This window comes from Tenrec ecaudatus, chromosome 6, assembly GCF_050624435.1.
Source record: "Tenrec ecaudatus isolate mTenEca1 chromosome 6, mTenEca1.hap1, whole genome shotgun sequence".
Classification (NCBI taxonomy): Eukaryota; Metazoa; Chordata; class Mammalia; order Afrosoricida; family Tenrecidae; genus Tenrec; species Tenrec ecaudatus.
In genome coordinates, this window is record NC_134535.1 from 82,053,601 (window position 1) to 82,105,248 (window position 51,648).

General features: G+C 54.9%; 2 protein-coding genes and 1 long non-coding RNA gene across 4 annotated transcripts; 1 reads left to right on the forward strand and 2 right to left on the reverse strand.

Moving 5' to 3' along the window:
• Positions 1 to 7,222: 7,222 nt before the first annotated feature.
• Positions 7,223 to 26,458, reverse strand: ACVRL1 (activin A receptor like type 1). Of its 2 annotated transcripts, none has more exons than XM_075551661.1 (11): positions 26,282 to 26,458; positions 25,493 to 25,635; positions 18,501 to 18,589; positions 17,801 to 18,049; positions 17,436 to 17,635; positions 17,115 to 17,214; positions 16,666 to 16,812; positions 16,184 to 16,459; positions 15,161 to 15,358; positions 10,366 to 10,496; positions 7,223 to 8,790 (listed from the first exon to the last, which is right to left on the reverse strand). In XM_075551661.1, the coding sequence occupies exons 1-11, from the start codon at positions 26,435 to 26,437 to the stop codon at positions 8,656 to 8,658; spliced, it is 1,824 nt and encodes a 607-aa protein (XP_075407776.1). In that variant the 5' UTR covers positions 26,438 to 26,458; the 3' UTR covers positions 7,223 to 8,655. The 2 variants fall into 2 exon arrangements, with proteins under 2 accessions (XP_075407776.1, XP_075407775.1); XM_075551660.1 differs by lacking the exon at positions 26,282 to 26,458 and adding an exon at positions 26,080 to 26,235.
• A 1,753-nt stretch (positions 26,459 to 28,211) lies between these two features.
• On the forward strand, positions 28,212 to 43,472 carry LOC142451028 (uncharacterized). Its single transcript, XR_012784970.1, has 3 exons — positions 28,212 to 28,736; positions 41,172 to 41,291; positions 41,484 to 43,472. It is a non-coding gene; the product is annotated as an uncharacterized LOC142451028 (long non-coding RNA).
• Positions 30,697 to 37,895, reverse strand: ANKRD33 (ankyrin repeat domain 33). The gene is given in 10 exon segments (XM_075552585.1): positions 30,697 to 30,723; positions 31,322 to 31,378; positions 36,170 to 36,219; positions 36,222 to 36,278; positions 36,281 to 36,328; positions 36,331 to 36,555; positions 36,558 to 36,713; positions 37,472 to 37,579; positions 37,582 to 37,611; positions 37,748 to 37,895. Coding segments are annotated over 10 exon segments (906 nt in total).
• Positions 43,473 to 51,648: the final 8,176 nt, after the last annotated feature.

The window sequence follows — 51,648 nt, forward strand, 5'->3', positions numbered from 1 at the left end:
TACAAACGGTGACCCCATCTTCCCCACACTGCCTAGCCTCGCTCGCTGCGCTGTCATCGTAGCTTTATTGAGATGTAATCCAGACCAGATAAAAAATTAACTCAAAACGGGTCAATGATGTGAATAGAAGAGCTAAAATAAAACCGTAACACTCTTAGAAGAAAACATAGGGGTAAATCGTCAGGGGCCTGTAAGCATGTGTATTTTTATTTATCCTTGTACTGAGCAATGGATTCTTAGATACGGCACTACACAATCAACAACAACAACAAACTGTCCACACAGAGAGATCATTCACATACCAAACAGGCCCCCATTGAATGTGTTGTAAAAACCACTATCAAGGCTCTTGATGTACCGGAATGGAAGGAGCTCCAAGATATGTTATGAAGTGAGAACAAGGAAGTACAGAATGGTGCATATAACCGGCTACTTTTTGGGTGGAGGGAGATGTTGGGCAGTGTAAGGCGTGACAAAAGAATAATAATTTATAAATTATCAAGGGTTTGTGAGGGAGGGGTGGCAAGGAGGGGGAAAATGAGGAGCTGATTCCATGGGCTCAAGTAGAAAGCAAGTGTCTTGAGAATGATGATGGCAACAAATGTACAAATGTGCTTGACACAATGGATGGATGATGAATTGTGATAAGAGCTGTACAAGCCCCCAATAAAATGATTTTAAAAGGGGAGAAAACGGAGATGAATTGATAGATAAATAAATAATAATAATCTGCTGCTTTCGTACAGCAGGGGGACAAGGCTCCACGTTCAAATTCACTTCCATAGATCTAAAGAAACTCTGAAGGGACAGAGGCATAAGAATCTAAGACCAGGGGCTTGAGGGGCAAGGGGCTCAGTAGATAGGAGAAAAAGTTGATGGGAGACTGTAAAAGTGGCATGGGAGCAGCACCTGACCGCCTCTAACGTCAGGGGAAGGAGAGGGAGTCCAACTCATTAGCACCAACCATCACGAGGGCTGATTCCAACTTCCTTACCAGTTTTGCCACCAACCTTCCCTCCCAGGGCTCTCTGCTTCTCTGCTGGGCTCGATAAGCCTGAGATGACTATACAGAGCCACAGACAATTCTCACTGCTGTGGGGCTTATTAGGGGAGTAGCAGGTCACAGCTCAGGATCAGAAATGCTCAGGACACAGTTCTTCAACCAGGACAACCTCCTCTCAGCTATCCTTACTAGTCTCTAGCCCTTGGCCCTTTGGTCTGGCACTGCTTGAGCAAGGCTTTTAGTTCTGCTGGTTAAGAGGTCCTGCGCTCCACCACCTGTCTGTAGTCACTCAGCTCTCTCGCTCCATGGACCAGAAGCCCGTGGCTCTGACGCCTGCCAGTTCTGCTCTTGGCTGCTTCTCTGCTGTTGTTGCTTCTTATCATCTTGCCATACCTGTAGTTTTAGTTCTCTGTCTCCTGGTTAGGGAGGGAACCACACAGGGATCTCATGTCCAAAGGACACACTCTACTCGCTCTTATTTCTTGATGGTTGTGAGATTCCCTTTTGCCTTTGGGATGGTTCATTTAAGCCTAGAAGGATGGAAAAGCGGACACAGCCCTAGGCAGGAGTTCTCTATACCTTATTTGCATGGTCCCATCCTGCAAGAGTGTCATGGACATTATTTACTTTATTAGTGAGCTATCTAGTCCCCTCGGTGGGTCACAAACCCCTTACACTCCCATATGCTCAGTCTTGTCCAGTCATTTGGTGAGCAGTTACAAAGACTTAACCTAGAAGAGTCATATCTAACCATTCCTTGCGTCACAGAGACATTCCACTGTCTACCTATTTGACACTCGGTTTCTGAGCCCCGTCAATGTAGAACCCATTCTAAAGTAGCATAGGAAAATTCGCTTTGATGCTCATGAGTTTGCATTCTTCCATATACAATTTAGGATACATCTGTTGAATTACACGAAGGAGGAGGAGGCAGAAGAAGAGAGGAAGGAGAAATAATTGTGTCAGAATGGGACATCAGGAATCGAGGGCCTCATTTTGCAGAAGGCTGTTGACCACGGTGAAAGCCCCATATCCACTTGCAGGGCGGGCCTCCGCACGGATGAGCCTCCGTGAACTCCTTAGGTCGCGAGCGGAGCTGTGAGGAGCCTGGCTGTCGGGCAGAGTCCCTGGGGAAGAAGACTGCTGTAGGCAGAGCTAAGGCAACACATTACATCTTGTCCTTTTTTCCCCTTTTGACCCATTTCTAATTTGTTCTAGTTTTTATAATTTTCTGCTTTCCTCAAGATAAAGGTTTTTCTGCATTTTGCTGTGTTGTTGGTGGTGGTGTTTTATTTGTTTTTTGGCATGATTCTGTTTACATGAAACCCAGGATAGGCACATCTGTCGAGAGAAGAACTAGACGTGTAGTTGCGGGTTGTGGCGGGGCGCTTGGGGGAAAGGAGAGCGATTGAGCACGAGAAAATGCTTGCGTGTGGACGGCACGACTCTTTAACATGCTCGTTTAAACTGCTAAATTGTACGGTGAGTGAATCATGGATTAATAAAACTGTCAAAGCAATCATAAAACGCGGAAAAAAGCGAGTGCTCGAAGCAGGGACAGGCCTTGGTGACGCGGTAACGCAGACCGGAAGTGGTTGCGCATTCCAGAACATCCCTGAGTTGTTGGTTGGTTTTCTGCAAGATGCTGGTCAAGTCGACCCATCTGTTTCATTCCTTTCTGTTTGCCTGACCTTTTTTTTTTTCCTTTTTTAGGAAAGTACATCTTTCAGGGAGAGGAAAAGAAACTGATTGACGATCGCTTCTCCCAACAATCCTCTCTTCGCGGGCCAGGTCTACTCGCTGCAACGTGCAGGGAAACGGCTCATCGCCCCACCTGGCGGCAGGTTACCTTACCTGGGTTTGCAGCCCACACCCAGGAAGGGCCATACTTGTTTTCTTTCATTCTTTCTTTTCCTAAACACCAGTCCAGCGACTTGTCCTGAAGGGTCGTAGATCCCAAATTAGTGGAGCCAACACTAATGAGGATTTTCGGGAATGAGTCTGAGAGACCAAACATGATGGAAAATCCACTAATTAACTACAGAGGACCAAATCACCTAATCATGGCTTGGGCGCAGGGCTTCTGGGTAGAGACAGGTGCAAACCTGTGGGGCCCACTGCCCTTCCTGCTGCCTCTGCCCTGTTCCCTGGGCTCGGGGGGGGGGGGGGGGGGGCTCTTATCACCCAGTGCCTCCTGCCTCTCAGCCTCTTCCCCAACCAGGGCTGAGCTGGGTTTCCCTTCAGAAGACCCAGTACGTCTTAAGGCGAAATTTCCTGGAAATTACAGCACAGGACCCACAGTAGCGATGTTTTCTCCCCAGTTCTGGGAGGTGGTGAGGGGGCGGGTGCTGGGGGAAGGAAGAGAGGTAGAAGAGGCAGACAAAATGCCCATTATACCCAGCCCTGTCAATTTCCTTTCTCATCTCCTTATCAGTGTTTATGACTGAGCTTCTTATCAACAGGAAACGCCTGCTTGGGGGGGCAAGGGGGGGAGGCAGGTCCAGGGGGACCTAGCGCCAAGCATTGGGAATTGTGGGTAAAGCACTGCTGCTGACCAGCCTGACCAATCTCCAGAAGTCAGTAAGTCTCCCAGACTCTGCCTTGGCATCTGGTTGGCTTCTTGGATCTGCATGGACAGCACCCCAGGTGAACCCTGGGGCGGAGGGCCTGTTGGAGGGAGCCCTGGGTGACTCAGTGAAATGAGAATTGTCCTTTGCCCGCCAGGCCTCCAAGTCGTTCTCTCTAGATGGGGGGATTTAGACAGAGTGAGGCAAATACAGGGTCAGGGTCACAGAGTATCCCACCTGGCCCTGCTTTGCCTCTGAGCCCTCCGAGGATGGCGCCTGTGCTGGGTGTCCAGGCCCCTGGGAACAATTAGATGCATGGCGCAGGATCCCAGATAAAGCAGAAGAGCCGGACTCTGGCTTTGATCAGCCTCTACGATGAGCCTGAGCCTGATCCCCCGACCAGGGCCCTGCTCTTCCGAATGGGCTCCAGGAGAGAGGAGAGGGATCGGCGGACAGAGAGCTACATATCCCTGGAAGCGCACAGTGAGTCTTCGAGTTGGAAAGAAATGCCCACAAGGGGTCCCCTAGGGCAAGCAGGGCTGCATGAGCGACTGGGAGGAACAGGTTTCTCAGACATCTTTCTTCAAACTTGCAGAAGACTGAGCAGAGAGAACGGGAACTGGCTGTTCTCCGGGTACATCAAGTGGGAAATGTTTGCGGAGAACAGAAGATGGGCTACCTGGCATGCCATCCCTCATCCTCTGCCCGCCCGTCCCCTACCCTTGAGCAGCCACCCTCTGCTTTGAGAGGCGGCGGTGGTGAAAGTGGCAACAGGAAATTCCCGTGTGCCTCTTGCTCTGGCCCAGTATCTTCCCATCTCCCTGGACAACCCCAGTCCCCCCCTCACCATTTGCTTCTGCAGCCGGGGATCTAGGTCACTAAGAGTGGGTGGGTGAGAAGACAGAAGAGACTCATCCAGACATGACACCCCGTAGGGCAGCAGTGACAACACTTTAACCTGAAAACTGCCTGAAAATAGACTGTGTGTCTATGCCATTATGCAAATCATATGCAAAGTCAAGAAGCCCTCTGTCTCTATTTCTAGCAAACTGTATGTGGCCCTGGTAGAAGCAGCTAGTTCCAAGAGTCGCCCACCCGGAGTGACTGACAGGGCTGACTTAGCCTCAGTCTCAGCACTGGAGACTAAACTCAGCAGGAGGACCCCCCCACCCCCTCCCCAGGGCCAGCTCTCCCAGAATGAGGACTTCGCTACCTCTTAGGCTGTACATCTTGACGTTCCTGAAGATATGGAGGTGGTAGAACGGTCTCCTTGAAGGATGATTGGGGTGGGACTGAGAGTGAATGGTGCTGGGAGGGGAGAGAAAACTGACCTGGGTAGCACGCAGACTTGGTGGGAGGAGTGGTCCCAGGTCCAGGGCCCTTGCTCCACACCGTTTTAGCATGTTAAGGAGACCCACCACCCCTCGAATCCTGCCCGTACCACCCAGCAAATCCTCTCCTATATTGATGTGGGGACACTGAAGCCCAGCATCCCCCAGGGAATCAGGGTAAGGAAGCAAAGTGGGCAGTGAGTTTTCTCCTTTCAAAAGGTCCAGTGAGGCACTACATGGAGGTAAGGGGCTGGATAGGATGGATCCACGGGACGCTTCAAGCCTTGGATGACATGGAGCCAAGTCTCCTTCCCCAGGCCCCTAGGATCCATGTAGCTCCTTTACCTGCAAATTTTCTACTGTTCTTCTCTCTACTCCCCAACCACAGGGAGACATGAGGGTGGGGAGGGAAGGACCAGGTCTGTCAGCTGCAAGGGGAGGGGAAGGCTGCCTTGGAGGACTGTGGGAACCATCTCATTTCCGCAAAGCTGGGGCTCCCTGGAAGGCATTGTCTGTGACGCCCCCCCCCCCCCAGGAAGCCAGGTACTGGAAGACTCCAGGGGAATAGGTAAGGTCTTCCTCAGTAAAATGCATTGAGGGGTTCGCTCCTTGGGCCTCCTGAAAACCAAAACTGTCGCCATGGAGTGCAGGTCCTGGTGAGCTCATGTGTTACAGGGGGACCTGGCCCCCAGGCTCCTCTTGGCTGTAATCTTTAGGGAAGCAGGTCCCAAGTCTGTCTCCTATGGCACCAGTAGTGGTGGGTTCAAACCACTAACCTAGAGATCAGTAGCCCAGAATGAATCAGCTGCATTACTCAGGGAGGACTTTCAGGTCGCCTGAAGAGCCATGGAGTCCAACTCATGGCGACCCCATAGGGCGGGGCAGAACTGCCCCTGTGGGTTTCCAAGACTGTAATTCTGTTTTTTGGGGTTTTTTGACTGTAACTCTTTACTGGAGTAAAAAGCCCCCTCTTCCTCCCATGAAGAGGCGATGAACAGCCCAATGCGCCCAACCCTCTGTATCACCAAGGCCCATCCAGGTCTCCGTAAGAAGGCCTCTAGTACAAAAGCATGACTTTTCTAGGCCCAGGGAGTCCTTATTTCCTGGAGCCCTGGTGGCAGAGTGGGGTACACATTGGGCTGCTAACTGAGAGGTTAGCAGTTTGAAACCGCCAGGCGCCCTGGGAAGAAGATGAGGCTCTCCCTTTGACGGATATTAAAGTTGTTTACATTTACTTAACCTGAAAGAGAGACCCACGTGGAGTAAGTCCCTGGTAAGCCCCTTCTGACCATGGAGCAGGGTGTGAACAGCCTTGCGAACGTGCAGAAAGCACTGGAAAGTGGACTGGAAACGAAGTTAAGAAAGATGAGTATAAGAATGAAGGAAATGTTCTGAACACTGACTGTCCTGATGATGGGGCAACTCTTCTCCATGTGACTATTGAATTGTATGATATGTGAATTACATGCCAAGAAAACATTCCTTTTTTTTTTTTTTAAGAGTTGCAGTCGGAAACCCACAGGGGGCATTTCTAGCCTGCCCTATAGGGTCACATGCATGAGTCAGAATTGTCTAGCCTGCGGTTTTGACTTCTTTTAGCATCTGCCTCCTCTCCTGCAAGTCCTGCCTTTGTCCCCACCCACCAGCACCCCCGTCTTCTGGGTGAGAGGTGGAAGACGAGGGCGGGGTGTAAGCCCAGGAGATGGTTCCTGGGTTAGAGAACTCTTTCCCATAGGGAACACGCCTGGCTTCTGGCAAAGGATTTCTTGAGGAGAGAATTGAGGTCGGGGAATTGAGGTAGGCGGATCCGAGCTGCCTCTGCGTAAGGATACAGGTACTGTTGCCAGCGGACAGTCCCCACTGCAAACTGAAGCTCGCTCCGCTGCGGGCGCGGGGCGGAGATCCCCAGCCTGCTGCGAAGGCCCGCGGGGCCCCACACGTGGGAGCGAGGCTGCTGCCGGACAGCCTGTCGGCCAGCAGAGGGCGGTGTGGCGGGCGCTGCCATCAGGCAGCTTCCCACCCACGGTCGGAACGGAGGTGGGCCCGGGTGGGGCGGGGCCCTGGCGGGGCGGGGCCCTGGCGGGGCGGGGCCCTGGCGGGGCGGGGCCCTGGCGGGGCGGGGCCCGGCCCTGACGGGGCGGGGCCCTGACGGGGCGGGGCCCTGACGGGGCGGGGCCCTGACGGGGCGGGGCCCTGACGGGGCGGGGCCCTGACGGGGCGGGGCCCGGAGGGATGCGGAACAGGACATACCCCGGAGCCTTAGCCTTCCCCATCCCATCAGAGCCCCTCTGGACCGCGGCAGAGACGCTATCCTGGAAAGCGTGCAGGAGCTCAGGATTCAACCTCCGTTTATTGAGGGCATATTATGCGCAGGCCATATGCTCAGTGCTTCCACACACAGTGCTCCCCTCCACCTTCACGCCGACGGACAGAAGCAAGGTGCGCACCTTGCTCACCAGTGCAATGCCTCCGCCTCTGATCGGTGGCGTCCACCCCCAGCCCCAATTCTCTCAGCCGGCCCCCTGTTCACTACACTTCACCTTTCGAATTTCCCTTAATGGTTTTCCAGATGTTTGACTCTCACCTTCCAGCCAGAATCTCAGAGAAAGTGTGCTCCAACACCTAGGAGAGAAAAACCTTCCGGCCGGCCACTGGTCCCTTTTACTTTCTGTTCCCCCCTCCCCCCCAGTTGCACTTCCTGGTTCACTTCCTGGTTCTCCTGGGCTTGCACAAGGCTGGGAGCTAGGCCTTGGGAAGTGGGGGTGGGGTCGAAGGACAAGGAGGGCCCGCACAGAAACCCCCCACAAAGGCTTGAGGGTGGTTTTCAGCAGAGAAAGGGAGGGGTGTGTTTTCTCCACAGGATGAATAGAACTGGGGCAGCTGGCCTTGACCTTAGCCTGATCCTCTGACCTGAGCTCCCCACCTAAGGCCCAGCCTCCAACCCCTGCTCTACCGGCCATCGGACTGCCCAGGTTTCAGGCTACCCTCCCGCGTGCATGGGTGCACATGTGGACACCATTTTCAGCTCCTTCTCAGGAGAAAGATGAAGCTGTCTGCCCTGGAAGGGTTTGTAACCACAGATAAATCCTATATGGGGCGGCTATGAGTCAGAGCGGATTCAATAACAGTGAGTTTAAATCTGCTAGGATGGGGGGTTGGGGAGGGCCTAGAGTCAGGCCACAGCTTTCCCAGGTAGCTGATGTTCAGCTAGCCAGGGTCTTCCTGGGAAGAAGCGAAGGCTCAGGGCATCATGGGGCTATGAGGCAAACCCCCATGTGGAGAGAAACGATTGGGTCCTGGGTGTCTGGGGTTTGTGCCAGAGGCTAAGGCCTGGCAGCGCTGGATGTCTGCTGAAGTCTGGCCAGGGCCCAGTGTGACCCTGGCAGCTCTGGTTGGGTCATGCATCCACCAAGGGCAGGGGGTAAAGTGCAGGCACAGGCTCTGAGCCCAGGATTAGGATTCCCTGGCTTGGCCACCCAAGCAGGCGCTGGGCCCTCTTTAGCATCCTGTCTTGCCAGTGGTAGGGGGGGAGCACCCGGCTGGCCTGGGGGCTGGGGAGGAGCCAGGCGTCAGGGAGCCTGCTGCTTTGAGCAGGCCAGACAGTGGGGGATCGGGTTTCAGTCCAGCTGTATTTTTGGCTGGATGGGCAGGGGGCTGAGTAGGCAGCCAGCGCAGCTGCCCCCCAGAGGGGCACCCCTCCCCAGCACCACCCTCACAGCCCCCGCCCCTCCGCCCTGTGGCAGAGGTGCTGAGGCTAGTGGATCGCTTTGGGTTTTCCGGGGCTGCTGCTGAGTTTCTGCAGCGTCTTCTTGATGCGCAGAGCAGTGAGGCGGGCGGAGGGGTTGGGGTACCAGCACTCCCGCATCATCTGAGCCAGGCTCGAGAGGACCTGGGGGTTGAGAGAGGCAGGAGAGAGGACGCTGGTGAGGGGAAGAGACTGGGCCAGTGACATGATGGGGAAACACAGCAGGAGGGAGGATGAGGGGAGGGTGACCTTGTTGAAAGGAAGGGTGAGACAAGCCTGGAGGGAAGATGGGGGAGGAAGAGAGTAAGGGGGTAAGAAGGGAGATGGAGAGAAGTAGGTGTGACACAGATCCTCAGGGCGGGAGCACCCCATTCCACACACCTTGCCTTCACCCCCACCTCTGCCAAGACCAGGGGAGAGGGAGACCCTCAAGCCAAGAGACGCATGCCACCCACCCCGCCCGTAGCTGGAGCGCCCAGGGCAAAGGGCCAATTCTAGAGCCAGCCTCTACCCCAACCATGGCGGGGCTCAGGGGACTGTGGGCAAGGATGCATGTAGGCATTACCTAACCCCAAATGCAGGGCCCTGGGAAGAACCCAGTCCCAGGAAGCGCAGGGGCCCCAGACGAGTCAGCCCTGTGTCTCACTGCCTTAGAGCGTAAGTGGCTCTTGGACGTGTCTGTGTATGTGCACGGGAAAGCACGTATGCACCCCTGCTGTGGTCATGTGTGTGTGCCTAATATGCCTGGTCTCTGTCCACGTATTTGTATACACCTGTGTTCATCCACTCAGTAAGTGCTTATGAGGCACTCGTTGTGTGTCAGGCACTGTGATGGGTTCTGGGGATAGAAGGGTGATCAAAGGGACATGTCCCCGTGAGGCCATTGAGCTGCATACACGAGCATGTGTCTATGTCTGAGTGTATATTTATGCCGCATGCTGCTGGAATGTGTTACATACACACATATGCAGATATGTTTTCATATACACACGTGGACTGCGGGGAGAGAAACAAGCCCAGGAAAGCCCACCGGAATCCCCGGGTAGGAAACACAGCTTGGTGAAACCCCAAACCAAACCACGCCCGCGGCCAGTAGTCCATTCCAACTCATAGGGATCTTCACAGGGTATGTGCTTCTCGAAGGGCTGCTGACTGCAAGGTCTGCAGTTCGAACCCACCAGCTGCTCGGCAGGCAAAAGATGAAACGTTCTACTCACATAAATAGTCATAGTCTCAAATCCCATAGGGGCAGTTCTACCCTGTCCTATCGGATGTCAGTGAGACAGAATTGACTCGATGGCAGAGAGTTTTTGTTTTGTTTTTCCCGAGTCCACAATCTTTATGGGAGCAGACAGCCTCATCTTTTTCCCATGGGGCAGGCGGCAGATTCAATCTGCTGATCTGCATGCGTAAGCCCAGTATGCCACCTGGACTCCAATTGACATACATGTTTTCATATAAGTATGTGGCATGTTTAGAGAAACAAACAAATCACTCCTGGGAAATACAGCAAGGTGAAGGGCTCTGAAAATCCCTGGATAACCAGAGGGACCATGTCAGAGGCCCGGGAGGGGGTGCCAGGGACAGACCCTCCACCAGGACTCCTGGAAGCTATCCAAGGTGAAGTGGAGTCCTCAGACTCAAGTACAGGTACCTGGGCCCAGCAATTGCAGCTACGAGCCAGCACCCCACACCTTCCCAACCCCGGCGAGGCCTTACCGGGTCTGCAGCCAGCCGGTTGGGGATAACAGGGGTCTGCTGGTCAACACACACCACCTTCTTCATGTCCTCAAAGCTGGGGTCATTGGGCACCGCATCATAGAAGGGTGGCTTGTAGTCCTCCACGATTCCTAGAGACGAGGGAGGGGGCTCAGCATCCCAGGAAGTCTCCATACCACCCCAGGAGGGCCCCCTCCCCACTCTCGCAGAGAGCAGGAAGCCAGTTGCCTGCCCCTGAGCCCTGGGGACCCCATGCATATCAGACCTGAGAAGAACATTATGATACAGCGAGCAATTTATTAACAGTGATTCAAAAAAGTTCACTACCACTGAGATGATTCCAACTCCACAGCAACACATCGGTCAGGGCAGAACCGCCCCTATGAGTTTGCAATACTTTAATGGAGTAGGAAGCCCCGCCTTTCTCCCGAATCATGACGCAGGCTACTTGTTTGATATTGACTTGGTGCCAGGTGATATGCAGACCAAATGCCTCGCTCGCTGACAGTGAGGGGGACTTGAAGCACTTGCTGATGAAGGTCAAGGATTAGAGCCTTCAGTACAGATTGCAACTCAATGTGAAGAAGCTCCAGATCCTCCCAGCTGGACCAATGGGGACCATCATGATAAACGGAGAAAGGGCTTCAAGTTGTCCAGGATGTCCTCTGGCTCTGACTGGCCCACAATCCACGCTCACGGAAGCACCAGTCAAGAGATCAGAGGACACTGCGCGGAGTAAATCTGCTACCCAAGACCCCCTTCAGGTGTTGGAAAGCAAGGATGCTATTGTAAGGACCAAGGTGAGCCTGACCCAAGCCATGGCATTCTCCATCGCCTCCTATGCGCATGATGTGCACTTCATATGCCTGTGACACTCACTGCAGGCGGAAACCCTGGGAAGCATCATGCATTTGCATTGTGACGCTAGAGGAGAATTCCTTGAAGTACCATGGACCACCCAAAGAGCAAGGGCATCTGTCTTGGAAGTACAGGCAGAGAGCTCTTTAGAGGCAAGGATGGGGAGACTTTGTGTTACACCCTTCGGACACGTGGTGAGGAGAGAGCAGTCCCCGGGGAAGGACCGTGCCTGGTACGGCAGAGGGGCAGTGGGACAAAGACAGGCCTTCCACGAGATGGACGGACACGTGGCTGCAACGGTGAACTCAAACATGGGCACACCTGCGAGGGCGGGGCAGCCGTACGGAGGGTCTCTGTCAATCAGCACCTGCCAGCAACAACGGCAACATCAGGCGCCAGGCCTGGTGTGAAACACGTGACACGGAGGGCCTCGTGAGTCTTCCCCACACCCCTCTGAGGCAAGTACTGTGAGGACTCATTTCACACTGATGCTCAGAGACGGCGGGCAATTTCCTCAGAGTTTTACACAGGGAGGAATGGCCGAACCAAGACTTAAATCGATCTCATCTGACTTCTCAGACTAGCTTGCTCCAGCTCCAGACATTCCATAACTGCCTCCTATACAGGGTCTGCGGACGCTCCCAGCCTAGCTGTGACACCAGCCACACACACACACCCTGCTATGGGGCTGATTCTGACTCACAGTGACCCGATAGAGCAGAGTAGAACCAATCCATTGGGTGTCCAAGGCTGCCTTTCTCCCTCAGAGCAGCTGGTGGGTTTGAACCACTAACCTTTGGGCTAGCAGTCCAACCCTTAGCTCACTGCACCACCAGAATACTCACGAGAAGCTCTGGTGGCAGAGGTTACAAGTTGGGATGCTAATCACAAGGTCAGCAGTTCGAAACCAACCAGCTGCTCCTTGGACGAAAGACAAGGTTTTCTATTCCTGTGAAGAGTTACCGTCTCAGAAACCCATGGGGCGGGGGGCAGTTTTACACTGTCCTCTAGAGTCACTAGGAGTTGACATTGACTGGATGGCAGTGAGTTTGCTTTTGGGGGGTGATGTTTACTGAGTACTTACGTTGGACCAGGGACTGTTCTAAGTGCATTGCATTAAGTGCTCACAACTCTACAACATCTGAGGTGGCTCATACTGTCAGCTCCCTTTAAAAGCACAGAAAAGTAAGACTAAACAACTTGTGAGGCTAAACAACTTGACTAAGATCTCCCCGGTGCTAAGTGACAGAACTAGGATTCAAGCCCTGGAAACCCCAAACCCAATGCACTGCCATCAAGTCAACACCGACTCACAGTGCCCCTGTGGGGCAGGGCAGAACCCCCCCCCCCCCGCCCCCGTGGGTTTCCGAGACTGTAACTGTTGACGCAGGGAGAAAGTCCTGTCTGTCTCCGGAGGAATGACTGGTGGTTTCAAACTGCTGACCGTGAGGATCGCAGTCTAGCTCATCACCACTCTGCCACCAGGGCTCCAGAAGCCCAGAGAGCCTATGGCAAAGCCATGCTTTTGACCTCTAAGCTCTCCTCGGGGCCTGAAGCTGGTGGACTGCTGGTGAGGATGTGCAACGAGAAGAATGGGGAGGAAGCACCGCCCCTCAGCAAAGGGATTGTCACCCCGATCCACGGGAAGGAGGTGGCCGGCCCATCCCCAATGCACAGTCCTTAGTAGAGGCTTTCCGAAGATGGTGGCAGTCTTGCAGACAGATAGGGTGGCAGAGGGCAGGCCCCAAGGACACATCCAATGCCCCATCCTGCTTCCTAGCCTGAGGCTGGGGACCACAGGCCACCACCTCGGTGGGGCCCACGCCAGCTGTTCCCAGCATGGCTGCCTTCCAGCAGCTGGGCTGCCTCTGCCCTAATCAGGGCTGCATGGAGCCTGAGCGTGTCTAATGAGCCTTTAATCAGTGCCGGGGCTGACACCAGATTACAGTGTTTATAATGCGCAGCGGGTTGGGTATGTGTGGGGCTGACAGGCTTCCCCCTCCGCCCCGGAGCCCGTGGCCAGACTCTCCCTCAGCCCAGGGTGGCCAAGCTTCTTTTCCAGCCTGAAGCTTGGCCCAGGGGACCTCAGCTTCTTCCAGGTGCCCCCTAGCCCTGAGCCCTGACGTCCCAGAGCAGGCTCACCCCAGAAGGGACAAGGATCTGAGCCCGTTGGGAGTCTCCCAGAGGTCTGGTTATGCCTATGTCCCTGCCTCCGCTGCCAGTCAGACACCGACCACCTTGGCAACACAGCCTGGCAAGGGCTGCTGGTTCCTGGCAGATGGTTGGGGAAAGTGGGTGTGTCTGTCCTGTAGGGGTCCCCAATGAGCAAGGCTCCTTGTCCCCAACCTCTCACTAACCATGGGCAGACACACCTTTGTGGAGACAAAGGTTGATGGTCCCCCAAGCCAGTCCACACTACCAGAGGGCACTGGCCACAGGCAGCCTGCACAGGGCTGAATCCTGATCAGGAGTAAACCCAAGAAAGCCACGCCCACTGCCATTTTGTCCATTCCGGCTCCTAGTGACCCTGTAGAGGGCTTCCAGAGACTTGCGCTTTAAGGGATCAGGCAGCCTTGTCTTTCTCCTGAGGAGTGGCTGGTAGGTTTGAACTGCTGACCTTGCAATTGGCTGCCCAGCCCCCAATCCACTCTACCACGGGGGCTCCTAGTCTCAAAACTTGCTGCTTTGGAGTCAGTCCCAATTCACAGTCACCTGAGAGGGCAGAGTAGAAGTATGACGAGGTACATCCTGGCGAGAGTAGAAAGCTCCATCTTTCTCCCAGTGTGGCTGGTGGGTTTAAATTGCTGACCTTGGGTTTGGCTGTCCAGTTTGGAACCCACTATGCCACCAGGGCTTCTTTGGGCCCCTTGAGGCCAACTACGATTCTGTACCTTCAGACTTCTCGACTGTAGAACAGAGACAAATCTGTCCCCAAATGCTTACACTTATGTAACAATTGCTACGGAGACTCAACATTCTAGACACTCCACTGGCTGGGTGTTAGGGACTGACTCGTACAGCCCCCAAATAGGTGTTGCAAATCCTAACCCAGGTACCTGTGGGTGCAGTCCCATTTGGGAACAGGGTTTTGTTTTGATAATGAGACCGCATCAGTGTCATGTGTGTGTTAAGCCAAACCCCTTCTGAGATGGGAAAGAGCAGACTGGGCACAAGAGAAAGCAATTGGCATCTATTGTCTATCCTGGGGACAATGGATGCCACACCACATGACACTCACCAAGGAGGGACAGGCACTGAGAGGGGTCAAGGACCACCCCACCACCACCCCCATGGAACAGAGAGAAAAGCCTTCCCCTGGAGCCGGTGCCCTGATTTCAGCCTCCTGGCCGCCTCATCTGGGAGACAAACGTCCGTTTGTGAGAGCCATGCCCGTGTGCTGTGTCAGACAGAGCGCCACTGAGCAATCAAGCAAGCCTCTTAAGATCACCTCACTTACAGCTCCCTACAACCAGAAGTGGCTGTTAGTCTCTCTACAAATAAGGAAACGGAAGCACAGAGGGCTGAGGGGATGCACCCCTGTGGGCGGCAAACTCAAGGACTGACCCCAGGGGTCCAATTCTGAGTCTGTGCTCTTAGCCACTAAGCGATGCCACCGCCCTGCCAACTCCTGGGAATGAAACAAGATAATACACACAGTCTATAGCACGGCACGCAGAGTAGATCTAACCTCAACAAATGCTAGCTGCCATTCATATTTGTTATTACCACTTGCCCCGAATTCCACAGCCAAAATCACAGGCACAGACTCAGACGTCCCTTAAAAGGTTACTCGGTTGAACCAGCTGGTGAGTGGCAGTGGAGACAGGCCACAGCCCTAGAGACCTCAGGCCCCAGGATGGGCAGCCGCTCCATGTCCTGCTGCCCCCTGGTCCAGCTGGCCTGCCCCTTCCGCCACCCCATGCCCCTCGGATCTCACCATTGACAATGACCCGCCTGGTGATCTCCCACAGCACCAGGCCGAAGGCCCAGATGTCGGTCCACTTGTAAGACTCGAAGCAGTCCGTGCGGATCTGCTCGTCCAGCACCTCGGGGGCCATGTACCGTTTGGTGCCCACTCTCGGGTTGTTGCCAATGTCCAGGTAGTCGCTGCTCTGGGAGTGCATCACCGCCAGGCCTGTGGGTACCAGGCCTGGGTCACTGATCCCTGAAGCCCACAGACAGAGTGGACATCCAGGGCAGAGCTGGGGGTTCCCAGAACACAGTGGAATTCAGAGAGCTCGTGGGCCACAGAGGGGGCAGGCAAATAGAGACCTGCTCAGGGAGGAACTGGATGACACCTGCCACAGGGAGAACTAACTGTCCCCGTTAACCTTCTAGTTGACTAGAAGGCTCTCTGACCCATCTCCAGAGCCCAGAAAGGTCTGCATGACAGCATGGTGCCCAAGAGCAGAACCCCAGGCCTGGAAAAGGCGAGTTTTGTATCAAAGAAACCAAGATGAAAGCCTGGCTTCGAGGGCTCCCAACACCTTTGTCCCAGCTGCCTGGTGCAAGGGGGTGATGGCGGTGGTGGAAGGAGTCTGGGTCAGAAAAGAGGGTTAATGCATCTCGGGGTGAAAGGGACACCTTTCGATTTCTACCGGCCCACCAAACCCACTGCCTTCTAGCGGAACCCCACTCCCAGCGACCCTGTAGGGCTGAGTGGCACCGCTCCTTAGGGCTTCTGAGACTAAAGTTTGACCGCTGCTTCTTTCCCTGTAGAGAGTTGATGGGTTTGAGCCTCCAACCTTGAGAATAGCAGCCTGATACTTAACCCACCGCACCACCAGGGCGCCCTCTGGACTTTAGGGCGCCAAGAAGCGACTAAGCTTGTCTTTGTGCACCCAAACAAGGAAGGCAAAGCCACGGAGGAGTGAGCCTCGCCCCTCCGCGAAGGGCCGCCCCGACTCGGCCCCGCCCCGCCCCTCTGCAGACCCCGCCCTCCCCCGCCCGCTCGGCTCACCCAGGTCGGCGATGCAGCACTGCAGGTTGCTCTTCACGAGCACGTTGCGGCTCTTGAGGTCGCGGTGGGCGATGGCCGGTTTGCCCTGCGTGCCGAAGATCTCCACGTGCAGATGGGCCAGGCCGCAGGCCGCGGACACCGCCAGCTGCAGGGCCAGCTGGGGTTCCAGCGTCTGCCTTTGCAAGAAGTCGTAGAGCGAGCCGTGCTCGTGGTAGTGCGTGATGAGCCACAGCTGCGTGCTCGAGTTGCGGGAGGTCATGTCGGAGGCGATGAAGCCTGGGGACGGAGGGGACAGAGAGGATGGCTGAGGGCGAGGGCGGCTGGGCTGGCCGGGAGGCAGGAGGATGCACTGGGCTGCGGTCCGGTCCGGGGCGCTGGCCGGGGTCAGGGTAAGTTGGGGTGGGGGGTGGGTGGCAGCTGCCCTGGGTCAGGGGAGGACCAGCGGGGGAGGGGCGGGGCCGCCCGGAGGAGGCGGAGCTTGCCTAGGATGTTGTCGTGTCTGAGCAGCACTGTGTTGTAGATCTCCGTCTCCCGGAACCAGGACTGCTCGTCCCTGGAGGAGAAGATCTTGACGGCCACGCTCTCACCGTGCCACAGGCCCCGCCACACCTCGCCGTAGCGACCTTTTCCTGCTCCAGCGGCCGCAGAGAAGGGAGGGGTCACACACTGGCCACAGCCCCATCCGGGAGCCATGCTCAGACCACTTGCAGCCCACTTACATTCTGGGATGATTCCGACCCTGACCCGGGCCACATCCCTTTGCCTCCATTGGCCTCGTGTTCCCTCCCACTGGGCTCTTGGACCCATCCCCAGCCCAATCCCTGCGTAGCAGAATCCTGATTCGGCTCCAGGCTGGGTTCTGCTTGTGAAATCAAGCGCCCCACTCCCCTCCAGGTTCGTGGGAGCCCGTGGTCCCCCACGCCAGGCTCACCCACGCACTCCACCAGGGCGACCTGCCGCGCCACTGTCCTCTGCACCAGGAAGGGGAGCCCCGAGCCACTCCCCGTGGTGCAGTCACTGTCCAGCAGGCCCTGGGAGAAGGGGTGGAGGTGGTCAGGAGTCACTGAGCGGTTGTCCCTGTCCCCCAGCCCCTCCTCTGTCCCCAACCTGGGTCCTGCTGCTGTGTCTCAGTGAGCCCCTCCCCCTCTCAGCTCTGTGGGACTGGGATGTGTTTTTCCCCACTGTCACACTCTGGTTGTGTGGCTCCTAGGCACCCACCTCCACCCAGTGTCCCAGGTTCCTGAGGCCATACCCCAAACATGCTGTTCTCCTGCTCGCATTCCTTCAGGAAGATTCTGGACTCGCGCAGCTGGCTATGCAGGTTCTTCTGCCGCCGCCGGCGGATGTGCCACAGGGCCAGGGCACCCAGGGCCATCAGGGCCAGCAAAGCCAGCACAGGGCCCAGCACCAGAGGTAGCTGGCCATCCCCAGAAGGCTGCTCTGAAGGGGTGGCTGGGAGTGGGGGGTGGGGCACTCAGTACCATCTGCTGGCCAAACCAGGTTCCCCAACATGTCCCAGGATCCTGCCTCCCCCACCCTCCTGGCCAGAGCATGAGAGGTAGGCAGGACAGGTGCTGTGAGAAGCTGGGCAGGGGTTGCGGGGACAGCAGGACATACCTGTCAGCGTCAGGGTCACGTTTTGGTTGCAGAAGGACTTGTAGCAGCAGTAGTGGTTGAAGAACTCCGTGGGGCGGCCACTGCACAGCTCTGGGTACTGGGTCCCACAGCTCCGATGTTCCCGGGACAAGCCTTCCTCCTTAACCAGCACTACTGTGCACCAGGCCCCCTGGCAGATCGGCCCCCTGCACTCCGGGCTCTTACAGGTACAGTTCACCAGCGACCCCCCAGAGGGCCTCACAGGGTCTCCTGGGAGACACACCAGCAGCTCATCCATGCTGCACCCGGCGTTCCCCCACTGGGCCCAACACCCACACCCTCACTGTCTCTCTGACTGCTCAAAGCTCTTCACTCAGTCCCACCCTTGGATCTCCTTTCCCTAGAAGCCTGAGGCTGCAGCAGAGACTATGAGAACCAGGTTCCCTGTCCTAGGACCTGCCCCTCCCAGTTCCCAAGTCACAGCCCCCTAGACCTGACCACCCACACCCTACCTTCTACCCAAGGGACAGACAGCCCCCCACCCTGAGCGATGGTAATGCAGCGTTCAGGGTGCTAGGCCCTAGTCTAACTGAAACTCACCATCTCCCTCTCCAAGCTCCCTAGTGTCCCTTCACCCTGGAGCCTCCCATCCCACCACAGAGGGCAGGCGCTGAATGGAGCCCAGGCATTGATCTGTTCTCTGTCCAGGCCCAGTACTCACCCTGGGTCAGGCCCAAGGCCATGAGCAGCATCAGAAGGCCCCTCCTGGGGGCGCCCAAGGCCATGATCTCTGGAGAGGAGCAGTGAGACCTGTGAAATGTGATCCCCTTGGGTGCCTTTCAGCTACTGACCCCAGTCCCTCCCACCCAGAGGAAATCACTGGGAGGTGTTTTAGTGGCAGGGAGGGGGGCTGAGGGCAGCGAGGCCTCCTCTGGGCTTTCGGCCTCTGCCTTTGGGGCGGGGCCTGCAGGGGAAGTCCTGGTTCACTTCCCCATGGAAACCATCCTGTTAGGGGCAAAGGGTGGGGAGTCATGTTGAAGTACTCAGAGCTAGGGGAGTCCGTCCCTGCACCCCTCGATGCTGAGCCCGGACAGGAGGTAGGCCAGGGGGCTGGAGAGCACCTGGCTGGGGGGGTGAGGGTGTGGGTGCATTTCTTCAGCTCCGAGTTCTGTGCTCTGCCTCTGGCCCATCCTCACCCAGCCTCCCCTCTGCCCACCTTTTCCCAGCGCCCTGCCCCCAACCCCCACCCGAGTCCTGGCTGCCTCAAACATAAACAGGCTCTTGTCTTCACTTCCTGCTATTCAGGGTCCAGCCAAGCCAGGAACAGGAATCAAGATTGTTTAGATTGAGTCTGGATAGAACAGGCGGGTGTCACGCACTGCAGGGAGCCGGGCACATTCTCAGGGCAGACTGGAGCTGCTGCAGGGTTTCCAGGGCCACTTGGGGTGGGGACACCTCCATGAGAGACTCCCAGGGGGTCACTGTGTGACTCACAGTCCTTATTTTAGAGAAGAGGGGATTAGGCACTGGCAGGAGAAAGAACTGTCCAAGGTCACTGGGCATCCAGTGGCAACACCAGGAATACAGCCAGGGGCCCAGACTCCCAGCCCAGTGCTCCTGCTCTCTCCCGAGCCCCTGTGGGCGCCCCTGCCTCTGAGCCTTGGGGTCATAACCACCATATAAAATGTAGACAGAACCTTCTCCTGCCCTTCCTGGCTCTCCTGGTGGACCTGGGAAGGAGGGGTGGGGGGCGGTGCAGGGCGATGGTGTGGGAGGGGAGGGGAAATACACTTGGACTTTCGACCCTCCATGGTTGGCTGGGCTTGAAATTGTCTAGAAATTTGGTGGAGAGGGATCCAGTATTAAGGGGAGTCATTCTGGCCAGTGAGAGTGGCCAACCTGGGTCCCAATCCACTGCTGAAATCACCTCACCCTTCATTTCTCAAAGGTGATAGCAGAAGGCCTAAGCTGCAGCAAGAGGGACCCAGTCAGACAGCAGGCAGGACTTTCTGAGGCCTGGAGAGTGTGCCTGGGCCCTGGAGGGGCCGTGTTCTCTGGCGTGGTGTGGTGAGACTGGCGGGGTCAGGCTTCTGGCCGAGAACGTGGAAGCCCGTAGACTGTGATGGTGCCCACTCGAGGCCCCTGATGGGGAGGCTCTGTAAGCAGGATAATTGGGGAAGGGGGCTGTTGGACCTCTCTGGAAAGTAGGAGGGATGACCTTCCTGCCTGGGCTTCCTCTACCCCGGAGCCTGGGGCTGGACTGCTGCAGCTGTGTCCCCAGCCTCTGCTGATCTCCCTGCCATCTTCACCTCCTGGGTGGGGGGGCACTGGGGACTCCATCAAGCCCTCTATAGTGGGGCTGGAGCCAAGGGCTGGAGCTCTGGGCATGCAGAGTTGGCACATGGAGGCACTGGCAGAAAGCCATGCTGAAGCAGAGGATCATGGGTATGGGGGATGAGGTGGAAGGGGAAAGGTGGGTAATGACAAGCATACAGTGTGGCCCCTCCTTCTAAGGTGCTGGCACCTTTCTGAGTATACCACCCGCTGGCTACCCCCGAGTCACATGGTGCACTTGCTTAGAGACAGTTTGGCTCACAAGAGCAGTTTGTGATCGGCTGTTCACCGAAAGGTTGGAGATTTGAGCTCATCGATCAGATTCATGGACGAGGGTCCTTGAGAATGGCCTCTTTGAAAATGACCTCTGCAGCAAGCGGCCATGGAGCTGAGAAGCAACCAAGCCCACATGGAAGAAGCACGCCAGCCTGTGTGATCACAGGGTGTCCATGGGATCAGGTATCAGGCAGCAAAGAACAAAAAAAACGTATCATTGTGAATGAGGGGGAGGGCAGAGTGGAGACCCAAAGCCCATCTGTAGGCAACTGGACATCCCCTTACAGAAGGGTCTCCGGAAGGAGAAGAGCCAGTCAGGGTGCAGTGTAGCAATGATGAAACATACAACGTTCCACTGATGAAACATACAACGTAATTCTTTAATGCTTCCTCCCTCCCACTATCATAATCCCAATTCTACCTTACAAATCTGACTAGACCAGAGGATGGACACGGGTACAGAGCAGAGCTGGACACACAGGGAATCCAGGACAGATTAAACCCCTCAGGACCAATAATGAGAGTAGAGATAGCAGGAGGGTAAGAGGAAGGTGGGGGAGATGGAGGGAACCGATCATAAGGATCTACAAATAACCCCCTCCCTGGTGGATCGACAACAGAAAAGTGGTGAAGGGAGACATCGGACAGTGTAAGACATGAAAACATAATTTATAAATTATCAAAGGGTTGGTGCCGGAGGGAGAGTGGGGGAGGCAGGGGGGAAATGAGGAGCTGATACCAAGGGCTCAAGTAGAAAGCAAATGTTTTGAGAATGATGATGGCAACACATGTGCAAAGGTGCTTGACACAATGGATGGATGGATTGGGTATGAGCCCCTAATAAAATGATTAAAAAAATAAAACATGAAAAAAAAGACCTCTGGGTCAGTTTTAGTCTGTCACATGGGTGGTTGGGGGGGTGCCGACTTGACAGCCCGAGAACACGACCTTCTTTGGTCTTACCTCCTGCTACAGATTGAGCCAACCCATCTGCAACCAGCCAGGGAGCCATGCTTTTTAAAAAGCTCCCCTGCTCAGTAATTCTGATCAACTCGCAAGGGAGCCACATGTCGAGAAATGTGTCCTGTCCAACACCGCGTTTGGTTCCCAGGCTTTCTTGTACCCTAGCATGGCCCAGTTGGGTGGGAAGACAGAGGAGTCCCGAGGGAGGGGGTGCTTCGCAGCAGTAGCTCGGTGGACAGGATCAAGCTGCCATCCACTGGAGGAGAAGGGCTGGCCAAGGCTAAACACTGACATCAGAGGCACCAGGGATTTGGTGACACTATGGCATAAGTGTTGGACCGTTAACCACAAGACCGGGGGTTCAAACCCACTAGCTGGCTCATGAAGCTGTCTGCTGCCCGACTGGATTTACAGCCTCGGAAACCCTGTATAAGATGGCTAGGTGTTGGAACAGACTCCATCAAGGTCAGTGGCTTTGGTTGTTTTTATGAAGGGATGTGGATGGAGGGCTTTGTTCTACAGAAAGCGTCCAGGAACAATACGAGGAAAGGCCTGGCAGCCACTGAGGAGAGAGAGCACACCTTGTCTAACCCCGGGAATGTGATGGAGTCAACTCGTGACAGTCTGCTTTCCAACAGGGCCCAGTGGAAGGTTACGTGCATGAGAGTACTGCCTCCAGGCTAGAGCTAACCCTGCAAGATTCACCCTAGACTCCCCCTGGGGACAGATGTCCTCTCCCTGCTCACCAAACTGTCAGGATAGCTCTCCTGCTGCCAGAAGCATGACTTATGCTGTCGGAAATCACAGATGTTAAGCTAATTCTCAGCGAGAACATGCCACCGTGAAATACTTGATCATAGCAGCTAACCTCAGAGTACTAAGGACAGACTAGTACTGACTGTTCTTGGTGATGTCCTGGCTCCTCCCAACAATCCAACGGGGACAATGAAACCTGGCAACGTGAAGTTTCTTTCCCATAGTCACCCCGTGTGTCTTGGTAAACTTAAATTGCTGGCATTAAATCATTCTTTGTTAAAAAAAAAAAAGTCATCCTTTGATCATCATTATTTGGTGTTAGGCAAATCCCTTGCCCAAACCAAAAACCCATTGCCATTGAGTCAAGTACTACCTATAACAGTGCTGTAGGGCAGCGAACTACCTCTTGGGGTTTCTGACACTCTCAATAGCTACCCATGTAGATATCTAGATGTGCGTCTATCTGTCCATGTAGATATCTAGATGTGTGTCTTGTCTATGGAGACAGTTTTACAAGAGCAGAAAGCCTTATCTTTCTCCTGCAGAGCAGCTGGTGGGGCAGAGGTTCGAACAGCCGACCCTGGCTTCTTTGGCATATAGTTTACAGGAGGAAGAAGAGCTTGTGGGTCTTAGTGGACGGTTTTAAGTTGCCCTGTGTTGCTATCATCAGCCTGTGCTCTTGGGAAAGTTTGCTAAGAGGCAAACTCTAACGCCAGAAATCAGCTGACCATGTGCTGTAAGATTGGTGACAGTCTATGAGTCTCCGGTGGGGAGCGTCAGGTTAGGCTGGGCCTGGAAGGCGGTTACCGCAAGGAGTTTTCTCCCTAGCCCAGCTGAGGGACAAACGGCTGGCTCTGCTCCCATCAGTTGCGGTGGCTCAGCATTTCGGCGATTGTTCCAGGGCTGGAGAGGCACTCCATTCAATGTGGCCATTCTGCCTGCTCCTGGAGCCCAGTACCTGCTGCCCATCGCTGACCAGTCAAGTCCAACTTGTAGCAGCAAAGTCGATTGCTCTACTCTGCCCTTTGGAGAGACAGAATTGCTCCACAGGGCTGTACATGTCTGCAGGAGCAGACAAATCTCCCTTCTGCAGAGTGGTTGGTGGGTTCAAATATCTCATTGCAGGCAATGCTTAGCCCGCTGTGCTCCCAAGGACTAGGCTGCGCTGTCCATACGAGGTTATCCTTTACAACACACAAAGCACTTGACAATCCATCCCTGCTGCTCCTCACTGCAGTGTGCCAGAGTAGATTCAGGCGGAATTTCCTCTCCCAAGGCATTCCTGAAGAGATGTACCCCTCCAGCCTCCAGCTGAGTGAGGGAACGGTTCACACACTTCAGCCTCCACTCCCAGATCCAGATGTTCTGGGTCTTTGCTGCATATGCAGACTGGAGCTGCTGGCACCTCCGGATGTCTTTGCATGACATTATGTCATCTTGTTTGTTTGTTTATTTAAAGAAAGAGTCAAAGCCCGGATTTCAAGGTCTCCAGAAGAATGCTGAGGGAGCATGGTCGCATACAGAGGTAGGAGTGGTGGTCCTGAATCATATAGACCTGAGTTTGAATCCTATCTCTACCACTTAGAGCTGTGTGCTTTGGGTAATTTACTAATTATCTGAGGTTTCCCTTTCCCCATATGTAAATGAGAATAATAACTGCACTTAGACATTGTACGTCTGTCTAGTTATTTAGCACAGCACTAAATGGTATGTATCTACATAGATATATATGGTGTATTATATAATGATGTCTGTGTGTGTGTGTGTGTGTGTGTGTGTGTGTGTGTGTGTAATCCACTGCCATTGAGTCGATTCCAACTCATAGTGACCCTATCTAACACTAAATCTTTTCAGGAGCAGACAGCCTCATCTTCCTCCCATGGGGTAGCAGGTAGAATTGAACCACCCGCCGACTCAGCAGCCAAATGTCTCGCCCTCTGTGCCACCAGGGTTCCTCCAAGTGGGGCCCAATAAGCACTCAATGAAAGTGGTGGAATGCCCAGCCCCGCCTTTTGCACTTCTTCCAGGGCTCTGGACTAGGTATTCAAGCTCAAATCTACCTCCTTTTCTGTATACGGGCATAAGCCCTCTTTGGCTAGTACTCCATAGATGTAACAATTGAGATGGGAGGTGAGGTCAGATGGGTCAGTGAGGGGTCAGAGAGGACAACCCTGTCTAAGCCAGCAGCTGCCCATGAATTGAGGATAAGGGCTATGCCCTCATCCTACAAGAAAAAAAGGACAGGATGTGGGCAGCCATTCCTGGGATGGGCTGAACAGCACTGGCCTGGCCTCCAGAGCCCAATGAAGACCTGGGGTGCCAACCTGGAGGGAGATGGGGGTCCTCTTTGGCCTGGGTCCTGATGCAGCGATGGAGGTGGGCTTGTGGGATGGAGTTACAGTGCCAGAGTCTTAGTAGGCACTGCAGAGGCTGGTTGGGAAAGGTGGGCTTCCAAGAAGAGTATCAACAGCTGGAATCTGATCAAGCTGTTCGCCCTGAGGGATTCGGCACAGAGCAGGGGAGGCTATCAGCTTCTAAGAGGGAAAGGCGGGATTCACAGAGCCAAAGCCGGGGTGACAAGTATCTCTGGATTATATATGTGAAACTTATCAGGGCATTGTCCCTGGGCGGTGTACACCCTTAACCGTGCTCTGCTGTTAACCAAAAGGTTTCAGGCATGGGTCCACTCAGCATGCCTCGGAAGAAAGGCCTGGCGTTCTACTTCTGAAGAGTCTGTCATCGAAAACCCCAAGGAGGTATATTCTCAACGACAAAGACATTAACAAATTTACTTATTCAGAGAACGAGAACTCTCTGGAGTACATTTTTCCTCGGACACACACACACACGGGATCCCCAGAGTCACACTCTACTTTACGGCATCGGTCTTTTGTTGCTGTTGGATTTTGTTTGTTTGTTTGGTTTTTGTTGCTGTTGTTTTAAGGTTCTCAGAGGTGGGTCCTAGCTCACAAAGAATAGGGACACATAGTACGTTCCTGAATTACGTTCCTGAATTAAAGTAGCTGGAAAGACTACGCCCCTTCCCCCAGGGGAGCCCTTCTGTGTGGGTGAAGGGGTTCGGTCCTTCCACCCATTTTGTGGATGAGAAAGGGGAACGGGGAAGCGACAGGCCCTGGCTCTCCTATAGGAGCCGGCCTGAAGCCAGGCGTTCTCGTTCCCAGACCAGGTTCGGTCCAGCACCCTCCTGGCCTCAGGTGGGTGGGGATCCGACACGCTGGGAGGGCTAGGGAGCTGGGTCCTACCCTCGGGCTTCTCGGCGGGTCTTGGGATCGACCAGATGGGAGGGCCCATTGCGGGGGTGGTTGTCCAGCCACCACCACCCCACGCACCCGCGTCCCCGTTCCCCCCCGGACCTGAACTCACCTCGGGGCGCTGTCCGGAGGCGGCCGCGGTGGGCGCACGGGGCGCCGCGCGGGGAGCCGGGCGAGGCCCGGGAGCAGGCTGGGGCGGAGCAGGGGCTCAGTCGGCGCGGCCAGCCCGGCGGCCTCCCGGGACTGGGAAGGGGGCTGGAGCAAAAATGTTTCTTATTCCAGCGTCTTCCTGCCTGGCCCGGCTCCACCACTCCCTCCTAATAAACCGTTTCCTATTGCCCAGCTAGCAGAGGGCCGCCGGTTCTCCCCTCCTGGGGACTGCAGAGTCCGCCCCCTCCCCCAGGAGACCCCCGAGGGCAGTGAGCCCCAGCTCTGGGATCACAGCCCGCGCTCTTGCACAGCCGCCACCCAGAGAAGAGAGGCGGGCCTTGGACTCGGGCCGCGGGGGTCCCGGCCCCAGTGGAGACCAGAGGCGTCTGGCAGCAGGTTAGGGGACAGGGACAACCCCTCCAGCTCAGAGCCGGGCGAGTAGGGACCGCCTGAAGCCCAGACAGATGTCGGACAGGGGGCTCAGAGGCCAGGACGGGGTAGAAGTGAGAGTTGGGGGTGGGGTGGGGGGGGGAAGGAAGGAGGGCATACCTGTTGTTTCAGTGTCCTCTGCCCTTGAGGCTCAGAGCAGAGTTTGGGTCCAGAAGAACTTTGGCTCCGCCCTCTGCCCCCGCCCTCAAAAACTCCCTCCCAAAACACCAATCCCACTGAGGTGGAGCGGATGATTTCCACTCTTGGAGGCATATAGACAGAGTACCGCCGTCCCATGGGCTTCCAGGGCTGCAGTCCTTACCAAAAGACTGATAGGTTGACACCGACGGCCTTTCTGTTTGAAGTGGGGCACTGAGCCGCCAGAGTTCCTTATGAAACTTCTCTCTGAGCCTGTCTGCTGCCTCACTGGGGCCCAGTAACTCCTCTGGTGCCCTCCCTTCCTCCACAGCCTCTCCATGCATAGGCGCAGGGGTACAATCCCAGCTGGGGCGCTTCAGGGGCAATGGACAGGCCCAGGACGCAGCACTGCGGGCAGGGACTGACTCTCAATGGAGGGTGCCCAGAGTGGAGGGAGCCTCTCGCTGGTGCCCCCACCCTGCCAAAAGGAGGTGGGGACACGAACCTATTGTAGAACACTCCAGAGACAGGCACTAAAGGGGTTCTTCCCCAAGGAGAAACACTGTTCTCTAAGGTCTGTCCCCCCACTACACCCCCTTCTACCGCCCCTCACCCCCCAGCTCAGAGGACTGACATCATCGCCAACATCCTGGAGTTTTAGTCACTTGGCTATCCCCAAAGACTTTGGAGTCATTCGACCTACTTGGGAATGCAAGCTAGTTGCTTAATCGCAGTCCTTCCACCTACGAAATGGACGTAGCAAACAGGGCTTCGCAGGGCTGGGCTGAGAATGAAGGGAAGTGGATGCTTATCTCAGTTTGCCCACAGAACAAACAAATCTGTCTTGGAAGAAGTATGGCCGGAATGCCCTTTAGAGGCAGTGATGGTGAGACTTGGTTTCCCGTACTTGGGACATGTGGCCAGAAGAGACCGGTCCCTGGAAAAAGCCCATGCTGGGGAGAGCAGAGGGGCAGCGGGAGAGAGGAAGGCCATCCAGGAGAGGGCAGGTCCCCGTGGCTGCAACAATGAGCTCAGACAGAACAGCTGTGAAGACGGCGCAGGACCGGCCAGTGCTTCGTTCTGTTGTCCGTCAGGGTCACTCACTGTCCGTCGGGACCCACTCCAGGGCATCGAACAACCACATCACCTCAGTTTACAGCAAACATCCTGCCCGCTGTGCTGACCCTGAGGTAAGCCAAGATCAAAGCCAATCCATCGACACGGCATGGCTTTCAGCTCATGGGTCGGGACATTGTGTGTTACAGAACAGACCTGAGTGCCTTGGCTTTTCTCCCAGCTGTTAGCTTTACAAAATCAGTTCACCAGGCCTTTCTTCCACGGTGCTCCTGGGCGAGTTCACGCTGGCTGTTTAAGGAGGTGAGCAAGCACACACCATCGTTACCACCCTCTGACACAGGACTGTTGTGAGTTGCTATCCATCTACACACAGCTACCCCATGCGTGCAGAGTACATCCTCACACCCATGACCTTTGGGAAGCAGACCCCAAGCCTTTGGACGGGCTCTGCACGCCATTCAGCTGGTAATGAGTGATTACTGCAATTGACCCTCGATAGGCGTGTCTATGAATTCAACATGCAAAGGCTGTTGCATGTTGGCCTCACAGCCCAGTGAAGAGATGTGGGTGTTGGGAGCAGGAGATGACCCTTAAAGCTCAGCGGGGTCTTGCTGTCATCTAGAAGATAGGCCGGGGACCCTTCCCTCCCCCTGTCCTTGGATGGGAGTAGAGGCTGGGGGAGACGGCCAAGGGCTTGGACTAGCCTTCAGTTGTGGGCTGACCTCACTTCCTGTGCTGAAACCTTCCCCTTGCCCTGCCCTGCAGCTGCTTCACAACTTGTTGTGAACGTTGTGAATTCCCAGAAGCCGGACACACCCAAACTTCAGTGTCAGGACAGGGCTGTGTCCTGCAGCCAATAGGAAGTAGTATGGGATTACGGTATCTGCTTTCGCAGGTGATAGTGGCCACTTGGGCACTCGATTAGCTAGTGAACTGGGAGTCTGGCCGCACGTCCATCTTTCACACTTACTCTCCCCGCTGCCCTACCGTGGCTTTTGATAAACCTTCCCTCCCTCCCCCGCTCTCAGCCCATGGAGCACTCTCTCCTGGGAAGTGGGAGTGAGGTTTTCCCACAGGAAGCATGCAATCTGGGACAGACCCTGAGAGCAGAGGCCAGGAGATGAGAGCGGCTGAGGAGAGTCATGGCGTGGCAGACAGGGCCCCGGCTGCTCCTCATCAGTGCTGAGCCCTCTGGACCCTGACTGACGCTCTGGGGTTTATCTGAGCCCCCACGCCTTCCAGGGTACATGGAGAACCTGGGGGAGGCAGCAGAGGAGGGACAAGAGTTGGAGAAAGTGCTGGGGACTCAGCCCAATGAAGAAAGGGAAAAGGAATTACAGGCTGTGTCCAAGTCTACAAGAATTAATCACCCAGAGGCACCAGCTGTTCCCCATATTCCGTGAGGACAGAACAAGGGGAAACAGGCCCAAAGGGCCAAGATGTAGATTTAGATACGCAGGCTTTTCTAGCGGTGCGTGAAATGGAGCCCTGGAGAGCTTCGCCAGGGTGTGTGGGAGCAAATCTAAAGGAGCTTCTCATCGATGGACGACGCAGGTGACCTGGTAAGTGAATACTGTAGGATCAGCGCAAGGCTGGACCCCCTGAGACAGAGGTTAAAGATCTCCCCCAAATGGCCAACTCTTCCAAACTGCCGAACCACTCCATCCTCTCGAACCCCAACTCCTCCTCCACCACCTCCGGGTCCCACCCTCCTGTCTTTGGGGTTCGTCCTTGCTGCAGCTCGTGGACCAGCAAGGAGCTGGAGGCCCTCCTCACTCGTGGTGTCGCAGGGTTGAGGACGCAGACACTAGGCTGCTAGCTCACACAGCTGCAGAAGCTGGTGGGTGGAGGCAGGCAATGTGCTGCTGGCTCAAGTGCCGGAACCAGGAGCTCAGTGATGAGGAGCCAGGTGCAGGATCTCGAGTGAGAGAGAGCACTCATACATCTTGGATGTAGATCATACCCTCACGAAAACTCCCCTGACACGAGCAAGGTGGTCAAGGGTGGTAAGTATGATAAATGGAGCAAAGATGGTGACTGAAGATCAGAGCCCACATTTCTCCTGCCTCCTGCGTAATGGGCAGCTCCTCCCAGAAGAACCAATCATAGGCACAGCGGCCAGCGTGGACAACACATCTCCAAACGGAGGACAATTACACCATCACACGATGGCCAAACACTGACAATCTTGGCCCAGTCAGGTTGACACATAACTACCCATCACAGGTTCCACACACCTAATTTGCATAGCACCAAGCTGTCAAATCTCCTAGGTGGGCACGAGCACCTTATTTATACAGTCCTACCCACTCATTGTGAGATTCACACAGACTGGCTGGAAGAGCCATACTAGGCATGGCTCTATTACTATACGGCTATGGCTATCTCACTACTATGGCTTTGTTACTACTACGGCTATCTCACTACTATGGCTCTGTTACTACTACGGCTATATCACTACTATGGCTCTGTTACTACTACGGCTATATCACTACTATGGCTCTGTTACTACTACAGCTATATCCCTACCATGACTATATTACTACATTACTACTATGCTATGTCCCTACTATGGCTATATTACTACTACAGCTATATCCCTACTATGGCTATATTACTACTACAGCTATATCCCTACTATGGCTCTGTTACTACTATGGCTATATCACTACTACCACAGTTACATCCCTACTATGGCTATATCCCTACTATGGCTATATTACTACTGCTGCTATATCACTACTTTGGCTATATTACTACTACAGCTATATCACTACTATGGCTATATTATTGCTATGGCTATATTACTGCTATGGCTATATTACTATTATGCTATATTACTGCTATGGCTATATTACTACACCTGAAGTACAGCATGAAGATAAGGAATTGGAGACCTTCCTTTTTCAGGCCAAGCTAGAAGTATCAAGTTCAAGCCTTGCTCTGGACACCAGGGCCGGATCACCTTCACAGCCATGCAAACCATGCAGTTGACCTGCTCTGCTGCCGCCATCTCCAAACACCTTAATCATCGTTGGCAAAGGGCTTGGCATCTGCCTTTTTCACCAGAGCCCACAAATGATGCTGCTGGCTCTGCACCGGAGAGATGGAGAGGGAAAGCAAGGGAGGAAGACTGGGAGGGGGGGGTGTGTTTTGAGACCTGATAACCGGGGGAGTCTTCCGACATGAGAGAGTGGCAGGGTACCAGAGGAGGGAGAACTATGGGTCTCCTTTAGGGAAGGGGTGAGGCAAGTGCCTGAACCTCCCATTTATCTGATTTCAACCCCGGGGAGATGTGCAGCTCTGCCGGCTGGATGTAGCAGGAGAAGAAAGATCCTCTCTAGCAGATGTCTTCTACCTCAGACCAGGGTGAGTGAGGATTTGGGGGCCTTGAGCTTCAGTTTCCTCCTCTGTGCACAAAGGGTTTAAACCAGTTCACCCCATGTCCTCTCCAACCTTCTATGACTTTCTTCGGCTGGAAGATTCAGGAGACCAGGCGGTTCTTAGACCCACAGGAACTTTTCAGCCCAGGCCACAGAGGCAGTCTGGCTGGGGAGGAGGAGGGAGAGGGGGTAGTCAGGAAGAGGCTGGCAGACAGAAGCCAGATTCCCAGACTCTGAGCCGCCAAGTCATCTTCCTCTTCCTCTCCAGCTCCTCCAGGATCTTCCCTAGGTGAGCTTGTCCACTGCCAAACCCTCAGGATGACTGCCCGCCGGTGGCATCTCATGGGGAAGGAATGACAGGTCAGGGCATTTCTTCCTATGGCGTGGTTAGACGGGCCCCAAGACGCCACAGCAGGGGCTTCTGCATGAAGGGGCCCTTGATGGAGAAACTGCCCAAGGCTTGCTCCTCCCTGCTAGTCCTGCAACCTCTGGGGGTCCCTCCCAGAGGCTCTAATGCTAGCGACAAACCCTGGACAGTGGGACAAGTTCACTCCAAAGTGAACTTGGAGTTTGCCCTTCAAATTGTGGTCCAGGGCAACTGTCTGAATGTCGAAGTAGAACCTTGATCCATAGAGTTCTCAGGGGCTGGTTTGTTTGTTTTTCAGAAGTAGGTGGCCCAACCTTATTTCCAAGGTGCTTACTTCTGGGGGACATGAACCCCCAGCCTGTCAGTCAGCGTTTCCGTGCTTCCTTCTCTACCTCACCCTCAGCCTGAAAGTAAAAGAGCTGCGAGCATTCCTTTTGAGCTTCGTGGGTTTGTTCTGAGGGAGAAGGGGGAGAGAGAGCGCGGAAGCAGGAGTCCAGAGGCCTGAGGTCTGCTAGTACGACCTCAGCTTTCCTGGTTCTGGGATGAGTAATTAGTATGGCCTGCTCTCCTAATCGCTAGCTGAGGGTCTGTGGTAAGACTGGCTGTACAGCTCCCCAAAGAAAACAAGGTTGTGCAGGAAAGCTTAGGAATAGAAGGAATCCCAACTCGCTGAGGGGAACCTCCCTGAGCAAAGGTCTCTGTCCTCGGGTCCTCTGGCATCCCCTTCAACCGTGCATTTGCACGATTGTCTCCAGATTGAGACGCTCCGAGCACAGTTCTGTAGATGCTTCCCCTGCCTCCTGATGATCCATCATTGTATGTGATACAGTGATTTAAAATAAGGTCCCACACCTCTAGCTCCTATTCCATCTGTTTTGGGTGTCAGCATCTCTTGACTCTTGGTTCATTAAGAGAAGTAGCACTGCACCCCTCCTCTCTCCCCAGAGCTGCAGTTTGTATGTAATGAAGAAAAGACAAGTCAGATGAGAACTGAGGTAAGGGTGTATCTTGCTATGTGTGGTGTTCCGCGGAAATCAGTCACCTGGGGGCCTTGTTGAGCATTTGGGAACTGGAAAGGAATTCCTAGTATCGCCAAGACTTTGGCCCACTCTGAAGAGAAGCAGCCAGAGTTTGCTTGGATGAGGGGAGCAGAGTTGGCTGGGAAGGGGGTGAGGGCCTGGCAGGCTCTTGGGTGGAGCTGATGGGACCCTTGTTGGCCCAGGGAGACGGTCTGAGGGCTTAAGGTGACCATCCCCACTGGGAAGACTTTGGCACTTGAACAAGGGGGGACAGGAGGGTGCTCAGGATTGGAGCACAGGCATTGCCATGGCTGGGGAAAACCGTTTGGAGAGAGGGCTAAATGGCTGGGCGAGGCCAGAGGCCAGCGGAATTTCCTTCAGTCCCAGCCACTGCGGTGGGTGGAACCGGATTGCTTGCACTGGACACAGGAATCTGCCTTTGTTTCCAGCTGGAGGGGAAATGCCACAAATCCTGCCCCTGCCCCGCCCCCGTAGCATCCGTGCCCAGGCTGTGCCCTCCCAGTGCCAGAGGGCCTGGTCCTGATGCCCCTAGGGTCTGGGCTCCCCCTCCACCCCTGCCCCTGCCCCTGATTCTCCCGAAGCAGATCACTGGGGCAGATGTAGGAAATGGGGCCACAGGTACCCCTGGCTGAATGGGAGCAAATAGCCTGAAGTAGAAATGGGTGATTAAAGAATCCTATGCAAAGTGTTGGGGGACAGAGGACACAGGAGGCCTGCCAGCCAGGAAGCCCCAGAGGGGGACCCTGTCCTTCTCGCTTCCTTGGTCAGTGAGTCTGTGCACGTGTGTGTGGTTGCAGGTATGAGATCTCTGTGGGCAGCTGGCTGAAGGTCACCCTGGATGGCGAACTGTTTGCATGAGACGCTGCTTTCTGTGTGACCATGTAACCAAGGTCTGTCTCAGAGTCTCAGTGTCCTCAGAGCTTGTGAGTTGGGGGAGGGGGCTGAGAGAGGCACAGGCCCTCCCCTCACTCAAGTCCTCCTTCCATGTGAAGGGAAGGAGAGCAGTGGGTGGGCTCAATTCCTGCATGAGCCTGGCCAGCTGGGGTTCTCCTGTCACCAGGGCGCTCTGACGCAGGAGAGGCCTGAGAGATGAGGAGGAAGCAGGAACAGGATGCTGTTGGCCTGGTGGCTGGGGCAGTGGACCGGCCATTTGGAAGGTCTGCCTGCTGGAGGGGTAGCACTCCCCTCCAGGAACCTCATAGACCAGTGACCTAGCGTTTGGATCGCCTTACATTTATGTGCTCTGCAAGGTCAGCGGTTTGAATCCACCCTCTCCAAGGGGGAAAGAGGAGACCCATAAAGATTTACAGCCTTGGCAACTGGAGGGCATAGCTCTGTCCTGTAGCGTGGCTATGAGTCACAATTGACTTGGTGGTCGTGGGTTTGGGCTTGGTTTGCCTCCTCCTTGACTCAGCAGGGGTTTCCTGGGGCAACCCCCCCTCCCCAAAAACCATACCAAAATCATTTTCTTTGAGTGTACTCAGACTCCTAACAAGCATGGAGTGACCGTGGGGCACATCCTAGAATAACTCAGGGCAGGGCACCCATCCTGGTGTCGCTCTGAGCGGAGAAGGGAGATGAGCAAGGCCCTCTGGGCATCCTGGACTTGGCCGACCCTGAACTCTGTTCCTTTCTATGCACATTTATCAAGTCTCCTGTGGGCCAGGTGCTGAGCCAAGAGCTGAGGGCTAAGGACCTACACACACACACACACACACACACACACACACACACGCCACATGTCTACCTGAATGAGAGGAGAATTCCCAGGAGTCTCGCCAGGAACTTAATAAGAGTGGATGGCACAGCCAACCCCAAGGCCCCACCTGCAGGAGCCCCCGGTTTACCTGGCTTGGGGTGGACTCACACCAGGTGGGTAGGAGTGAGTCTGAGCTGAGACATGGCCTGTAGGAGAGCTGCTCTGGGTAAGATGGCTTTTCACCAAACAGCCTCCCGGCTGAGGAGGGTTCATGCTCCCAAGGACACTGCTACTGCCCAGGCTGCATCGCTTTGTTGCCTACTGCTGCCCAGGTAGTGAGCACGGGCCAGGCAGTGCTCAGTGCCTCCTGTCCAGCTGACTCCCTGCATGGGCCTCACCGCCACGTTGGGGAGTAGCTAGTGCGCATTATCACCACTCGATGTTACAAATGAGGGGCTACGGCTGGGCGGGGTCCAGGTCTCAAAGATAAGGGATGGAGACAGGTTTCCACCTTAGGTCTCTGGGCTCCGAAACAGGGTGGCAGGGTGCTCCGTGCGAGCCGTGTTCTGCGCAGCCGGAGGCCAGCCTGTGGGCTTCTTGGGCTCTGTTGGCAGGTGTTTTACAGGGTGGTGGCCTCAGGAGCTTTGGGGCGGGGTGCAGAGCAGCTGGGTTATCGAGGAGAGGCTGACCTTGGGAGGCCTCTCTCCCGTCTGAGGAGCCTGCATGACCTTGGGTGGGAGGGGTGGGGGTGCAGTCCAGAGCTTCCAGTGGGTGAGGGAGAAGCGACTTGGCCTGGAGGAGGAATTGCTAGAGATGACCCTGGCTACCCCAGGTGATGGGGACAGAGGTGGGGCTTCTCCAAGGCAGAGAGGCACCCCCTGCTGGATATATTGCCCAACCCGAAGTCCAGGAGCTCCTGTCCAGGTTGGAAACGGGGTTAGGGGGAAGGACCACCTGACCCTCGCAGAATTCCAACAGGTTGGAGGTGGAAGGGAGAGGCTCAGAGACCCTGACCCTGGGCAGAGGCAAAGACACAGGCTTTGGGGTTTCCCTGCACTCACTCTGCCCGTTAGCTGCCTGCAGACCTCGCCTTCACAGCCTCAGGGTCCCCAGCTGCAAAACTGGGATGCGATGGGGAGGAAAGGAGCCCAGCCCGAGAGCCTTACAAGAGCACAAAGCCTCCTCTTTCTCCCGGGAAGTACCTGGTGATTGTGAACTGCTGACCACCCGGCTGGCAGCCCAATGTGTAACCACTAGGCCACCAGCACGCTTGGTTGACACACGGAGAGTATGCACTTCATCCGAGGCTGCTATTATTATTAAGACGACGCAAGCAGATAGATTTATGTAACACGTGTGCTAAGAAGACGCACACCAACCCACATCTCATAAATAGGTCAAACTAGTTATTCCTAGCTAATAATCCTGCCCATCTAGCAGATGATCACATTCTATTCGCTATTCATTAGGGTCCAGATGGTCTGAAGCCAGACATTCATTTGCAGAAGATGGATAAACTGAACATTATTTTTGTCTGGTGAGGGAAAAAAAAAAGACTTAAGATTTCATTGCTAGGTAGGAACTAACTTTTGTTTTTGCATCACGTTTTGCTACCTTATTCGAATACTTCCCCCCCCACCCCACCCTTACTGGCTGTTAACCCCAGTTTTGCATCTTTTCCTCTGATGCCTCCTGCCCATCCCCTCACTCAGTAGTTAAACTACATCTAGGTTTGCAGGAGACATGCTTTCTCTTTAGGAAACTGTGCTCTGACGTGCCACACGCACAAACAGCGACCCATCCCGTGGTGCTTTGACTTGATACACCTTGAAGACCATGCCCTCCCTTCACCTAGCCAGCCTGGCCCCGCCTGGTGGCCACTGAGGTTGTTGCAGCCCCTTCTGGCCGCAAGCGATGCTGCAAAGACCAGGTTGTGGATTCCTCCTTGCTTGGGGCCAGGCATGGTCTTCCACTGGAGTGGTGGTGGTGGTGGTGGGGGCAGCATTTTTTTATCCATTCTTCTGAACATTTGGGCTGTTTCCAGTTTCTCGCTATGCTGAATGGTGCCCCTGTGAGCACAGGAGGGCACATGTCTGTTCACGTTAAGTCTCTTGCTTCCTTAGGGGATAGACCTCGCAAAGACATTCCCGGCTCAGGTGGCATTTCCGCTCTGGGCCGATGGAGGTGGCACCACATTGCTTTCCACAGTGGCAGTACATACTTACGGACCCACCATCAGCCTCTCCAAGCCCTCTCCAGCACTTGTTTTGTCTGTCTATTTTCAGGCGGGGATGGATGGGAAGGCAGAGGATGCCCTAGAAAGGTGAGGTGCCTAAGGGAAGGGCCTCAGCTTCCAGGGAGGCCTAGCCAATTGTCCCCAGGCTAGGCGCACACAAAATCTCCTCCTCCTCTTTCTGCTGCTGCTTCCTCCTCTCCATCCTGAGCTCCACCAGACAGGAGGGGCCAGCCTGCGATTTCCCCCAAGCCGACCAGGAGACCAGGGTACCTTGGAGAGGAGAATCCTGGGATTGCAGCTGTCCGTGGGGTATAGCCACCGAGGGTCAGGTTCAACAGGCCCTGAGAGCTCTGGTAAGGGACAAAGACCCGGGCACTAGGGACTGCTGAGGAGGGTTGGGGGCCAAGGGCGGGGGTGGGGCAGTGCCAACAGCTCTGGCACAGATAGACTTCTGGTGCCCAGTGCAGGTGGACGGTCGGGACACAGGGTGCGGCAGGCCATGGTGAGGAAGGGACTGACTAGGCTGGTTGTGACAGTCACCAGGTGGTCAATGACGCCCCCCTCCTGAGGAGCCTGGGGGAAGGGGAGACTCAAGGTGGCCCGCAGTTTCTCTAGCAAGGGCAGGGCCCTCTGCGCCTGGGCCACCAGCCGGGCCAGGCTGGCCACTCTGGCTGGTAATGCTGGCTGAGCTGCTCCACTTGGGGCCGCCACAGCACCCGCGGGATCCTGCACGCTGTGGAGAAGCTGTCGGTCAGCACTGCCCACTCCAAAGCTGTCTTGCCCCAAATGGGGCCCACCGCTGTCAGGTCAGCACCTGGGAGGGAGGGCACAGGGGAGACTCGGGGTGGGGCGGCCAGCCAGGGCTAACATCTGCAAGGATGGGTTCTTTCGCAGCTGAGTTGGCTTTGAGTCCCACCCTGTCAGAGTTCTGAAGCCCACGCAGGGGGGAAACACTTCCAACCTGGAGCAGAGCAGGTGCTGTCTGTGCTGAATCCAAGCGGGTGACCTGAGGGTGGGGTGAGGGTTGTGCCCCCGTGGGGCAGGTGGAATGTTTCTGCAGGTCGCCCTTGCTTGGTTCTCATCACATGACCCCTCTGATCCTGGTGGGGTCACTCTGAGCCAGAGGAGGGGGTGCAGACCTCTCTCCTAACCTGCACCCAGATGATGGTACCAGGAAACGGGGGAGCTGGGGGCAGTCACACCTTGGGGAGTACTGAGGGTCCCCCACTTCCCACCCCTGGCCTTGTGCCCCACCAGGGCATGTGCTCTGCTGTATATCACGAGCCGGGACACGTCACCTGCATCCGAGGAGAAGCCACCAAGGCTCAGGTAAAACCCAGGGAGGGAAGCCACCTGCCCAGAGTCAGGGTTAGTGGCAGGGCCTGGACTAGAACCCGCGAGGCTGCCTGCAGATCTCACTGTGTGTGTCTTGGTTAGGTGTCCAAGCAGGGCCAGGTGGCCTCCTGGCTGTCTTTTCTGGATTGACTTCACATCGGCTCCATGGCCCCACAGCCTTCTACCCCTCCCCTCCCATCTCCAGCAGTGGCAGCTGACCAGCCCAGGGCCATGCACCTGCCATGAGGAGGGCGGCCACGCACTGAGCACGGTCCCGCACAGCACCCTTCATCAGGGCCATGAGCCCCCTCTGGCCCCAGTGCTCCAGGTCCAGGCCCGCTTGGAGCGAAGCTGGAGATTCACCAGGGGCACATGGCCTGCGGAGCACCCAGGGTGGCCATGACTCTCCTGAAAACTCACCTTCCCCCCACAACAGCAGAGCATCGGGCAAGGGGTGAGATGACCGGTGGTGGCCTGGGCAGAGTTGGGTCAGCGTGGTCAGCAGCCTCCCACCTGTGTAGACGGCCAGCATGAGGGCCGTGTCTCCCTCCTTGTCCTGCTGGTTCACATCGAGGAAAGAGCAGTGGCTAAGCAGGGCAGGCAAGCATGAGGCCAGTCTGGGGAAGTGGATGCCCACATCCGTTCCTGTCCCCTCATACATACCTACCCTCACCCAGCCCCTTTCCTGGTGCGCCAGGTGCGAATGTCAACCCTGACCAGTAGCAAGAAGTCGCACGGTTGCCAGAGGGGGTGGGGGGCACACACAGAGTAAGCCCTCACCCTCCCATTGCTGTCCACCTGGAGGGCCTCCTGCGGGGAGACCCCGGACATCTAGCATGGCTTGGAGCTGGGCAGGGTCATTGCAGGCACAAGCCCAGTACAGGGCCCCCAGCCTTGGTCCTGTGGCAGGTCTGTCATTGCTGGGGCAGGATGGTGTCTCAGACTGGGCCAGCCCTCTCCTGCCGGGCCCCAGGGCCTGCTTCCCCTTGTGCCTGGGGCAGGAGGCCAAGGGCCCCTCCTTGGGCAGCAGACACCTGTAACATAACAGGGGACAGGGTCTCCCGGGGCCCAGGGAGAGGTCCTGGCAGCTGCCCATAGTGGCACCGGAGCCCTGGGGTGAGGTGTCTCCCCAGTCCACCAGGAGAGGAGCACCTGGCGGGACAGGAAGGAGCCTTGAGGGGTGGGGTGGGTGGACTGGGGCCCAAGGAGAGTCAACAGGGCTCCCTTGGTTTCTGGTTCCCAGGGGATGGAAGGTGCCTGTGAGCGCTCCCTAGGGGGCCCTAGCCCCCCAGCCCCTTCAGAGCACACTCACCGGGTCTCTGGAGTGGTGGGAGAGGGCTCGCCCGTCCCCGGAAGAAGGCAGGCAACAGATGGTGGATTTACAGAGCCCTAGCAGACACCTGGAGCTGAGTGGATCAAGGCAGGATCAGAAGGGATTGTTGGGAAAGGAGGCAGGCTGGAGTGGGGCCCTCCCCACTGCCCTGACCAAGATCCCCCCCAGGGGCGTGTCGAGTCGAGGCCACGCCCCATCCCTTAAAGCGACCGGAGGGTCACTGGTTGGGTTTTGCCACAGGCGGAGGATGCAGCCCTCTAACTCCGCGATTCTCAATCTGTGGGTCGCGACCCCTTGGGGGGGTTGTCGAACGACCCTTTCACAGGGATCGCCTAAGACATTCAGAAAACACATATTTCCCATGGTCTTAGGAACTGAGACACCACTCTATCCGTCTCCAGGCGGGTCTGCCCACATGCAGATAGGCCCACCTAGGTGTACCCATGCTACACCATGCTTCAAGACAAAATTTCATTTATCATTAGAAATAAATATTTCACAATATAGAATTACATATTGTTTTTGTGATTAATCACTATGCTTTAATGATATTCAATTTGTAACAATGAAAATACATCCTGCTTATCGGATATTTACATGACGATTCATAACAGTAGCAATGAAGTAGTAACGAAAATAATGTTATGGTTGGGGTCCCCACCACATGAGGAACTGTAGAACTTCTGCTCCAGCTGCTCCTGTCTGCTGCCGAGAAGATTGACAGCCCAGATAGCCTGTACTAAGTAACCTGGAGCCCGAACTGGCTCAATGATGCTAGTGTGTTTGTTGGTTTGGTACACTCACAAGGACCCCGGGGACTCAGTGGGGGCTGCTAACCACAAGGTCAGTGGCTCACAGCCACCAAGACAAAAATGAGACTGCGGTCACAAAGCGTCACAGTCTTGAAAACTCCCGTGCTACGAGGTTGCTATGGCTTTAAATCGGCTCACTGGCGGCGGACCGTGTGCTCAGAGCCAGCCTTCTTGGGAGACAGAGACCCTTACAAGATAGAAGAGTTTGGGGTCTCTGCTCCCAGCTCCAAAAACCTGACGTCTTTGTGGAGTGGGGCGCTTGAGGAGAGAGTCAGAGGGAGGGCATTTCGCTCAATAAGATTAAGAGAAAAGACTAGGTGAGGAGCCTGGCGCGCGCGCACACGCACGCGCACACACACACACCCTACCCCCCCACGCCCCACCCCACCCCCAAGCTCGCTGCCACTGAGTCGACCCCAGTTCATAGTCATCCTATAGGACAGGGTGGAACTGCCCCTAGACTACTTCTTTAAAGCAGTAGAAAGCTTCATCTTTCTTCCTGGGGAGAGCAGCTGGTGGTTTCGAACTGCTGACCTTGTGGCTATCAGCCACACCCATAACCCGCAATGCTACCAGTCCTCCCAGATATAGATATAATTAAAACAAGGAATGGCCAAACTAGGAGTGCCACTATCAGAGACATTAAGTTCAATGGCATTAGTTTGGGGTCTCCGTGGCAGAGAATTGAGCCGACCCGTACTCCCCACCCACTAGAGTCCCACCGTCAGACTCGGACGTCTCTGTCGTTCTCTTTTCCTTGTTTCATCCTCCTTCTTCCATCCCTGATCCTCCTCCTCGGGGCTCTGTGGTGAGCGGCTTTCTGCTTCAGCCACTACCTGTAGCAGGGGACCATTGCTCCCCAAGTGATCCTCCTCGACGCTGGAGATTGTTCGCTCCAGGACTTAGAACCTGCTTCTTACTCTCTCCTGCTTAAAGTAGCCCGAGCTGTTTCTGCTGTCTGCCGTCCCGCAGCAGCACAGCGCATGAGCCTCAGGGGCTAGACGTCCAGACTCTCGGGATGCTTGGATGAACAGCTTGATGTAAGGGTCTTCCCTGTGCCGCTCTGGACTTGGCCACGTGGTTATGGGGAGGCTGCAGGTTCTGCACCATCACAGCTGCTTTCCGGGGAGAGGGACAGTGTCCTCTAGTCCAGCGGTTCTCAACCTTCCTCACGTCGCCACTCTTTCCCACAGTTCCTCCTGTGGTGGTGACCACCCCCCCCAACCATAACATTATTTTTGTTGCTACTCCATCACTGTCATTTTGCTACTGTTATGAATCGGGGGACCCCTGTGAAAGAGTCGTTCAACAACCCCCCAAGGGGTCGCGACCCACAGGCTGAGAACCACTGCTCTAGTCGGTGCTGTCGGCTGCATAACCTCCTAGTACGCTCCTTTCTAACTGCTGCCGAGCATTCCCCCAGCACCCACCACATTTACTCATCCGTTCTCCAGGGCTGATCACCCAGGGTGGCTTCCAGCTTCCTGCCACTACGCCCTTATACATGTCTGCTGCCCTGTGAGCCCTGGGTCATGGGAAACAGGCAGGCGCACTGTCAGCTTGCTCTCTGTTTTGCGGTGGCCCACCCACTTATGACATGCACTTCTGGGTCTCCTGTGAGGAGGCTTCCTCCTCCACAGTCATAAAGATCTTAATTTGTAAGCAAATTCTGAATGGTTAAATACTCAGGCTTCCATTTATCTAGAGTTTACATTTGCATGTGGTGTGAAGAAGGGGTCACCCAGGTTTTTCTCCCTTTAGTGAACCAAACTTCTTTTATTTTTACTTTCAGTGAGCCAAACTTCTGGACACTTCTTTCTCCTCCCCTTTTGTGAGAGCGTGTTTATAATTTTGGAAGGAGACTCAGTTCTCCTTTTCCACTCCATCGTCGGATTAAACAGTTCCTCTGACGGTGAGTTTATTTCTCTAGCTTTGCAGTCTGTCTAGTCGGTCTGACCACCTCATAAGGTGAGTTCTCCATTTATGATCTTTTTTATGTGTTATTTTTATTATATTAAATTGCAAATGTATATTACATTTCAATTTTATATTAAAATTGCAAATAAGTTTAGTAAATCAATTAAAATTGTTGGAATTTTTACAGGAGTGGCGTTGGTTTACAGAAAATTGCATCACAAACACTGAATTTTCTCCATGCGGGTGGCGGAGAGGCCAGCTCTTCAGGATCATCGTTGATTACATTCCTATCGATCACTATGTCAAAGATAAAGACTGAGGAAGTCACAGCTCAAGTTTCCCAGGTTCATCAAGTGCCCTTAGAGAAAGTCACTTTCTTGTTCTGTTTCCCCATCTGACTAGAGGCCTTTGACCTCTCGGGAACCCACAGGGCAGTTCTACCCTGTCCTATAGGGTCACAGTGGGTGGGAATCAACTCGATGGCAGTTTAGTTTTTTTGTTCTTTTAGATTTCGGCCCAGTGATTCCTTGCTGTCTGGCCCACTGAGGAACGCTGGTGGCATAGTGAGCTGGGCTGTGAACTTCAAGGTCAGCTGTCTGAAAGTGCCCCTGCTCCACAGGACACCATGAGGCTTTTTGCTCCTGCAAAGATTCGAAGCCTTGAGCGCCCCAGGGCAGTTCTCCTCTGCCCCAGAGGGTGTCTGTGGAGCTGAGTGAACAGCAGCACGTTGACATCTGGTGGGTATGGCCAGCTTGTCTATGCTCTCAAAGTAATATGCCTTTATATTTTAATCCGCAGTTTTACTCAGAAAGACGTCTAGCATGTGGCCAGCCAGCTATTGAAAATAAAATCTCCTCTACTCCAGTTAATTTTTTTAAAGAGAGGAATATGGGCCCCCAAACATGGGCAGCTTGTTTGTAGGAGAAATACCGATGGCCAGTGAATGTAGGAAAAGGTGCTTAATCCCACAAGTACGCGGGAAAAGGCAATTAAAACAATAGCAAGATATTACTTTTAGCCTACCATTTAGCAGAAATGAAACATTAATAAGATTAACTTCTTCCCCTGGTGGGGGAATGTAAATTAGTAAAATATTTTTGGAAAGCATGCTGACAGTATCTATCAAAATAACAAATGCACACCCCCTGACCCAGAAATTCTGCTCTTAAGATCTTCCCCCAAACTGTACTTGGATATGTGGGAAAGGGTCTCCATGTCCTGTAGCGTTGTTTCAAGTAGAAAAACAAAACACAAACATTAGAAAAATTTATCTCAATAGGGAAAAAGCTTGTGAATGTAAGGCTCATGTAAACTATGCCTCTATTAAAAAATAATAAGATCTACATATAACCTCCTCTCTGGGGGATGGGCAACAGGAAAGTGGGTGAAGGGAGATGCCGGGCAGTGTAAGATAAGATAAAATAATAATTTATAAATTATTAAGGGTTCATGAGGGTGGGGGGAGTAGGAAGGGAGGGGGAGGGAAAAAAGAAAAATGAGGAGCTGATTCCAGGAACCTAAGTAGAGGGCGAATTTGAGAATGATGAGGGCAACGAATGTATAAGTGTGCTTTACACAATTGATGTATGTATGGATTGTGATAAGAGTTATATGAGCCCAATAAAATGACTTAAATAAAAAAATAATAAGCTAGATCTATATGGACACCCTGAAAGTATCTCCAAGACATACTGTTAATTGAGGGATTAAAAAGCCTTACTTAACATATAATGCACACAAGTCCAAAAGTCTTGCTACTGGAGTTTTAGATTATACATTGGATTATGATCTCCTGTCAACTTTTGAAGGGGTGGAGTCTAGCCTGTCAATCGTGTCATAGCCAATGGTGCCTCTGTGTGGGCATGGCCTTCTTCTGAGGGTTCTGGGAACGCCTGTCTTCCTCCCTGGAGGTGGGACACACACTCTCTCTCTGCTTCGTATTCCTGATGACAAGCCACATGGAGCCAGAGCCCTGGAGCTGAAGGAGCCATGTGGAGATCCCTGCCAGTGCTGAGATGCTTCCACCACCACTGGATCCACAAGACTTTCCACCCACTGGCCTGTGATCTCCATGTACTCGGTGTCATTGCAGGTGTTGGATGAGTCTGAAGAGGAATTTATAGACTGGTATTGCACATATGGGTAATAGCGGAGTTATGGACTTGAACTGGACTGGCTGGGATGTTTTCTTAATGTTCAATTACTCTGATATAAAGCTCCCTCTTACGCACATATGAGTCTGCCTGGATCTGTTTCTGTGGTCTACCCGGACTAACACAACATCCAAACGAAACAATCAAACCCGCTGCCATTGAGCGGATTCGGACTCATCGGGTTGTTACAGAGGCTATGACATCTTTACAGGAGCAGACAGCCTCGTCTTGTTCCCAACGAGCAGCTGATAGGTTTGAACTGCAGACCTTGTTAGCAGTTAGCAGGTTAGCAGTTCCAAGTCCTTGTGAGAGGTTAGCAGTCTAAAGCTTACTCGAAGGTACCACCAGAAGTTGGGTTTATTCCAAACAAAAAGTGCTCAATTAAACATCTCTTCCATCATGGGTGGCTGCCGACAAGTTTTCTCAGGAATACACTTGCCTTAGTCTCATTAAGGCGCCTTCTAAAAACAAAGGGCCCACGCAGACAGTGGCTTCGCTTCGGGGGAGAGGGGTTGGAATGCAACCAGCCGGTTAAGTTCAGAGCAGAGCAGTCAGCTGAGAAGGTTCAGGTGGCTCTTGGGGATTCCAGAGGGCTCATCCTGAGACTCCTCTCTCAAAGGACATGGGGTGATCACAGGGCGTGTGAAGAAAATGTTTGGAGAAGATTAAACGCTGCCTTGGTGAGAAAGGAAAAAGACTAGAGGACATTTCAGAGAGTCCCCCATCCCCACCATCCCGACAGACAATGCCCATCATGTGAGGGCAGCAAGCACTGTCTTGTGAAAATGTCGCTGGGCCACCACACATTCCACTGCTCCGGTCCCACCCCTTTCCGTCTCTTTTGGCCTAACAACCCCAAAGAACAGTTCAAAGGCACGAGAGACCCCTCGACTCAAGGCCATGGAGCCCATACTGACTCGTCGTGCCCCACGGTGGGTTTCCAAGACTGTAACAGTTTATGGGAGTAGAAAGCCCCGTCTTTTCCCCAAGGAGCTGCTGGGGGTTTCGAACTGCCGACCATGCGGAACTTAACCTAGCGTGTAACCACGATACCACCAGGGCTCCCTCAGGGATGCCAAAACTGCCACTTGACAGGATGTGAATGGAAAGATCACAGATATATATAATCATTTTATTGGGACTTGTACAGGTCTTGTCTCCATCCATCCATCCATCCATCCATCCATCCATCCATCCATCCATCCATCCATCGTGGCAAGCACATCTGTACATAGGCTGCCACCATCCTTTTCCAAACAATTTAAATTTTATTATATTATTATTTTCAAAACATTTTTTTTCTACTTGAGCCCTTGGGATCAGCACCTCCTTTTCCTCCTGTCTTCCCCGGAGCACAGCATTCTCGGGGAAGGGCCCGAGAGAGAGATGGAGACGCTGTCCTCACCAACGTGATGACCAAGATGAGGGACAGCCACAGTGTCTCAGGATCTTTTGTAGCAATACCTTTTGATGACAACCCGCTATCAGCCACACCTGTGTATGCAATGAGGTATTTACATATGTGCAGATACACAGCAAGGGCTGGCACAGGTGCTCCCTACACCGGTGGCACATTGTAATCCCCGAGGGACCTCTTAAAAGGACTGCTGCAGCCCAGCACCTCCCCCCGAGAGTCTGTGGTAAGTGGCCGGGGCCACAGCGTGGGGAAGGAGAGTCTCAAACCTCCCGTGGGCACTCCACGTTGAAGCCATTAAAACGTCGGGAGCGAAAGCAGGCGTTCAGGTTTTGTTTTTCTTACTCATAAGTTTAAGGCATCAGGTTTTGTTTTTCAAATGGATAGAACGTTTGAGACTTACCTCAGCACCCTTCCTTCTTCGGGCACCGAGTTCAGCTCTTACCCTGGTGGCATCCAAACTCCAAACCAAAACACTGCCATCAAGTCCAGTCCGACTCATGGGGACCCTGTCGGGCAGGCGTGGGGTTGCCTCTTTGGCTTTCTGAGGGCTGTAAGTCTTTACAGGAACGGAGAGCCGCATCTCTCTCCCAGAGCGGCGGTTGGGTTCGAGGTGCTGACCCCGTGGTTAGCAGCCCAGCACATCACCCATTGCACCCGACAGCTGGGCTTCCTGGATCTCCAAACTGAAAAATCACATCTGGCTCTGTGAGCCCTCAGGCCAGGGTCCCCCTGCCCCTGTGGGTTTCCAACTCGATCCTTCTCCCAAATGCTGAATTGTGGTTAGCAACTCAAGCCAACACTCACTGCGCCCCCCCCCCCCCGCCCTTGGCTCCTTCTGGTCACACCAGGTACCACGTGCCTTGTTCGAGAATGGTTCCCTCTTGAATTACTTCCCCCCAAAATATGCATTGGCACACACCCCCATGCCTGTGGATGCTATCCTGTGTGGTCCTAGAGTTTTCTTTATTGTGTTACAGGAGCCTTGGTGGATCTCATGGGTTACACATTGGCTTACTAATCACAAGGTCGGCAGTTTGAGACCACCAGCTAGCTGCTCCTTGGGAGAAAGACAAGACTTTCTACTCGTGTAAAGACTTACCATCTTGGAAGTCCACACAGGCAGTTCTACCCTGTCCTATAGGGGCCTGGCCCACCGCAAGCACGTCTGAGTGACCAGGAGCAGATGGGGCTAGACGCGGGCACACACTGGGGAAGACATTCTCCGTGGCAGGCTCCTCAAGAACCAAGGAATGGCAGCGCTACCTGTCGACAAGGAAGGCATTGACACGGGCCAGGAGTTCAGGAGAAAATGAAGTTCTGTTCTCTAAAGCCCCCCACTTGCAGGGTTTGTGTTCCTCGCAATGGTGCTAGGGAACTGAGACCCCTCTCTCTCCATGGTCATCATCTCTGAGTCGTCTGCATCCAACACAGGCTCTGCTACTCAGTCTGTGTGAGTCTCTGGTCCCAGGAGCCCCACAGCTCAGGGATGGCTGGAAGGCCCCAGGGACACTGGGCCAGGTAACGGGATTTCACCTTTGGCTTTGAAGCTCTCTTTCCGGAAACCCCAGCAGAGCTCAAACCTACCCTGTAAGACCCCTGGTCCTGCAGAGCAGCTCTCTGACAGCAGGTGGCAGCCCCGGGCAGGAATTGGGAGTGCACATTCAGCCCACAGCCTAGGGCTCTGGGGTCAGATGGGCGTTTGGGGATGCAGGGAGGGTGGGCGAGGACTTGCTTGGCAGGGCAGGTGCACAGGAGAATGGGGGTGGGGGTTCCGGTTTTGAAAGCACAAAAGGCAGGAGGGTGTTTGTCCTGCAGACCCCAGAATTAGCCTTAGCCATCCCGCCTGGGTCCTGCCTGGGATGTTTGTGCCAGACACGTCCACCTTCCACCTGCGGCGATGCCCAAGGGCTGAGGTGCCTTGTTCAAGCTTTTACACTGGCCCTGCCCACCCCATGCTCAGTGCCCCAGGCTGGGGCTCCACGGCCCTGTGTGATTCTTTATAGACAGAGAAATGTGTGGAGATGGGGGTTGGAGGTTACCTGGAAATGTGTGAACCAATGGCTACTGCTACAGGTGCATCTCAGGCACCCACCCTCCCAATTCCTCCTCACCGGGGGCTTGTTGCCATTCTGCTGATTGCTGCTGGGTACTATCGTGTCGGCTCTGGCCCACAGCCACCCGTGCAGAACAGAACGCAACACCACCCGGTCCTGCGCCATCCTCCACCATGGCTCCGATGCCCGAGCCCATTGCCGCAGCCTCAGTGCCTCTCTTTCGCTGCCCCTCCCGCTTCCCAAGCATGACATCCTTCCCCAGGGACTGGTCTCTCTTGACAACGAGCCCAAAGTCTGTAAGATGAAGTCTCACCCTCCTTGCCTCTAAGGAGCACTCTGGCCGTACTTCTTCCAGAACAGAGGGTTTGTCCTGTCAGCAGTCCACTGGACTTTCACTGTTCTTCGCCAGCACGAGAACGCAAACTCGAGTTCAACAGGTCTCTTGGTTTCCCCTTTTCCTCTGACTTTGAGCTTCCTCCTCTCACTGTGTGGACCTTCCCCCTCTCCATCCCTTTACCGCTCTCTTGGGCCTTCCGGATGGCATGTTTATCTGGAGCCCCAGCCTGCTCTCTCTGTCGGGCCATGTCCCCAACTGTGGAATCTTTTCAGCTGGGGTTTTTCCAGAGCCCTGTGTTATGGGATTCCAGCAGAAGCAGAGGAGAAGGGTGACAGGGGTGGGGTTGGGGGATGGGAGGCAGAGAGGGGGCTGGAGAGGAGGCATGGGGACAGCAGAGCACAGTGGTGCCTCCATCCACAGTGAATACTTAAAACAACCCAAACTCAATGCCATCGGGGGCTTCCAAGACTGTCGCTCTTTACGGGAGTAGAAAGCCTGGTCTTTCTCCAGTGGTTTCAAACTGCTGACCTTAGGGTGAGCAGCCCAGTGTGTATCCACTACACCACCATGGCTGGGCGCTCCCTGAACTCCTGAGCCTGGCACAGAGCCTGAGGCCCGGGTCACCTTGGGGACACTGAGTGTGTTCCCCTCTCAGCTTGACCATTTGTTCCAGCAGAAGCCCCTCACTCCCACAGGCAGATACAGTGGAAACTGACAGACACGGAGGGAAAGACCCACCCCAATGGAAAGACAGTCTCTGAGCATGGGACCTGGCTGGGAGGGTCGGAGGAGAATGGAGGAGCTGGCCTCTGACCCCTGCTCCAGCCCCTTCTGGGGGTTCTGTTTGACCTGCCAGAGGTCATGGCCCCACTATCCAACCATCATCTACATCACAAAACCCACCGCTCTGTAACTCAGGGCTGGCCTGGGAAGTCTGGGATTGATTTAGGGCCTCCTCTGACCAGCTCACCCTTACTGGATGATGGCCCCTGGGGTGGGGGCGGGGACGAGGGTCATGGGTGAAGTTCAGGCAGGGGAGTCCTGACCAGCACTGCACAATCCCTCTTGCTGAGCTTTCTGCACTCCTGAGCAGGGTTATTTTTTGGTTGGGGGGAAGGGTATTGGAACCGGAGGTCAAGGTTCTCGCTGACCAGCCCCTTCTCTTGGTTTGGGGGGACATGCTAAGGAAACAATGTCCAGGGGCAGCTTCCCCATGATCTGAGGTAACCAGGTGAGTATAGAGGGAACCCCCACCCACTGCTACAAAATCCTACTTCCACTGAGCTTCAAGGCTGGGGGTTGGGGTGCTCCCCAGCTTGGGGTCTCCCAGCCCCCACCTTTGATGTCACTGTGGTTGGATGCCATGGGGGCCATTCTGATCCAGAGCGGGCCCCAGGTGTAGACTGCTCCTGGGGGCTTCGCAGACTGTGCTCTCCATGGGAGGGACCTCCAGGCCTCGCTCTGTGTGGCTTTGAACCGGCAGCCTCTCTGTTAGCAGGGGAGGCTTCGCAGCCCTTCCCGGAGCCTGGTCCATTTCATCCGGTTCATTTCCATGTCACCACAAAAGTGTTGGCTCTCCTCCGGGTATTCCCAGTCTTCCTGATTGCTGTCCGCAGGAAGCACGGCACCTCGGGATCCGGGGTGCAGGAACATCCACGGCCCCAAAGCCACGTCCATACAGCTCTGTGTTGTACTAGGATGTTTTTCGGAAGACCCAGGTAACCACAGGCAGGAAGTACAAACTCATCCGCCATTTGTTCAGAGGGGGAGAGGCGAGGTCCTCTCCTATCCAGGTGAACAACCTCAGAAGACCCCCGTGGGGTCAGGCCGAGTTGAAATGGACGTGCCGGCAGTCAGTGGGACGATGTTTTCTACGCTACTCCCAAAATCTGTTTTGTTTTTTAAAAAATTTGTGAGCAGCAGACGGGTGGGCACCATTTATCAGCAGCCTCTGTCGACATGAAGCAACGACCCCAAATGTTAAAGCCCGTTTTTCAAGCAGGACCCTGGTGACTCGGTGGTAAGATTCTGGCCTCCCATGTGGGAGACCCAGGTTCGAGTCCCGGGAGAGGTAGCTCAGGCTCAGCCACCATGGTTGGAGGGGAAGGGACGAAACGTGTGCGTGTTGCTAGGATCTGCGGAGCAAGCCTCAGCGGAGCTTCTGGACCAAGACAAAGAAGAAAAGCCTGGTGTTCTAGTTCCAGAACCCAACCATTGAAAACCCTGCGGGTCCTCCGTGCCCAGTCCCTGCCCGACGTCCCCCGGCCGGTACAGCTCTCCATTCCTCTGCATGTGGGGTTGCTCGGGGTCACAGGCCGACTGGAACTAGTAGCCGCAGAAGCTAACCACCACAGCAGTTGACACATAAACACCCACGTTCCCTGCTGACAGGCCCAGTGAGCAGGACAGGGCAGGGCTCTCACGGACCCATTTTACAGATGTGGACACAGAAGCTCTGCAAATTTGACGACAAAAGGACCTGCCCCAGGCCACCCAGTTGGTGAGTGGCAGATCTGGGATTCCCAGTTCAGCCTTTGGGATACCCTTCAGACCCTGTGCCCCTGTAGCCCCTGTCCTTCCCAAGCCTCCCCAGGGAGGGCGTGCCTCCTGCCAAGGGGAAACCGGAGGGGCAGAGCAGCTGAGGAATTCTGTTAACACTGCACCATCTGCCAGTTCTACCCGTCAACCTCCCACCCTCTGCCCGAGGGAGAGCACGGACTGGGGCAAGAGGCCATGCTCCTGGCCCCCCAGGGGCCCTCCCACCAGAGCAGAGCAGAGGCTGGGCATCAGAGGGAAATGAGCTGAGGTGGTGTGTAAGGGAAGGAAAGACTTTCTGATCATGGAGGGAACCATCATATAATAGCCACTTGCAGGCCACTCTGCTCCCAAGCCCTGGTCTTCAGGGCCCCGCCCCTCCCTGGCTCCGCCTCTGAGGCTGGTGGGCCGCTAGCCCCAGCAGATCCCAGCCCAGGGAGCCCTGCACACAGCTCTTACAGAGAGCAGATTTATAGGGCTCTCGGGTGTGGCTGGCTGTTACTCAGCTTCTGACTTTTTAATTCCCCAGTCTCCCCACCCACTCCGCCCACTCTCCAAGAAGGCCTTTGTGCAGGACAATGAAGAACCTATAAATTCTGGGGGACAGAGGCATGGGGGAGGGAAGCAGAGATCATCCCAGCCCCCCACTCCACTCCATCCCGCACTGCACTGGGGACCTGCATCTCAAGGGGTGGCCTCCCCAGACGGCCGGCTGCATTTCACCTCATGCACACTGGAGCCCACAGAGAAAGGTGGTCAGGCCTTACCTCTGCTGGCCCTGCCTTTCACAGAACCTTCTCCAGTCCTTGATGCGCATACTGCATCTCATGTGTTTATTCCCCTTCTGTCCCTCTGCCCTTGGTCATTCCCTTCCTCTGGCCTTCACTCAGTGAGCCCGTGTATTCATTCAGCAATCGCACACAGTCACTCAACAAACACATAATGGCTGCAAACTCTGTGCCAGGCCAGCCACAGAGGAGGCAATAGTGAGCGAGACCCAGGCACATCCTGGGGCAGTGTGCAGCAGTGGGCTATGACAAAGGTGGCCCAAAGCAACCATCCGTCCATCCACAAACCCCAGCAATTGGGGCTGGACACCTGCACCCTTTCCCTGACCCTCCCCTCTGAAACCCCGAAAGCACTTCCAAGGGCCCCAACCATTGCGCTGCAGATTAGGCAGTATAACCACTCCCCACTTTGGGGATGCGGCCCTGAGAGGGTCAGTGGTCTGCCCAAGGTAGGTGGCAAAGCTGGCCCTGGGGCCACCCCTTTCCGATGTACACAGCTGCAGCCCTGAGAGCCGTGGTCCATGGCCAGCGTGTCCTTTTCCACCTCCTGGCCAGCCAGCCCTGTGCCTTCCCCCGTCCTTCCCTGATCACCCCACCTGCTGTCCCACCCTCCTTCTTCTTGCTAAAACCCAAGCCTTGTCAGCAGGCATAGAGGTGACTCTGACTCCTAGCAGCCCTGTGTGTATCAGAGAAGTCTGCTCCACAGGGTTTCCATGGGCTGGCTTTTGGGCAGTAGATCGCCAGGTCTCTCTTCCCAGATGCCTCTGGGTGGACTAGAACCTCCAACCTTTCTGTTAGCCTCTGAAGATGCTAAGCATTTGTATTACCCAGAGACTTATATTCACTCACACCAAGCCCACTGCCCCTGAGCCAATTCCTACACCTCATGACCCTATGGCGGATTCCCAAGATTGTAAATCTTTACGGGAGCAGATAGCTTCGTCTTTCTTCCGGGGGAGCAAGCAGCTGACGGGTTTGCGCCATTGACTTTGTGGTCAGTAGTCCAGTGCTTACCTGACAGTGCCGTCAGGGCACTTCTATTGACCTGTTCCACCCGCATAGCTGCTG

Bases quoted from the DNA above. Each gene is read 5' to 3' on its own strand.
- ACVRL1 (XM_075551661.1), bottom strand. From the start codon at position 26,437: ATGGAGAGGCTGTGGAGGAAGGGAGGGCACCAGAGGAGTTACTGGGCC. The intron at 18,050-18,500 runs GTGAGTACTGGG...TGTGTCTCCCAG, and splicing joins GGCCTTGGGCCTGACCCAGG to GAGACCCTGTGAGGCCCTCT. The intron at 16,813-17,114 runs GTGAGCCTGGCG...CCGCTGGAGCAG, and splicing joins CGCCCTGGTGGAGTGCGTGG to GAAAAGGTCGCTACGGCGAG.